The 72089-nt window shown below is 34.0% G+C and overlaps 3 protein-coding genes across 3 annotated transcripts; 2 read left to right on the top strand and 1 right to left on the bottom strand.

Moving 5' to 3' along the window:
- Positions 1-35352: 35352 nt before the first annotated feature.
- On the top strand, positions 35353-40169 carry Arl1 (ADP ribosylation factor-like 1). The gene is made up of 4 exons (XM_089631525.1): positions 35353-35543; positions 35675-35891; positions 37127-37238; positions 37916-40169. The coding sequence occupies exons 1-4, from the start codon at positions 35540-35542 to the stop codon at positions 38123-38125; spliced, it is 543 nt and encodes a 180-aa protein (XP_089487651.1). The 5' UTR covers positions 35353-35539; the 3' UTR covers positions 38126-40169.
- A 57-nt stretch (positions 40170-40226) lies between these two features.
- Positions 40227-58337, bottom strand: PolD1 (DNA polymerase delta 1, catalytic subunit). The gene is made up of 18 exons (XM_089631524.1): positions 58200-58337; positions 58023-58128; positions 57787-57930; positions 57562-57702; positions 57114-57370; positions 55636-55865; positions 55095-55249; positions 54850-55007; positions 54058-54294; positions 52934-53099; positions 51711-51919; positions 50953-51214; positions 49498-49774; positions 46873-47002; positions 45552-45801; positions 44376-44505; positions 41651-41921; positions 40227-40537 (listed from the first exon to the last, which is right to left on the bottom strand). Exons 1-18 carry the CDS (start codon positions 58247-58249, stop codon positions 40441-40443), a joined length of 3270 nt encoding a protein of 1089 aa, XP_089487650.1. The 5' UTR covers positions 58250-58337; the 3' UTR covers positions 40227-40440.
- Positions 58338-59355: 1018 nt separating this feature from the next.
- On the top strand, positions 59356-69828 carry Hip14 (palmitoyltransferase Hip14). The gene is made up of 6 exons (XM_089631960.1): positions 59356-60124; positions 60242-60409; positions 60647-61009; positions 61507-61666; positions 65920-66161; positions 66824-69828. Exons 1-6 carry the CDS (start codon positions 59438-59440, stop codon positions 67046-67048), a joined length of 1845 nt encoding a protein of 614 aa, XP_089488086.1. The 5' UTR covers positions 59356-59437; the 3' UTR covers positions 67049-69828.
- Positions 69829-72089: the final 2261 nt, after the last annotated feature.

Raw genomic sequence — 72089 nt, 5'->3', positions numbered from 1 at the left:
AGGAATTCTCGATGTCAACATTTTTATAAAATTCTACACCACTTAGGCGGAGAGAAAAAACATTTCAAGAGATAATTACGGCTCTTTTGGTAAGTATGTGTGTTTTAAAGTTATTCCTTAATTGCCGATGAATTACCTAGGTACAACACAAATATATTTTTTGTCCCACCATTTTAAAAGTATAATATATCTACTATTAGTGCTAGATTAATTTAAGCTCTGACTTTTAGCACCCGCTAAGCCCTGAAGGTGAATTTTGGCTAAGTTTTGATATTTTTCTGTTGACGTTGACTCTTGCATCGAAACTGCTTACGAATTACAGCTTCAGATAAACGTGAAAGTACTGAAAGTAAATAATTTAAAACGAGACGAAATGAATTGGAGTTTGCTGGCATTAGGTCAGAGTATATGCAGGAATGGAAGGAAAATGATATGATTAATCACTTACCAGTGTATCTCTGCAAAGGAGCACACAACACAATCACAATATAGTGAGTTCCACCGCGATACCTTGAGGTAATTATCGCCACAACAAAACGAATGATTACTTAAACGATATTATTCAATTCCAAGATAATCAACTTCCTTTTTTATACTTTTTAACGAGTTTATACACTCGAAAAACACCAACAACTTGCTTCCAAGGTTAGTCCAGTACTTTTTCTTTTTTTAAAACAAATGTACTCGAATTTGTAGTATTTTTTGCCATTGTTCCAAATTTCAAATAATTTTCCAGCAACGTGATGGTAAGGGAGAGGTAGGAACTGGATAAATGACATCCCGGTAGGAACCAAACACTGACAGTCTGGGTGCTGTCATACTCAAGTATTTAGCTGTGTTGATTGTAAAGATTGATAGGCCTTTCAACACTGGCTTGACAGTTGCGGTCACGGACAATGACAAATAAATAATAACAGTCGGATGTATTATCGATGTCAATTATCTACCCGCTTCAAAAAATTTCAATAAGGTGAAAGTGGAAAGACAAAGAAAAGCTGCAATGCAAAAAAGAATACATCTTCCCCACAGTAAAATCGTTTTCACTGTAAAAGTTTTGTGCTCGCATGTAATAATTTTATAATTTAAACTTACGAATCTAACACCAAATTTCAGCATTTAACGTAAAAATATTTTTTCAGTTATTTCTATAATTTTGTGATCTTTTAATGAAAAAGAGATAGATGATGCATTAATTTTCGGGTTATTATGCTGTGTTACGCTTTACAGTGCTTATAGTGGTGGGAATGCCCATAACGCACCGAACATGCATAGTTAGTGAGGCAATTTATATCTACAAAAACCCCCTATATATTTATAGGATTAACGGGCCCTAAACTTAGTATTTATATATTTTCTATTTTAGCTGGCTACACCAAAACTAAACGCAGAAAACCACATTAGGAGAATTAACACTCATGTTTCTCATAATTACATTACGATTGTATGAAGGAAAAACTTTGAAACCTAAATGCGTTGATGTCTCTTGTAAAGGATTTTATGCGAAGCTTGGCAATAGTGATTGTCTAGAATGGTGAATTAGGTACCTAACCTAACAACCACGCCGTTTCCCCTCAGGAGTGGGCAGAGAGGGAGGACCGCCAAGCAACTCGTTATTTGCACACACTCCTTGCTTCAATCACGTTCACACATACTCTTCTGTTATTCTGACTTTTGACATCACTCAGCCCTACTCAAGTTTCTGGTTCACTTGATTATTCTTTTGCTTCCTCGGGCGTCCCCGAATTCTTCTACCCTTCACATTCGGGTCATATACTCTCCTGACACTCCTTTTCTCGTTCATTCGCTCTACATGTCTAAACCATCAAAGCGTCCCCTTCTTAATCTGACTTATGAAGCTTACGTCAGCCTTGGATCCTTGCGAATCTCCACATTTCTCACATGATCATACTTGGATTATCACACATACGCCTCAGGGATCTCATTTCCACAGCATGAAGTTTACTTTCATCCTTCACGTATAAAACTTACTGATATGAAATATTGCTAATTTATTAAGAATCTCTTCAAATTATTCGAAATCCGATTAAAAGCGGAATTGCAGGCCTTTAGCGGAGTAATTGGTAGGTTTCCTAATAATCTTTTAGTAAAACGCGAATGTATTACAGCGATGTCGGAATACGTGTTCATAAAAATTCTGATATTTTTGCTATTCGTCATTGCATATTATCAGGACAAATGTAGGTGCATGAACACGTATTCTAATATATTAGGAATGTACTAAAAGTTTAACAAGGAACGGAGAGAAATCCCATTTTTAACTGGACTTTTGCCAGTTGCACACCTCACTGCCATATATCAGGGTAGGTACCAGCACTCCAATTTGGACTGCTAGCAAAGCTTCTTTTGTCAATTTTTTGTTTGCACGATCTAGTGAATCGGATATTTGAGTCGGGCGATGTAAAAAGTCAAATAATAGAAGAGTACGTATGTGACGATGTATGAATGTGAATGAGGCAAGGAATGTGTGCCAAGATAGAGTTGTTTGACTGTCCGTCCCCTCTGCCTACCCTTGCAGACTAAACGGCGTGATGGTTAGTTGGTAAGTTTCACGCCTTGTACGTGTAAGTTTACTGGCCTTACAGGTTTATTGGCCTTTTTTCATCACTTTTAATTCCTTAAAAAGTTTTAAAAGTGTGTTGAATTAACACTGTCCTTAGTTGCCATGGAGGTTAGCAATCGTGGGGGCAATCTTTATTCTGCAGTCTGCAGCTCTAAAGAATTCTGCTGGACTGCACTCGCATCAGCTATTCAGTAGATTTAGAAGTCACGAAGTGTGACATTTTCTTATGCTACGTTTTCGCAACTTGTAATTTTCGGTATTCTTAATATAACCATGACATTGGAGATTTATTTATTTAATTGCACATTTTTTCATAATTGGATGAAGGACTTTTAAATTTAATTTTAACTTGCCCTTTCTATCTTGGATATTTTGTGGAACCGCCTAACCTAACCACACTTCAAAGGCTTTTATCTTCCATGTTAGTGCTTGGTACTGTATCGTTTAGCAAAATAGAGAAAACGTAATAACGAATAATCTTATTCTCAAATTTGGACTTCACGGTAACAGAACACTTTTTCATCATAATTTCGTTAACCCAAGTAGGTACCTAAAGACTAAAGACATTTTTTATAAAAGTCACGATCGCGACTTCTATTTATATAAAACCAAGTGGCAGGCGGCTGGGTGGCGGACTCCGGGCGGGCAGCGTGAATTTGATTTTTTTTTTAAACCATAGATTTATTCCGATATTATATACAAAACAAGAGGAAGGTCACTGTCTATGGCTGATTTCTAAAAACGCGTTAAGTCCGAGAAACGCCGGGGATTTCAGCTAGTTGTTTACATAGAAATGGCACCACAAAGTTTGCAATAATTGAAGAAGAATATTGCAAGTATTGCAGGCCGTTTCCTGAGAAACGTTTTAGTAAAATCCTATTATATGAAAACATGTGTTCATGCGCCTACTGCGCCTTAATTATACATATATAATGATGAAATGAAAAATATTATGATTTTTATGGACACGTGATAAATCATTTGGATTTAACTAAAAGTATGACAGTAAATTGACAATATATATAAAAAAAATATTCAATTCTACAAATTTATAAAGAAATACAGTTAAATAACTTACAATTCAATTCATCAGCAAGATATCAAAAAACTATCAAAATCCCAAAACTTAATACAAAGCACACACAAATTACCTATCTCTATCTAGGTATAACATATTTTAACATCCTTCCATTATATCTAAAAAATATTGAAGATATTCAGGAATTTAAAATAAAATTTAAAAATTACCTAAAACTACTATAAAAGTCCATATCTTACTCTTATTATTATTTCCTTCAAATCTTGAAACTGTATTATTGATAAATCTTGCCTATTTCTTACTTATCCCTTTGGTTTTGCAAATATATTATTTACTTACTTACATGATTCCATATAATTGAGCTAGGATTCACTCACCAAACACAAGAACCTCGTCTCTTTATGGTGAGGAAAAGCTATTATTATTTACCTTGATATAATTGTATATTTATTGTAAAAAACATACAAATATTAAATAAAAAATAAAAAAATCTATCAATCCATTCGTTAAGGGCCTGCAATCCCGTTTTTAAACGAATTACGAATAATTTGAAGAGATTGATTAGCAATACTATTTTTTGCACGTGTATTTTACTTTTCTACTTAGTGTAACCTTTACATTTTTAAACTTGACTGATTACATAAATTTCCTGTCCATTCAAATATTAGAATAGCTCACGATTTACATATTAACATATCGTAAATGACGTGTAAAATATTATCCAATTAAATAGCGCAGGTATGCCGTAATAAATTAGCTAAGCTATAAAAATAATGTGTTTCATAACGCATGGAGTGAGTTTTATGGCATTGACAAAGTTCTTTACAAGGTCATAAAATAACAAATAACTTATAAAAGTTCATTTCCATCATAAAGTTCATAATTTCACCTGAGGTTCGTTTTTCTTTTTAAAATATTTATGTCTCATATGACTTACGACGCCAGAAATTATAAGAGTTATTTTCGTTTAAATTAATACTCAGGATTGACTTACGCAGAAACTACTAACTTGAACTTACATCGATCTGTTAATGGCCTCACCTACATTTTTCCATAATCATAATTAATCATATCACTGTCCAATAATGATCAAAGTACTTACCATCTACTTTATTATAAACCCTACATATTTTGCGTACTCAATATTTTGATTTCAAATAATAAATTATTCCAAATGCTCAAAGAAATGCCACCGATACGATAATTCTTTTTTCAAATTATCTTCAGCCCGGTAGGTAGCAAATATTGATAATTTACATTTGACAAGTCTTAGTAGGAACCACAATTATGCGAACTATTGCGAGATAAAAACAAAAAGGTAATATCAAACACGCTCACCATCTTAAACCGGAACAAATAAAATTACAGAGATGAAATGCCAAATGATCGAGACTGTTGTATTTTACATACCTAATTAATTGCACAACCAAAATGTATGTCATTGTACTACAGAACAGTATAGATAATATTATACTATATCTCTTACATGCTATCTTGTTTTACAAAAGTCCCTTCACGATGTGTTTTAATGAATTTGTTGCAATTATAATGTTGCCTAACGAATGCCTGTGAAGAAGCGGCAAATTGAATAGATAGTTAAAAACCTATGCAGAGATACACATCTAACAAGTTGACTAAAGGTACTGGGTACTGGCTTTTCTTCCTTACGATATTATTAACGATCTTTCCGCTACCCGCTACCGTTACTCGCGCATAAAGGCACAAATAAACTACACGCATACCTCGAGAACCACCGAGCTTCTGAAATAAATAAGATGTGCCGGATCGGCCGCTACTTTACGATGCTAACCCTTAACCTCAAAATTGAAAAATGGCGGGCTTTGAATTTTTTCTTATTTTTTCATGTTTATGGCTACAGAGTGTAAATTGTTTCCAACCTGGTTTGACAGTTAGTGTCTTTCGAGAAATTTGCGCCCCGTAGGTACCTACCAAGCACAATATTTATGTAGGAAATAAATTATTAATTTATGGGAGGTAATTCATAAGCTTTTCAGTATTTATTAGTAAAATTAATTATTTATTTGTATTACAAAATATTAAGATTGTTATCTCTATCTGTTCAATAATGATCAAAACCAATCATAATATTGTAAAAATAAAAACATTGCAAACAAGCAACTGAAATGGTAATAAATATACATCTTTTAAATAGACTTTCATACTTTTTCCTTTTTTATTTATATTTGTTTTTACATTTACTGTGTCAATATAGTTTGATACAGAATCAGCGGTTAATTCTTAAAATGCCCACTTTATGATTCATGATGAAGGATGATATTTAATCTTAAAGGGTCTAGTAATTATATTTATAGTTATAAATCTAGTAATTATAGTTATATTAGCACCGTCCGAGTATACATTTAGGCACAATCAAGTTTTAAAAATAATTCACCAAAGTTTTGTAACTAAACATAACTTGATTGACTGCCGTTATATAATACCATATTATGAATACGAACCAAATTCATTTTTAGAAAATGAATTTTATAAAATATATTATGATCAAACAATACTAACAGACCGAAAGATTAGTCATAATAGACCCGATATAGTTTTACTTGACAAAATTAAAAAAATAACTTATATCATTGATGTCGCTATTCCAAATATCCTGTAATATTCAAAAATCTTTTAATGAAAAAATAAGAAAATACACAGATTTAGGAAATGAAATAAAAAGAATTTGGCATTCTCAGACTATAAAAATATTACCATTCGTTATTTCGGCTACTGGAATTATACCTAGCTCTCTCATTAAGAATTTAGACGTATTAGATCTATCAAAATATTTATATATAAAGATTCAAAAGTCGGTCATTTTGAATACATAACGAAAGATTTTTTAAATATTTATGTTGAGGGATCAGTAGGATTTATAGGTCCTGTTAGGAGTTCTACCGAGCCAAACCCTTTGATATTAAAATATCTGGAGTCGGTGAATTATTTTCCCATTCGATCTCTGGTGAGTTAACGTGTTGTTCTTGTATTGTTTTGTATTTATTTTGCTTATATAATGCACTTGCATAATGTTGATTGACTAGATGATCATTTGTGGAAAAGTGTGTGGAAGGGTTTAGTTTTTCTTATGTGGAAGATTTAACCCGGACATAAAATCGGAAGTAGAAAAAGTTTCAATCTGAGAATAGTTTGTTTTCAGCGGTTAGTTCGTCATAATTTCATAAACAGTGTACTGATTCCAGCTAAACAAATACGTGTTGGTGCGATTAGTTCTTCTAAGCTACTTGGATTCTGATAGTGTTTTCACGATTATTTAGAGAATTTCTCCCGGAAGGTTTACATATATAATACGTGCATATTATATTTATAGAAAGTATATAAAGGTCCAAAAACACCGGGTGCACATCAGCTAGGTTGTAATAATATTGCACCATGCAGATTTTATCAAAAATCAACCGTTTTTTGTGTTTTTGTTCTCGTTCCTTTTTTATCTATTTGCAAACAAGGGGAGATTTTCTGATGTGCTGTCTGTATGCCCCCGGCCCACGGACTTACTAATTTAAGGGATATAGACAGTGACATAGACAACACTAGATGGTGCTTCTCCCAATTAATGATTGAAGGGTGAATTTACTTTTTAATGCTTACAATATATTTTATTTTAAGATGGTGGATCTAATTTTATCCAGTTAGTATTTCTGTTTATTCTTCACGTCTTGTTTTATTTGTGTGAACGGGTTTTAAGATCTCATAATTAGTCATAATATTATATCTGAAGCAGAGAGGCTTTCTCTGTTCCAGGAGACTTGTAATTCGAAATGGAGATTGCGCTACGCAAACCAACACACAAAGTAATCGCCAGTTTTTCTGCAGTTACCAGGTGGGTGATTTTTTGGTTTGATGTCCAGCGGAGCCCGCACTTGGCAAGAACGTTCGATTAATCACAAGTCACCCTTTTTCTTATGAACTAATGCACACAATGTTACAGAGATTAAAACGAAGATTTTTCTTTATCGAAGGAAGCAAACACTTTGTGGCTTGACATTATTACACAAATGAAAGAATATCTTTGTTTTAAACCACTTTATTACATTTATATACGTCGACCGGTTTCGGTTGAACTCAACCTTCATCAGGACAGTACAAATATAAAAATAAAGAAGATTTTTACAGATACAAATATAAAGAAGATTTTTCTCTCCGGTCTTTAGTCGCTGACGTTTAGCTTGTTATTTTCCACACATTTCCTCGGTGCGTGCCTGTTTCATATACAAAATCAAGCGCGGAGTTAGAATTCCTGTTCTATGGTTGGTGGTAGCAGAACAAATCTGATAATGCCAAATTTACAAAAGTCATAACGAAAAATATTAAGTATGAGAGTTGACTGGTACTCTTTTAGTGAAGGATCAAATTCCATTAATATTTTTTCTTATACATGATGTTGTCACATTTTAATAACATAGTTAATTAATAGGTAGTTCATTCCTTTTTATGTGAAACCACACAAGAGTCCCAAATTGTTCCCGACCGTTTGGAGCCAGTGAGACTATGGCATCGAGGATGAAGGCAGTGGAGAGGGAAATGAAATGGGGAAGAAAAAGGTGGGGGAGTACATGGCTATTCAACGAAAATCTTTTTTTTTTAAATATACCTACCCAATAAATAATTTAAAGATTTTTTAAACTGTACCTACCGCTCTAGTATTATGATAATTTGGTTTCCCAACTCCTGTTCCGACAATCACAACTAAACTTTAATCACAGCGCAAGACATGAAATTTTTTTCTCCTAATATTGAACTAATAATGTTTAGAAGTCAAAGTCTAGTTCACATCCAAACTAGACTTTTGCGGTGTCCAATTTGCTGCAAATTCCCATCTGGTGCGTTCCGTATCGAAGGATGCCGGTCGCAGTGACGGCGCGCGCCCGTTGTCACACGTCACACATTCCCCACGCAGTATTTGCTTTGTGCGGCCGGGGGTGGGAGGTGGGGAAGTCGGGAGGTCGGGAGGGGTGGGCGGTAGGGGAGGAGGTAGAAGGTAAGGCAGGAGTAGGTACCCCCAAAGGTGTACCTCGGCCACTGACCCCGGCCGAGAGAACAAAAAGTTGCGATTGAAGAATCTTCCCTTTCCGTCCCGTGTGGCGCGGGGTACGCAACCAATAAGGACTTTTTTACACTAGCTGTAAAACGAAAATCCACACTTTTTTGTTTTGTGTTTTGGCTTCAGAGCCAAGGATCTTAACCCTCTTCCGAACAGAGGCCATCAAAGTCGGCTCTCTCTTTTAATTTTATAAAATAAACCACTAGACTTTTTTAATGATGTTCTATTCACGCACATACAGTTTACATAATAAATACCAGTAATGTATATTTTTTAATACTCAGTAACGGTATGGGTTAGTACTATTAGTAATAGTGTTTTGTGAACACCTCACTAGTAGAGTAAAAACACAGTATATTCCTTGAGATTCTTAAGGAGGATACTGTGGTTGCACAATATTGAATATTAGGTTAGTCGCAATTTTCCTCATAATATTACATAGACACAATGTAGTAACAATTTAGGAAAAAGAAAAGGATACTACCAGAAGTAAATAATAAAGCAGTTAAAACGAACAAAAAACAAATAAAACTAGATGATAATGAATGAAGTATTTAAAAACAAATAATTTCAGAAAATTAATATATTTTTCAGTAGATTTCATTATATAATTTAAATGTTAATTACATTGTGTCACGTTTGGTTTGGGGTGAATAGGTTTTGGACAACTTGTGTACCTTTAATTTTTATCCAGTCTGTGATATGTTTCTTTTACTTTCTGTATTGGTGAATTATCAGCAGGCTATTGCAAATCAGGTGGCGTGTTGTTATACAGATTAATTGAATACTTCTTAAAGGATATCATTCTCCGTATATTGAGTGCTTTGGATTACATTTTTTTATAATTCATGCATAATGCATAATAGAGCCTTCTTGGTTGATAGTGTAAATTTGAACTTTTTTAATGGTTAGTGAATATTTAAGCCATTTATCACTCATCTCATCTCAGATCGTCAGACTTCTTATTATTCGATCTCATTTTGAAACTCCTGCCACTTCTCTCAAAACTCTCGTTTCGGCAGCTTGAACCCTGAAAATGTGTTCATCCTCTAGTTAAACGTGAAATGATACACTGAATTGTATCGATACTTAGCCGAAACAACAGCCTTATTATTGAGCTATAAAGAGGACGCAGCACACCGCTTCCTGCACTTATTCTACCATCAATTAGTTCGTTTATCGCTTGTGAATTCAACCCCAAGATATTTATTTTGTTCAACATGTTTCGATAACTTAACGATTTGTAACGATAAATTCTGTTTTGAGGAGCTCATCCTCATTCCTACCGCCCGCGCCGCGCACTTTTCGTTAAAGCGGTTGATCAATTCTTGTTGCCCTTCTCGGGACGCGGTTAATCTTAAAACAAAACTAAATAAAAGTTTAAAAAATCTGTCAATGGTTGCAGACCTCTGGTTTACATAATGCGCTGTTTTCGCCGTAGCCCGGTCCCGTAACTGCACTTACAAAGTGGGCAGGCGGTAGGTACCTACCCGTAGCCCGATTCCAAACGGAAAAATAACCGATGACACTTCGCTCCGTGCTGACGATTCCAAATCAATCTCAGGGCTCGCACCTGCAACCACTCGCACTCCGCTCAGCGCCCAGTCGCCCAGTCGCCCAGTCGCTTCGCCAGTCTCTACTGCATTTCTGCATCTACTTGTCGCGTCTCAACACAAATGGTAGGGGCGCAAGTTACATCCACTTGTCGTATTGGAACTCAAATGGTAAGGCACAGTTAAGTATACTTGTCTCTTCTGAACATAAGTGGTAAGAGTGGTAAGGGCGCTCCACGGAGGAAAAAACTTTCCTTCGTGGTGAACCCTTACACAATTCATTAATTCAACTTAATTACTGCAAGAAACAGCTATGTACGTCGAGGGAAATGTAAGAAGAAGCGTTCAAAGTCAAATGTCAAAGTGTTTTGACAGTTCGACTCAATCTATTTTCGTGTTTGTATGAATATGATGTTTTCTTGAAGGTTCCGTTTCTATCAATATATTCACAAATTATTTAAATAACCCAGGCCAAGATCCCAATAACTTATTTTGTGTTTGCTTTTCCATCTCCTCCGATATAATATATAATAGTTGTTCCTTTTAGAAAGTTTGTTGAAACGTTGTATTATTTCAGTAAGTTGTGCGTATAAAGCGTGAAACGGAATTCTAGAATTTTACCCTCAAATGGTTGGGGCACACTACTTATTACATTAAAATTCAGAGAGTAAGGGAGTGGTTACATCAAATTATCGCATCTTAAAATACGAGGATGGTAAGGTCATAGTTACAATACCTACAAATATTAAGGGCGCAGACACATCTATTTGTCGCATGGAACTCAAAGATGAAATAACCCGGCCTGAAACACTTTTAACCCTTTCCGGACAAATCCCGCGCACTGCACGGGAAACATATTTAGTCAGAATGATCGTAACCCCACGCACTGCGCGGTACTGTGTGTTCTGTTTGAATACATTTTATGATAAATCGTGAGTAAATTCTTCCTTAAGATTATACCAGGTGTGCAAAATTCTCGGAAATGTAAATTACACCATTCGAATGACACATTTATTCGAAAATACGTGTTTTCCCATATGTAATATAGTATACGGAGACTGTCTTGCATAAATATTGAGAAGTTTTGGCTGATTTTGATTGTAGATATATATATGGTATCCTTTTGGTATTGTTTCCAATACAATCTTGGAGGTAAATTGCAAATTTGGTCGTGACAAAGCGTCCAATGTTAATTGTACTTAATAAGGAATAAATTGATATATGTATATATATATATATATAAAATTAATGTATATTAATTTATTCCTTATTACGTACAATTAACATTGGACGCTTTGTCAAGACCAAATTTGCAATTTACCTCCAAGATTGTATTGGAAAAAATACCAGAAGGATACCACATCTATACTGATCGTTTGTTTTTTACTAGTGTTGTTCTTTCAAATGAATTCCTAAATATATATATAAATATATATTTTTTAATTTATTTTATATTTCACCTGCACAACTTGACATGTATAATACATTGGGCATTTTAACTTTTCCGTGCAAATTTTCAATGAGTATTAGTGTAATTACCTTATGTCAACAATAACTAAAATACGTTACATAAAATACAACTCGTTCTTGAGATCAGCCCGATTGTTGAATGATCGCCAGCCTCTTCCTTACTTTTCTTCCTTCTACAAGATGCGTCTCTTCAAGAACTATTTTCACTCTTTCCTCTCCTCAAAAAAACTCTCCACATACAGTAGCAGTCTCAAAGATGACATAGGCCCAGAGGAAAATTATTTTCCTCAAAGGTTTACTGTATGGATTAATAAAAAAAAAGATTCAATAAAAATATTTTTCAAGAATATATTATAACTTCCAATTTATGATCAGGTTTGGCTGCACCTTACATTGCATCTATAGCGGAATATCAGCTTAACAAACATTTTCATTTGGGGTTTGTTTTCTATCAAATCTCCAAGAAAACTATTTTTCATTATTTTGTTTAATTAATAGAACTCCATTTATATTTCTTATAATAATTCAGAAAAATCTGCCATCAAAGTGGGAAAAACCATTTTATTTTCGGTAATTGCCTCCCACAATTGATTTTCAAATAATTCGGTTTTTCACTACAAACATAATTATTTACGGTAAATGCCTCACACAATTGATTTTCAAATAATTCGGTTTTTCACTACAAACATAATTATTTACGGTAAATGCCTCACACAATTGATTTTCAAATAATTCGGTTTTTCACTACAAACATAATTATTTACGGTAAATGCCTCACACAATTGAATTCCAAATAATTCGGTTTTTCACTACAAACATCTTTAAAAAAAGGTAGGGTAAATAAAATCAGATGAATAAGTCTTCTCAATGTGGTATAACCAAAGTTTGATAACGGCCTTGAACATCGAAACAGCCGTAAGAAAAACTGAAATACGACTAATTAACTTCACATTCGCTACCTTCAGCCTCACAACATACCCCAGTTGGGGATGCCATAGTCTCACTGTCTCTAGACGTTTGGGAGAAGTTTAGACTTTTTTGACAGACACATTAAAAAAAATTAAAAACATTATTAAATTTTATTTTCTTTAAATTTTAAAAAATCCAAGAAAACTGTTGAGAATCCATCCATGCTATAAAATGTGTAGGTAAATATTTTTATTTGATAGAACTCAAAATAGAATCCTGCCCCGGCTAGTTCTCATGCCCGTTCACAACGGGATTCTTTTAGCGCAATGCAATTATTGCCACCCGATTTAGTATGGAATTTAACAGGACTGTTCAAATGGGGGTTGCAGTCCGATAATTTGGCCGAACAGTTTTTGCCTCTGTTAATTCTGCACACCATATGAAGTTTAATGATTTTTCAGATGAGAGATAGTTGTAAATTATTAGTTTTCCGGTTTAGTTCCCTCATTGGGTTATCTACCAAATTACTTGAATCTGTCTGAACCTCCACGACAATGTTCTATAAATCGGGAACAAGCAAAACTCAAAATAACTCTCAAATCTATGTTTTAAAATGTGTATTTCAACAATCTTTAGGTTGAATTAAATCTCTCTTTAAATGATCTGAATATGCTTAAATTGTCGGACAGAAAAATAATTATTATCTATTATTTCTACATAAAATTCTAAATGCTGCATTTGATGTTCCAGAATTGCTTGCATTGATAAACTTTGCGTAATCCTAAAAGTCGGGATTTATTTCAGTTCAGAAATTATAGGACTAACTACCGTATAGGTATTCCTCATTGCCCACAATACTAATATTTATATCGAACAGTGGACATTACTCAATTTATCTGTAAATAAGTTTAAAAAATTGTTCGCGTAGCAGTTCAGATATGTATAAAAAGAAAGAAAAAACTAATAACTAAAACGAATTATTCGTGATTGTACAAGTATTACACAATATTACGTTTTAAATCAGGACTAATTACAATAATAAATCTTAATGTAAGAACCAGACAATAAAGAAAATATATGAAACACTTACAAATAGTCAAAGACAGATTAGTATATTTATACCCCTTATCTCGCAAGTGTCGTCTACACGTATAACGCAAACGGCAATGATTAATGATCAATAAAAAATATTTATTCTCCTATACTATTCAAAGGAACTTTAAATATATGTTTACTTCATAAAAATTGTCATTAATTTTGATTAGCACTTATTTCAATTATTTTCTTTTCTTCCCTACTTTATAATAATTTATGTTTGTATCAATACTCAACGCATGATGAGCACACTTTGCAAATTGATTATCGTCCTCACTTCTGTGTGTGTTTTTTATTAAATGTTAAAATAAAACATTGGTTATTTTTATGGTTCTACTGGTTGTTTTAGATTTTCCCTCTTAACTTTTATACGAACACTGCTGAATTTTAATAATGAATCCTTTCATTCTATATGAGGCTCTAAGTATGGCTTTGTTGAAATTGCTGAATTTTTCACGTGTCTCTGGAGGGTTAAGTTGTCGGTACCTAGTACCTACACCTTATCATATATATGTCTCTGGAGAGTTAAGAAGGCGGTACCTAGTACCTACGCCTTCGCATGTATATGTCTCTGGAGGGTTAAGATGGCGGTAACTAGTACCTACACCTTAGCATATATATGTCTCTGGAGGGTTAAGATGGCGGTACCTAGTACCTACAGCTTAGCATATATATGTCTCTGGAGGGTTAAGATAGTGGTACCTAGTACCTACACCTTAGCATATATATGCATTGTCTGCTTATAATATTACATCATAGATTTTTTTTAATAGCCACATTCCAAAGTTAATTAACTGACAGCATTCGACATAATAGAAAGGGGGCAGCATGCGCATTGATAACAACAACAAATGTCTATGAATAATTATTCTTAATAGAACGGTTAATTTTAGCCAATCAATTTTCTTTGTTTTATTAAAAATATATAAGAAGTCGTTATTATTCAGTTAAAATGGTGCAACGTTTGAATGGTTCTATTGATCGCTGAAATCATTTTTCTATGCAGCTACATTTTAAACAATAATTTTATAATATTCTTTTATGCATGTTTCATTTAGAGATATTTATGGAGGGATGATGGTTTGAGAGATGACTATACTAATCTAAAACCGAAAATGTCACAAAATAAAATATGTGAAAATGTTTCAATATATCATTAAAATGGAAACCCACCACGAATTCTCAGTATCAAAAATAGAAATATATAAAATTCCCTCCATCGATCGTAATCATTAAAACTTGGGGCGTCGCTATAAATAATTGGTATATCTAAAAATGGGTCGTTGACCTATAGGTATATTTGAAACCCCTGGAATATATTTTAATTAACTATATGGGTCTCTATAGTTACCAGATCTAAAAACGGGTCGCGGGCCAATATATATAAAGTTCAGAAACCCCTGAAATATATTATATTTATGATATATTTGGAAGAAATGTTGAACAATCGCGAAACGACCATAAATAACAATGGCATTTTAAGAATCTTGCTTCAACTTCCTCGTTCCCAATCTCTCTCGTGATCGTGGCCAAATTTGAAAGGACTGTTTTTCTGGTGACGAACGAAAGTACGAAAATACGAAAATGGAGGCACAAGGAACGGGATTATTGAAAAGGGATACATCAACATTAACAGAGCGAGGTATTTATTGCGGTTTTATTATTATTTATAGCGCATTTAAAAAACATACATATTTATGAGTTTTTAAATTAAATAAGCTCACGAGAGAGGCGTCGCGCGTCGCAATGATCCGATCTCGAGATCGGGTCACTGCGACGGCGGTATTCAATATGAGTGACCCACATACCAAACAACAAAGGTCAATATTGGGTTGACTGCTTTGGGCATCTCAAAAACCTTCTCTCCAACTAACCATTGTTCCTTTTATGGAAAGCATTCATCTAACGGATGACTAATGATCGTATAAATAAATACCTGCGCTATCTGTATCTACTGCATTCCTGAATGATTTACCCTTGATGTACCAAAAATGATCCCGTATCTGGTTAGAAAGCTTTAAGACCTTCTTCACGAGGTTGAAACTAGACGAAATTCATTCATTTAAAACATGGAGAAAAAAAGAGTATTGATAATTTATAAAAAAATTCTTCAAATTATTCGTAAACCAGTCATAAACGAGATTGCGGGCCGTTTCATGATATACTTTTAGTACAGTCCTAATATATACCAACACGTGTTCATGCACCTGAACCATGCCTTGATAATATAGGTAAGTATTCGGGATCGCTGGCCACGCTTAATATATAATGACACAAAGATAATGCATTCCTATTTTACTAAAATTTTAACAGGAAACTTATCAATCCATTCGTTGAGGGCCTGCAGTCCCATTTTAATCGGATAACGTTTAATTTGAAAAGATTCTTGATAATTTTGCAATATTTTATATAAATGAGTTTTCTCCGTGCATGCATGTGGATTTTCTCAATGACAATTATTTTCCTAAAATCTTAGAACGTTTTTGCCCTTAGTTCAGGAGGGAGAGACATATTACTCCCGGTTTCAATTGATTTCCGCTTACTCATTATACTTCAATCCCCCGATTTACTTATGTATGTTTAATTACACGTGTCGACAGAGACAGTCGGACTCCTTTCCTTCTTTTAAAAATATGTGAGTTACTTTGATTATGAAAATACGACGAATAAAATCTTGTGTGATGTCCTTTAAGGCGATGCCATACGTAGTAATGCAAAATAATGTGTTTTTGGTTTGAAAATTTGGTCGCCTAGAAATGTTTCAGATGTTTTAATTAAATACTGCGAGTAGAATACATCCTGGCCTTTGAAAACATTGTGTATTTTTTAGATAAGTCTTTTTATAAGCCCAGAAAAAAATAATGTAAAGGCCTATGAAAACTGCTTTAAAGTTCAAAATCTCCTACTTTTATTGTATAATGTGTTAAATTAGTTATTTATAAAATGAACGAAAAAAATTAAATATTTACTGCCTGAACATCCACAAAATAAAATAAAAGGTACTTTTTGGCCATGTTTTATTCTTGCATAAATCAAAATCGCCTTAAAGAGGTTTTTGGTACCTTGCTTGCAATGACATGGGTACTATGTTTACTGACTAAGTTGATCTAAATACCCCTATATTTACTCCCTTAATTAAAATAAATGTATTTTTTGTAATACTTTGTTTACAACAATTTTACTTTATTATATTAAAATAAAGTCGCTATCAGCGCCTGTCTGTTTGTGTGCTTAGTTCTTCTAAGCTACGCGATGGATTTTGATTGGATGGATTTTCACTAATTTAGAGAATTTCTTCCGGAAGGTTTATTTACGAGTATATATAATACATAGAGTCACGTGGGGTAACCGTACGCGGAGTGTAAGTGTTCGCAGTGATGTTTCCGACAAGATTGTGCCTGTTAAGTGCCCGCGCTTTCCTTAATTCAGTAGCCTTCTGGATCGCGCCGAAGCAGGACATGTGTACAGTGGATGCTGATTTGTCAATAAAAACTGGTAGGTAAATTACTTTTTTTCGTGCTTTTCTTAAATTTTTCATCTCTGTTACCGATGTGTGCTATTGTGTAACCAGCTGTGTCAGAGTGACGTGGTCTATGATAATTTTTAGTGAAATATTGTTAGTTAGACGGGTGCAAAGTCATAATTCTAATAAAGATAACCACTAATCTGATTTTTAAAGTTTATTGAATTTTGGTGTGATGAGGTAAGTGTGCTGGGGTAAGCGTTCGCAGTTGGACGAGTGCGAACACTTACCCCGATAGATAAAATTGATTTTATAGCATAATATTTCAACTCTCGTTATTTTTTTACAGTGAAATATGCCACGTGTGTACGTGAGAAAGCACCCGGAGAGGTCATCTTGCACTCAAGAGTAAAAAGAAACTGCAAAAAGGCTTATGAAAGAGGGGAAGAGTCAGCGGGCTGCTGCAGATATTGTTGGGATCAGTGAAGCCACTCGGCGTAAACGCCTAAAACTAAAATTAATAGCAACTTCAATGGGGAGATATCGTCCGACATTTACACTAGATAAAGAGGTAGATTTTTAGATAAATAGATACTCAATTTATCGTGCAGATGTCATTTTTTTGTGAAACTATTGATCTAATAATTATTCATTTATTTTCAGGCCGAAGTCGTTGATTATTGTAAAAAAACTGACGAAATGTTCTACGTCCTGACTATGCCGACAATGAGAAAAATTGTTTACGAGTATGCTGAAATCAACAAGATCGAGAACAGATTTGACAACATTACAAAAACGGCTGGCAAGGATTGGGTGTATGGATTTCTAAAACGTAACCCTGTTTTAGCTTTAAAACAGACTACTCCCACAAGTATTGCGAGAGCTATTGGGTTTAACGTTGTTCAAGTTCGGCGGTTTTACGCAAACTGAAAAATGTTTGCAAGTCTGAAATAATTATCTCAAGTCCCTATAAAAAGAAACTTCAGCAGAAGCAGACAGATGCAGATGCAAAAATCATCCGAAAACCAATATTTAAAACCATGGAAATCGGACGACCACCTCTTTTCAAGACAGTCACACCACAAAGCGTAAGGCGGGAGATTCCAGCTTGCATAACTGTTTAAAGAGCGCACAAAAACAGGCTTCTAAGGACTATTTTTGCCCACAGTGCAAGGAGAAATATCGAGATCCACCAACAGAAGATTGGATAGAATGTATTGTATGTAAAGCATGGTGGCATGAGAACTGCACACACTACGATAAGGGGCAATTTAAGTGTGATAATTGCAATGGGGGGTAACTCTTCGCGGTGCGAACACTTACCTTACGGTATGCGTATACTTACCCCGCACACGGGGTAGGTGTACGCAATCGACATGCATGTAAACTATTTTATATAACTGTTTGATTTATGAACCAAATGAGGTTTTAATGGTTGTTTGAGATGCCTTAATAATCGATCATATTAATAAACAAAAAAATTGAGTAAAATACCTAAAGCTTTTTAATACAAAAATCACAATGTAAAAATTGCGCACGGTTACCCCACGTGACTCTACGTATTAAATGTATAAAAAAGTAGAGAATAGTCGTATTATAAAGTTACGAGGAAGCTACAAGCCAAAAATGTGTATATTCTTGGTACGCCTTATATCGTCATGCATAGGCATTAAAATCGCTTTGCAAACGGAGTAGAGAAAAGCTCGATTTCTAGCGTAAAAATAGTTTTTATTTATTTTGTAAACAATTTGATAAAAAATAAAAAAAGTTAATCAAGGTAAACTGTCAAAGATTATCTCATCGATTTTTTTTTTCAGTTGTTTCTTTTATGCGTTCATACATTTCTATTGAATAAATACAGTTTTTTGTATTTCTTTGGCATTCACTATGTAACAATTTCTAGATATTTTTTGTTTTTTAATGAGTTTTATTATTCACAATGTACATTTGTTACTTATAAATTTTATTAATTAGCGACCGGTTTCGACACGTTCGTGTCATTAATTAGCTATTTTAAAACTAAATTTTTAAGTGCGGAAATATGGGGTTTTATTTAGTTTGATTCTTTGGTGGGAGGGGATTTGAGGGAGGGGGAGGGGGTTGAGAAGGAAACGGAGGGAGGAGTCAACATAACGGGAACATTTTCAATAGAGGTGATTTGCAAGGTGCGATTATTTTATCAACTATATTAATGTTTGAATTAATTTTTTTTGTTGATTTCTAATGTTTCTAATGCGCACAAATTAAAATATTTATTAATGTTAGAATGTTTAAACATAGTTTTATCCCAAAGAATCAAACTAAATAAAACCCCATATTTCTGCACTTAAAAATTTAGTTTTAAAATAACTAGTTAATAACACGAACGTGTCGAAACCGGTCGCTAATTAATAAAATTTATAAGTAACAAATGTACATTGTGAATAATAAAACTCATTGAAAAACAAAGAATAAATACAGTTTTTAGTAGTTAACATTTTTATTTTAGGTTGAGTAAATAAAAAGTTTAGTTGAATTGTAGATACTCAAGAAAAACTTAAATTTATCTAAAGCATATTTTTGGTATTCACCATGTAAACCAATTCGTTATAAATATTAATCGAAAATTTCGATTTATGGTCAAGGAAATGTTGGGAGTTAATTAGTAAAATTGTTTTTTATGTGGATTCAGCATAAGAATCCCAACTGCTCCCAACCTTCTTTAGCCAGTGAGACTATGGAATTCCTAGTTGGAGTATGTTATAAGGCTGAAAATAAGAGGGGGAAGGAGATGGGGAATAGGAAGTACCAGGCTATTCAGATAAACGTTTAAAAGCGTTTTTACGCAAAGTTTCAATTCTGAATGGTGGTCTTACACCAGGGCGATACTAAAAGTAACTTCTACTCTGGAACGTGCCGCAAATATGCCTTTTATTATTTTAAATTATCAAATTGTGAAATAATACAAAATTAATCAAATTAAACTTATTTGCGCACGCTGGTATTGAACCCGCGACCTACGAATTGCTAGTCGAGAGCCTCACCCCTCTACCATGGAGGCCGTCGATTGTCGTTAGAGAGGGAAAAAAGGTTAAGTGAGAAAATATTAAAAAGAGGTTTGTTTACAAATTTTCAGTACGTGTTTAATATTAAGTAAAATATAATTAATAATCTCTAATATGTATTTCTAAATAATATGCCAACGATACAATGGCAGATCTTTAATTAAAGGGGTTTCCCCGAGGCATCCATTCAACGTCGCAGCTTTGTGAATCTACTATCAATCATACATTGTTTTCCTTCCATACACTATTCTGTCAGTCAGTCATTGTTCGTTTAATTCTTTCTATTCACTGATTTTTAAGGCGCGTGGTTGGAGTGAATAAAATCATTCTAGATCTAGTATGCATAGAATATTATCGATTAATAAATTTGAAATTGTTATCGCTCACCTTTGATCGTGAGTTCCGCTTTCGCTGTAATATCATTTATGCCAGACTTTCATTCTTAAAACCAATTAAATTCCCATTCCAGCACCAAAAAAACCATATCGAATGAATATTATAAGTTTGGTCAATATGACCATTTTACTACTTACCTTCCACTTATACAATGTATATATTGTATAAGTGGATAGGTATCAGATATATAAGTGGATAATATGTATGAGGGTATAAGTACCATAATGTTTAAAAAATCAACCCTTAAAAAAACAATATATGAATTTTAAAACTAAAAAAATGGTTTGACTGGGGATTGAACCTTCCTACCCAGGAATGGGAGTCAACATCTAACAACCGAGCCAAATCCCGATCGGCTATGACTGACATTTATTGTGTAGTATATTAACTACTATAATATCATAGAATTTCAGAGAAATAAGTATATTTCGGTGTGTGTGTACGTGATCGCCAATTGATATAATATGCATTATCTACTACAACGAGTCTATTTACCGAGTGTGAGCTCGATCGGTCACATTTAACTGTATCATACTTGGAATAAGAAGAGAGAACCTGTGGTCCAAACAAACGATGGTAAAATGTTTTCCCCAAAAAAATGGTTCATTATCGTTTTGGATGTCTAGAACTCGAATAAACGCGTTTATTAAAATCTCTAAATAGGATAAAATAAAGTCTCTATCCGCGTCTGTCTGTTTTTCTGAACTATGCAACTGAGTTTGATAGAGTTTTCACCATCATTTCGAGAATTTATTCCGAAAGGTTTATGTATATAATACTTGGATATTATATTTATTGAAAGTAGAGAAACGTCTAGAGATGCCGGGTACAAGTCAGCTAGTTATTATGTACAGGATTTTCAAATAAGAGGTGTTATTTTGAATAGCCCACTATTTCGGTAGATATTACTTTTGAAGCTGTCATTTTTTGACATTTGACAAGTAGAAACTACGCCTTTGATAAAAATGGATTGATACACGCTTTAACAACGCATTGAAATTATTAAGATTCACTTGAGTGAATCAAATGCAAATCATCATGAGTGATGAGGCCCATTTCCACCTCGGTGGCTTCGTCAACAAGCAAAATTGTCGCATCTGGGGCTCGGAAAACCCAAGAGTTATTGTTGAAAAGCCTCTCTATCCTCAACGTGTGACTGCTTGGTACGATTTATGGTCCGGCAGAGTCATTGGACCTTACTTTTTTGAAAATGAGACTGCAGCAACAGTTACGGTGAATGGATTGCGCTATCGAGAGATGATTAATGATTTTTTTTATAGCCTGAATTGGATGGTATTGATCTGGACAACGTTTACTTTCAACAAGACGGCACTACGTGCCACACAAGCAACGAAAACATTGATCTTTTACGATTGAATATCAAAATAAAACCTCTTATTGGAAAACCCTGTATAAATGACACGTCCCTAAACAAACAAGCAGATAATATAATTAAAATAAATGCAAGTATGTGTATTCCTAAAAAGTAAAAGAAAGAGTATCCTAAAAAATAGAGCAAGTGAAATATAATACCTTTCGTTTGTAGTTTTTAAAAATTTGGTCACATTTAATTGTTGATGTTTTTTTTTCGTTTTTTTTTCTATTTTATAGCTACTCCCTTATAAACACCGTGCAATATTACACGGCTAGATAGGTAAGAACACTGAAAAGTTTGATTTATTACCACGGCGTTATGGTTAAAAAGATCTTAAACCAGGCTCAAGGCCGGTTTTACCACAGCAGTGTATATCTATTCTAAAACCAGTAAAATAATATTACTAAAATTTGGACTTGAGACATAACTGAAGAAAAACTGCAAGACTTCTTTAACATTTAAAGGGGGTTCATTAAATATTTTAAAACCTTTAAAATAAATTTGCTTTGTGTTTCCGATAAATTTGTCTTAGGAAGCTTAAAATCGTTCTTCTTAGCTACTCGTAGGATAGCCATCAATTTTAACTCATACCATTATAAAGTAACTGTACATCTACGCATATTATATTAAAAGGGTACTATTTAAATAAAACTAAAGTGATTCAAAATTGGTGCCGGTTTCTTTTAGAACAAGCATTATTATAATAAGTCCATAGAAAAGCTGTACAGTGCATGTGGTATTCATTTTAATTTTAGAATAGATGGTTACCTCGAGAGGATTTCCTCTTGGGGTAAAAATAACATAGTCGAATTTAATGTTTCCAAGACCCAATCTTGTCTGATTACGTCTAAAAGGGATCTAATGACAATCTAGTCTCCTCTAACGCAAGCAATCTTCCCAACATGCTTTCCATTAATATGTTTTGTGTAACTCAAAGTGATCAGCTCAGGCACGGGGGCTCCTTCGAAGCCATAGTCAAGTTAGCCTCTCAGAAGCTGGGCGTACTATACGGGGTACTATACAGATACTGCAGATAGTACACAACGGTTGACCTTAAACAAATAGCAAGTTTGCTCCACTGTTGAATTAGACAGCCATCACCCTGGACTCAGCGCAGAAACGGGTGTCCGTTTGATAGATTTCCCCGATTTTATATTTATTATGTACACGGTTGACATTTGTCACATGAGAACGGGTCGCTTTTACGATTTATTCTTGAGTTCAACAGCTCGTCTGTGGAACGATTTGCCAGTTTCCTCCCTTCTAGAATATGGGTATCTTTGACCCATGTTCACTCTTTCATCTCCTCAAAAAGACACTCCACACAGCAACCCCAAGGATAACATAGACTCTGAGAGAAATTATTTTGTTCGAACCCTAATGGAGTTAATGAAAAAATAAAAACTTAAAAAATGAGGGTGTGAGGAAAGTACTCAGCAGGTGAAGTAAATAAATAATTGTGATTTGATTAATTTGATGCAAGTGCCGCGCAACTAGTGTAATCGTCGTCGTCAGTGTGAAATGCACCAATGATGCCTTCCTTTTAAATTTTGATTAAACATTCTTGACCGAGGAATGTTTCTTCTCCCGTTATATGAACAAAGAATCGGGGCTGACGAACAAATTTTCTGAATTATAATAAAGCAAGATTCCGTGTGACGTCACAATTGCGGAATGCACTTTGTCCACTCAGATAGGCGGCTACTCCTGGAGGCCGATTCATCTCAGTGACCTACGTAGAAGCACGGTGAACTCTTGTTAGAGTCTAATAAAGAAAACCTGGCATCTTACTAAATCGTCGGTGGATTCTCATAAGAAAACTGGTTTCATTACTACTTAAACTCTTACAAGATGTCACCAGGGTTCTGCCTATTTCACTGAAATGAACTGGCCGCTTCTCCTGTGCCTACCTCGCATGTATATTGCGGGAATTAGGTAGGTATACATAATATACAGGTACAGGTAGGTACCTCGGTGTTCTGACATGAGAAATTACCCCTCAAATTCCAAAACCACTTGAGAAAATGACCGTCATGAATCACCGGCTATTAAGAAGGCACTTCTGATATTTAAATTCTGACACATGCGCGAAGGTACCTAACTTCACCGTATAATAATATCAACATGAAAGTAGCAAATGTTTTACGATAAATCGATTGATACGAGACGGATTCAAGATAGTTTTGAGAGGTCATTTTCGGATTTTTAACTCGGCTGACTTATAGGTATATACTAATATACCTTGGTAAATAGGTAGGCATTATAAAATATGTAAATAGGTTGTCCGAAAGTTAAAATTTAATAAATCTAAAGATATAATTTAATAAATTTTCATACTATAAGAAGTTTCGTAAAAAATCCTGAGTTCCCTTAATTATTATTCCAGAATGGAGTATGAGTTTACGCGGTGGGAAGAGGAGGTTATATTTCCCTCGGGATCAGGGAGGGGTTTAATCACCATGGGTAACCTATGCTTTGTGCAAGTACTCAAAGAGTAAAAAATCGTTTTTTATTTCGTTCAGTATAATGTGCTAGAATGTTGGGTGCTTTAAATAACTGGCGATGTAATTATGTATTTTGGGTAAATGACAGATCTTTCTTTGGTAGCGATGCATTCCATTTTGCTGAAACAACTATATTATAATATATTGGTGATTGTACAACTATTATTATTAAAAACTTTCATTCCATTATGGCCAAAGTAAAGGAAAAATAATGCCTAAATAAAGCCAGTTTATTGTGTCTCCGGGGTTTTCTAGCTAACTCTTTGATTCAATATCTCCGGCTTCAACAAATCTATAGTAAGATAATATACTAATCTAGTACCATCTATGAGTGAGCTCATATATTTATTTTATTTTTATTAGGTACAATATTTTTTACAATTCAGGTTTTCCAGTAATGTAGGCCTCACTGGGTGGCTTGCCCGTGCTGAGGCCTTCATTTTATAATATGAAATATAAACTACATAATACATTTAATTAGAAAAATTATACATTTTCTTCTTCTTCTTCCTAGCACTATCCCAACTCATTGCCTAGGTAGGCTGTTGGGGTCGGCTCTTCTCGTTCTCAGGTTATAGCTTCTTCGGTTCTGAGTGTCGCTTTCATCTAGGCCGTTTCTTTGTAGGATTTTGGAGCATTGGGTCATCCAGGAGTTCTTTGGTCTACCTCTGGATGACTGTCTTTGAAGCTCTATAGACATTGCCTGCTTCACAGTGTGGTCTGGTGGTCTCCGTCTTATGTGCCCATACCATCGTAACTGTCGTTCCTCTAACTTACTGTTTATGTCAGTGACACCCAGGCTACCACGAATGCGTGAGCTTTTAATTTTATCTTTTAATGATACTCCTGCCGTCCATCTAAGCATTCGCATTTCTGCTGATTCGAGTTGCCTAGAGTAGGAGTTGTACATAGTCCAGCATTCGGAGCCATACATTATCGCGGGTCTAACAATAGTCTGGTATGTCTTTCCTTTAAGTTTTATTGGTATTTTCGTGTCGCACAAAATTCCTGTTACGGATCTAAATTTCATCCATCCCACTCCTATCCTATGGTTGACATCCGCTGCACATCCTCCGTCTCTGTGGATGAGTGAGCCCAGATACTTAAATGAGTCACAGTTGGCTAATGTTACTCCATCCAATTGCATCGAAGGAGTTACAGCATTTGGGTCTTCAAATGGTAAATACAAATATTCCGTCTTTTTCCTGCTAATTTTTAGTCCATTATCCTCCAGGATCTTTCTCCACCTTTCCAGGCTATTTTGTAGATCACAATGATTTTCTTCTATCAGTACTACATCATCTGCAAAAAGCATAGTCTTGAGAATACTGTTCATTTCTTGACTCGTTAGGTAATTCATGACCATTATGAATAGCAATGGGCTGAGGACAGATCCTTGGTGTACCCCCACTTTAATTGGAAATGTTGGTGACATCCCTGATGTGCATCTTACTTGTGTTTCTACGTCTGTATACATATCTTGTATGGAGAGCACATATCCTTCTGGTACGTTATGAGATCTCAATGCCGCCCATATCAGGCTTCGGGGTACCCTGTCAAATGCTTTTTCCAAGTCTATAAATACCATGTGTAAATCTTTTTTTGCATCTCGATATTTTTCAACTATGATTCTGACTGTTTGAATAGCATCTATTGTTGATTTCCCCGATACAAAGCCGCAGTGATCGAAAAATAATACATTAATAGAAAAATTATACATTTAAAATTAAAAATACATAATATATATTTAAAATTAAAAAAAAAATAGTACATTGAAAATAATCTTGTGTGTTTGTGAGTGATGTGTGTTTATATTGGTTTTGTGTGTTACGTGAAGGTTTTATTTGTATTTTATGCTATGAAATTTTGGTAATATTGTCTTTTTTGTTCTTTAATCCATTTTGTAATTTTGTGTGTAAATTTATTTTTAATTTTCTCATTTTTAATTTCAAGTTTTAAACTGTTGAAAGCTTTTATTGCATGGTATTGGTAGTGTCTTTGTCCAAGGCTTGAATTTACTGTCGGAGTTTTTATGTTTTCTTTGTACGCTTGTCTAACTGGTCTGTTAGTGTTATTTTGTGTATGTTGAAATTTATTTTTTTGTCAAAAATGTAGTTTAGTAGTGTGTTAACGTATGATTGGCGTATATCTAGTACGTCACAGCTGTTGAATATTTGGTCTGTATCAGTCAGTCTATGTTTTTTTAGAATTACCTTTAAGATCGTTTTCTGTGCGGTTTCTATGTAATTGATAGCCGAGTTTGTGGCTCCTTCCCAAGCAATAATTCCATATTCTATTATTGATTGGCAAAGTGCAAAATATATTGTTTTTATTAATATCAAGGATATTACAATTTACCCTTATTTTGGTTGGTATCATGTCTAACTGGACTGTATATTATAAGCATCTTTTGTCAGCGCTAGAATTTTTTTTTTGTGGTTACCTACTCACTTGATTAATGGGAGGTTCTATGATTACTTACTCCATGTGCAGAATAATGCACAATATTTCATACTTTTTTTTAATTGTGGTTTTCTTCATGAAGAGAAATAATGCATTCATCACCCCTTTGACAAATAATCATAGTAACTATAATTATCTTTGTTTCAAATCATGCTCATAATGCCTTCGTCCTAAGACCATAAACCTTTGGACATTTTTCATGGTAAACGCGTCTCGAATCCCCCGACTCTCGAAATATATCTGTTTCGTGAATTATTTTAACCCTTCAGGTCTCGGAAGGACATTACTAGCCACAAACATCATAAATATTCCATCATAGTCTCTGAAGGACAGATCTGACCGGGGCGTCAATGCATTATAATTTTTTTTTCTATAATAAGTAGATAGGTTCGTCATTAGAAAGATAAATAATTATTCTTCACAGTTTGTATCAAATATTTATACGCGCCCTTGAGGTGATTTTGCACAAAAACGTCGGTATATAAATCATCCAAATATTATTATTACTATTACATGGATAAAAAAAATTTAAATTGTCAAAGTGCATGATTACGAATTTCGGCATTTTTTCATTGACAGTTGAAAATTATTTATATTTTTTATTGTATATATGATAAAATTGAAGTGACATTTTTATTACTTATTACCTACATAAAAGGAATATATTTTATAATTTTTTTTTTTTTTAAAGAAAGACAAACATTCCCAGGTTACGAATAACTATATGATAATAATAATATAATAACTATATCGACTCCTTTCAAAATTATGGACGTTCCGAGTCAAAATGACCTAGTAAGTTTTTTTGTTAAGGCGATACCATGCGTAGTAATGCAAAATCATGTGTTTTTGGTTTGAAAATTTGGTCGCCTAGAAATGTTTCAGATGCTTTTTTATTATTATTTAACATTATAAATGATAACAAAATGCAGAGTTATATATATAATTTTTTCGTTATTATTCTATTTCTCCATAAGTTGAGCTCCAAGAGCTCGTGTTTATGGGAGGAGTATTTAAATTTAGTTATAATGATTTTTTAAACAATAATCAAAAACTTTTGAAATAAATACAAACATAATATTAACATAGGTACACAAATTATAAAATTGTATTTTTAAAGATAATTAAAATAATACATCTTTTTACAGATTAAGTAAGCGTGAGGAAATTAAGGGTAGGTACAATATATCAAGAAAAATTTAGAATAATATTTTTTTTTAAAGACAATCAAATTAATATATATTTTTTACAGATTGAGTAAGTGCAAGAAATATAGGGGTACAATATATCATTATCCAATTTGAGGGACTTAATTAACTTTTTGAATTGTTCATAATTCACAGTTTCGGTTACACTAATTTTATTTTTGGACAATAATATATTGTACCATCTCACACCTAAATACGAATAGTGGTGCTGAGCCGTGGTCGTTCTAAGCATAGGGATGGCTATTAAGCCATTAGTTTTGAATCTATTGCTTATGCTATCTGAGGGGTGAATTTTATAAATAATATATTCTTTATAAATTTGATATAAGGCGATTCTCTTATACAATTCTGTGATAGATGGTACATTAAATTCCTGAAATATCTCTAAAGTAGGGGAGTCATATGGTTTTCTAAGGATGATTTTTATAATTATTCTTTGAATTGTAATTATGGGCTCTAAAGAAGCCTTAAAAGCCCCTCCCCACCCAATAATCCCGTACTGCAATAAGGACTGAATTAATGCATAATAGACAATTTTGATAGTTTTCTTATTTAAAATATTTCGTATATTATAGAAAATATAGATAAGTTTTCTTATTCTTTCAATTTTATATTAAATATTATTCTTTAATTAAATATTATTCTTTAATTAAACACTGCGAGTAGAATACATCTTGGCCTTTTAAATAATCGAATATTTTTTAGATAAGTCTTTTTATAAGCCCAGAAAAAAATAATGTAAAGGCCTATGAAAACTGCTTCAAAGTTCCAAATCTCCTGCTTACGAACCCATTTTCGGTTATGATTTTATTGTATAATGTGGCAAATTAAGTTATTTATAAAATGATCGAAAAAAAATTAAATATTAATGCCTGAACATCCACAATATAAAATAAAAGGCACTTTTTGGCCATGTTTTTTTCTTACATAAATCAAAACAGGGGGATGGTGTTAAGCGGGAATTTAAACCTTATCGCCATCTACGTAAGGGTTGTTATTGATAGCGGCTCAATTTAAAATATTACACGACGTAGTGCATCGCCTTTTTCATGTTTGATTTTAAAAATCTATTTTTTAGAAAGATCCAATGTTTTTTTCAAATGCAAATATTTCAAAGATATTTTAATCTTGTATCTAAAACAGTATTTTTTAAACGACAACTTCCAAAATAAGTAATATGTATCACTTTTGAGATACCTCGGGAGCATCCGAAATTCCAAGAAAATTCACCACGTCGTTAGGACTTGTTGGTAAAAATATTTAAAAACCTGAAGGGTTAAATAGGTATGATTTAACACAATAATATTAGAAACTAAATGTCATATTTATGATAGAATACATTTTTTAATAAGATATAAAGGTTGCGTATTCAACAGTGGCGTGCATTGGTCGAAGACCAAAGACAGGCTAGTAGTTTTGTAGTTTTTCAAGTTCGGGTATGAATTTTGCAATAAATATTTATCAAACTAAAAAGTGTAAATTTGTCACATAGATACACGGAGAACACTTACTGATATGAAATATTGTTAATTTATTAAAAATCTGTCCCAATTATTCGTTTTCTTTTTAAAAACGGGACTGGAGGCCTAAGACGAATGATTTGACAAATTTCATAACAAACTATCAGTAAAGCACGAATGTGTTATGAGGTAGTCCGAACGCGTGTTCTTAAAAATAATAAAATTGTCGCATCTCGTCCATTATATTTATTGGGAAAAGGCCACATACGTGAACACGTGTTCAGGTATATTCCGAATGACTAGTACTTTATTAGGAAATGGTCATGCAGTCATATTTTTATCAGTATCTTGAAAAAAACGCCATAAAAGCCGTTTTTCTCCTTGTAGGTACCTAGAAACCATTTGTAAATCCTAGAACGATTGTGATATAAAAAATATTCAAAAATTTATAAAAAAAAAAACATTTTGATCAAAAATTCTTTATTTTCTTAAACGGTTCGTTTTTTTAACCGGTTCGTTTTTCTTCTGGTAAGCACAATGTATGAAATGTATAAATTTTGCTGTAAAAAATTATAAATATGTTCCGAACCAAAATGGTACATAATACCAATAAATCGTATTTCAATGGAAATCGACTTCAACTAAAATATCAATTTCCTCTTGAATTCGTCTTCAAAGAAAATCTCACACACGAAACTAGAGTTTTAGTTCATCAACGAGTAAAAATTATTTAGAACATTTTAAAATATATAAGCTAAAAGGAGGTAAATCTACGGTGTTTTCGTGAAATGTTGCGTTGCTCTGTTGTTTGCTTGGGTAACAGTTTTTGCTATATGTAGGTACATAATACAATTACATACAAGCAATGTCGTTACAATATATATAGACGGGCTGTAAAAATCTTAAAGTGACAAGCAAAAAGTACATCAATTGTAGTGCTTTTGATTTCGTAGTTTTATTACTAAACTAAAACTGTCTGAAAGTGTTTAAATTACTCGTCAAACACTAGTAAAAGCCAGTAAAAAACATTTCATTTGAAAATACACCAAAATTACTTATTTTTTCCATTATTATAAATAATAAAGTTGTTTCCCGTCCGAAAATTTTATTAATCATAGAGAAAATGAAAGGCCCGCTGGAGTAGAGTAAAGGTCTGGGCGCGCAAAAACCAAATTACGAAGCTAGTGCTGTCGCGACTTAAATTCACTGTTTAAAATATTCTAATCACTCTGTTTATTTATGTGCTTGCCGTAAAATAACATAAGAATCAGCAGTAACAACGATTATCAACAAGAATCGCCGCATTTGAAAACTATCATTGCTCCATCTTGGCAAGGCATTGACTTAATCATTTGACACCTCAAAATCAGTCAGGATCTCAAGCTTGTAACTCTAGTCGGCCTAGAAGTAGTATTCGACGCAACTTGAATACGAAAACGCCGGTCCTATCGTTAATTTTGTTCACATACACTATTTTTTTAAATTTTCATCTTTGTCGTACATAAGCAACGTTTGAATTAAGAATTTACTGAAAACATGGGAGTGTTTCTTGCCACATTTGGAGACAATAACAAGTCTAAATATATTGTGACGTCATTGCATACAACAAATTAAATAACTAATTTTTCTTAGGTAGGTACTAACTCCTTTAAGCACCTAAATAATATGATAGTACCTAAGATACGTGCGTAGGTACTTAAAATTGTCCATTTGCATTTTCATACTGGTTAGTGGGACTTATGTAAATACAATGCGAGCGCCTCCCGAACAACGATATTCCGAGCAATGATGAAATGGAAATCAATCATCCTTTATAAATGACTGAAGGGTTCGTTATCAATTGTGATTTTTTGTCTCCTGGAAAGGCATCCAGATGAATGCTTCCGGCCAGGACACTTCGAAGAGCCACATGCTTTTTACCAAGTCAGCCTCTCTTCTCTGTTAGTACTCATCAGTCAGCTATAAGGCAGCTGCGTGGAGATCAGGGGAGGTCAACCGAATTGCACCAAGTACCTAGTCATATGTTTTTTTTCGATCTCTTCGGGATAGCTAGGCTAGGAATAAGTATATTTGATCAATTCTTTAAAACTACAATATACACGCCTGTAAACATGTTTTAAATTATTTTTTATCCATATAGTTCCTACCTAGGTCGATGCCCGCTTCCCGTAATTTTAAAATGAATATGGAGCCGTTCAAGTATTACGTAAGCAGATTTATTACAATTATTTACCCCCTCTTCCCCCTTGTCACCAAAAGTAATCAAAGCTCTTACCCCCCCCCCCCCTCCCATGCTTACGTAAAAATTGGTACCTGTATGTATTTTTCTGTTAATGTATTCTGTTTTTTAAGCGAGTACCTAAACGTATTAATTATTTGTGGGAATCCCCGAATATGTATTCGGTCTACAAACATAGACAATGTGTGGGTTGCCAATGTGTAAAAAAAAAAAACTACTGCTGAGCAGTGCTGACGTAATGACTATCTCGACCCCCCCACCCCCCCATGTCATCAAAAATAAGCAAATCAAAGACCCCCCTGCTCCCCTATAGTGCTTACATAATACTTGAACGGCCCCTATGTAAAAAAATTATTACAATATTTATCTGGTTTGTAAAATTCGCAACTTTACAAGAAAAGCGTTTTGGGTTGGTGTTGTACGTAGTAATTAGTATCTACATAATTAGATTTTAAATTAAATCTCTCAGGGCCTGTGTCTTCTTTGGAGATGCTGTGTGGAGGGTATTTTTAGGGAAAGAGAAAAAGTCTGGGAAAGAAAAACTAAGAGGGGTGGGTCAATGTTTCTAAGAGTGGCGGACATATGAATCCATCCCTTTTAAGGCGGTGTAAGGCGATGGGTCGAGATAGTCTGGCTGGAGAGGTCAAAAAGTCTCCCTCAACCAGTCTCTACCGATCCGATTTACATTAAAAATAAATAAAAATTTTCATGACGTGGGTAAGTACTTAGTACCAACTGTTGGTAGGTACTTTGAAATTAGGTTCATTTCCCGACGACAGATTTGAATGCGGTATTATGCCAATTTAAAAAATACATCCAGCCGAAAACAAAGTTGAGTGCCCCACACTGGTGCCGTGTAGGGCTATGTTGAAATCGTTGACCCTGCCATTCCAACCAAAACAAGTCACATTTTCATAACGGGTTGCCGAATTCGTTTCGTAACAACTGCACAAGGGAGCACCTCCCCTCTCGCATTCTCAGATTCACCGTCACCCTTACCTACTCCATTCTCCATCAGAAGCCTGATAGCTACGTGAACAATATATTGTCATCCTAATAATATCTATCTGTCTGAGCCATTGATGTATTATACTAGATTAGCCCTGTCTACTTAAATTCATTTTAAATATAACGCCACGTAGCGTACGTCACAAATATGGTGATGAGCTTAACAACCCAACTCTGTTTAAACTCCTTGTACAAGCGTTCAAACTCGTAAGCAAAACCACGGAGAATTTGTTGTCAGAGGAGTTGTAATACTTCAAATTTAAATATTTGAAACTCGGTTATTTTTGTGATTGAAAAAATGAACTTGCCCAGCATAGCTGAGAAGCAAAATAGACCAACAAAAGGTAAAACGCAATGCACAATGCCCATTTCGCATTGCGACATAATGCGTGGGCCTTTTCATAAATGTGCATGTGAACCAAACCAAAATTGTGTTGGGGATATTTTTAAATTAATATGCCGTGTCTAGTCTAATTTAGTCTATGGTCTGAGCGCATGGCTACATCGTTCTGGTTTTTTCCTTACTTAGCATTCAAAAAGAAGAAGAAGATGGTTTGAAAAGGAAGCATGTAAATACGAATTAGGTATAGAGGGAGATCGCTAATATAAAAAAACGAAAATAATTAAGCGAAAATTTTGAAAATATTTATAAAACACGACTCGTTTATAATAGAGCAAAAATCTTTCGACAAATGCCAAAGTTGTTTTAAAATGTACACTGTGAATTTGTTCATACCCATTACGTGTTAAATAACAGAACTAGATGCGTAAGTATACTTTGCGATTTTATTCTATCGAGGTAATTTCATATTATATTATCTTCAAAAACAACTTTAGGAACTTAAAAAAGAGTGTTCAAGAGAAATAGGACATAAATCAGTAGGCATTCGGAATGGGGGGTTCCATAAAATGTTTAATATGTACCTACTTACTTAGCTAGGTTTATTGTATATTGGTATAACAACCTGACTTTAAAGTCTGTCAAAATAAAGAAGAATTAAATTAAGCTGGAAAGATGAAACTTAAATGAAAATGGGCCCTACGATAATTTAAATAGTTTTAAATCGTAACACCAAATACACACACACAAATGTTTTTAATTTTTTTATGTACAATCAAGTTCAAAATTAAGAATACAAAGGAGTTCACCTATGTTGTGGTTTGTGAAGAACTTATTCAGTGGTAATTACTTAATAATCACAGTGGACTTGATAGAATATGAAAAGGTAGACTTAAGTCTTAGTTATGTTATGAAAAAGAAACGAATTTAACGATTAAATTTAACAGAATACATTTATTTTATAAATAAGGTAACAAAATTACAACTTATGAGGATTGCAACCGGTTCCATGGTAAATGTTTTTTGTATTCTGTAAGTCTAGATGTTGTATATTGTGAATATCAAAGTTTTGTCAAAACCAGTAGACGCCTAGGTAGGTGATCACTGCAATCAAAAATATTTTGATGATTTGTATTATAGAGTAAAGCCAATGCAAGGGTACCGAAAAAAAAGCGCGACTCGACGATGCCCCGGGAATCCCAGTAAAGTTAATACATGGAGAAAAGCAGGAATATCCCGTAAAAAAAAGACACCTCCTAAATAATATATATGCCTTTATATATATAGGCATAATGGCTTCTAGTAGGGTTATATTTATATTAAAACAGCAATAAATATCTATGGTAATATAATATTATATCTGTAATGTAACATCCTTCAAACCTTACTAGAAGCCATTACCTGTGGCAGACGGGCTGAAAGCGAGCTATATTCTTGGCCTATTTCAGCGTATCGCTCACCATACATTCCCATTGGTAGTGTATGGCGAGCGATACGCTGAATATTTATTAGACCTTATCAAAAAATATATATATTATGTATTTTTTGCTGTCACCTTTCTCATCCGATCAACAGTGTTAACACGTCAGATTCAGAAGTCAAATATAACAATAAATAAACCATTAACCTATATAACCTTTGAATTTGAATCAAAATAAATTTTGTCCTAAAATTAGTGTTACTCGGTGCTGCCATGGTACCATTACATTGATTAATTTGCCACGTATATCTCGATTGGCTTTGATAGAGCATATTTTGTGGGAGCAAAACAATAATTTAAAAACTAATTTGCTACCCAATTCTTCATTTGGCCGCCTGCAAAGTTGACAAATAATAAACAAAAAAATATTTTTCAATAATGATTTATTTCGTAGATACGCCATATTTCCTCTATGAAAGGAATATAACCCGAAAGATGTAAATAGGTCTTTTCGGATTTGTTATGTATTCTTCTTTTGAAAAAGTTTTAATATTTTTGATTCATAAATGCCCTCAACCACATTGCTGATTCGAAGTTACCTACCTAGGAGAATTTTGCCATAAAATTCTAAAGAGCTAAATTTGACGTTTAGCCAACATGGCCGACCGAATAACAGTTTCCTAACCTGCTTACACGTCAAACATATTTTGCTTAGAATGTGACAAGCGTATTTTTTGACATGTTAAAACAAGAGCGTTTTGCGTCAAAAGTTACATTCTAATATCAAGTTATCTTTTACTCGTCTGAGACTGATTCATTTACATTAGTGATACTTTTTAGTTTTTTTCGTTTGAAATCTTGTTTAATATATGAAATAGACATAATATTTATCATGGGTGCGTATATTGGTGCAATATTAACCTTACTATTTCGATTACCATCTTGATACTCATCGCCTTTCATGACAATCGATATTTAGGTTATGTGCCGCCTACTCTGTTTACCGTATGTTTTTTTTTGTTTTCAGGAGGGTTATTTAGCTATTTTCGAGGGCTTCTCGGAGCTCGGGAAATGCGGATACTTATTTTAGGACTTGACGGAGCAGGAAAAACAACCATTCTGTACAGACTACAAGTTGGTGAAGTGGTCACTACAATTCCTACTATAGGGTTCAATGTGGAACAAGTACAATATAAAAACTTGAAATTTCAAGTATGGGATCTAGGAGGACAGACAAGTATAAGGTAAACAACAGTCTTTGGTTTCCAATCATCAGAGCTCAGACGGGGTGGAAATTTTTAGCCGACTGTCAACTGTTTATGTAAACACATTTGCTTTGTTGAAGAACAGTTTAATAATAATGTGCATTTTGATCAACAAAATAATGCTGTCTGGATGAGCAATATTCTATTGGTAAAAATGAAAATGATAAATATTCAGGATCGCTGGCAACGGCTAATACGAAATATTTTTAAATACAACCTTTTTATTCATCTTAATTACTCTAAAATAAAACTACTGACTGCATTTGGGAAAGTTTTAATTTTAGCATTTTAATTTTCAATTACGTAAAATGAAAATTCGCTTTCGTTCTATGGAATAACAGCCAATTCAAATAATTTCTGTCAATTGAATCCTATAATTTCTATACCCGCTATACCCGATTTTTTGACAAAATGATCTGAGTATGACATCTTGTTCACATTTTTGCGAGCAACAAGAGGAGCCTAAAATTGAGTTTCAAAACCCTCCTTATCATGACCAAAAACCATGTTAAAACTGCGAGTGAGAAACCAAATCCGCTATATCATACAGAAAGTTACTATCAAAACGCGCTATATCGGATTCAACTAATCACAAGCGGTTATTTTGCCAAAATACAATATGGCAGCCGCTCTGACGCCATAATATATTTATCGTTCGTGTGTCAAAATGATCTACGCGTGTGTTTCTAAACCCGCCATGTCGGCATTCAATTATTACAATAAACGGATATACAGGAAATAGGGACTCGCTTAATATGCACATTTTATTACTTTGTATCATTTAGATAATAATGAGAAGTAAGTATTATCATATAATTCAGTTCCCGGAAATTGTAAATAATGCATTTTAGTAGCTATTTCGTTAAAAAAAAAATGATAATAGACATATTTTCTTCGCACCATGTTTTGACAATAATATAAAAAGTTTTTATTTCTTAATAAAACTTAAACAAAGAACCTATTTAAGGATCATTGGTTCGTATTTTGGGTTAAATAGAAGAAAAACTAACATTAAAACTTTTGCATCAATAACAATGGCCGCCAATCGATTGTGAACTCTGGGACCTGTCTATTTTCATTCATTTTTTTTTTTTAAAAAGTACCTTATTCCACTCTTTATTTAGATATGCATAAATGCCCATTTTAAGATCCTTCGACATTCTGCCAGTTCCACTAATAAGTATTATATATTATGAATGGTTTTTTTTCTTTAGACCGTACTGGAGGTGCTATTATGGAAACACTGACGCTATAATTTACGTGGTAGACTCGGCAGATAGAGATAGAATAGGAATATCAAAAGATGAGCTTCTACACATGTTAAGGGTAAGTTTAAACTACAATTTAATAAATCACCAGTTTTGTATTTTAATATCTTATACTGAAAGCTTTATCGCTCTCCGTCAATTCATTCGAACAACAATACGTAATTGGTTTAGAAGACCCGTATTGGAACACCGTAATTGGTTTAGAAGACCCGAATTGGAACACCGTAATTTCACACAATTATGGTCCAAGCACCCATGCGCATGAAAACACCGATGATTGAAACATAAGTGATATCTAGTGAACGGTTTACACACTAAATGACTGAGCATAGATTTGATGATATTGTTATTGTTTGGGAACACTCTTGTTCACCCGTCAGTGCCGTATTGCATATAGTTTCATCAGCTACTAACTTTAACATTCTCCCAATTAGGAACCTTGTCGATTTAAAGGAAATGTTAAATTTGATGGACTGTAGTTGTGTTTTTCATAACACAACTATTTCAGTTCAAAGTAAAAATATTGGTTTTGTAGATTTAAAATAATATAAGTTTTTAATATCATTTTCCAACCCTTCTATTGTTAACATCGGCATAGAAAACCTTTTTACATATTTTAGAAGCTACATATAATAAAAAAATTAAAAATGGAGTGATTTTGTATCTTAGGTGTGTGAATTAGGGTACCTTTTTTAGTAATTGACAAATTCTTATTGGCATCTTTCTTCACAACAGGAGGAAGAATTGGCGGGGGCTATATTAGTTGTTCTAGCAAATAAGCAAGACATGGCCGGCTGCTTAACAGTAGCCGAAGTCCACCAGGCGCTGGGTCTTGACGCCCTCAAGGATAGGACATTCCAGATATTCAAGACTTCCGCCACCAAGGGAGAGGGGCTGGACCAAGCCATGGACTGGCTCTCAAATGCCCTCCAGGCTAAGAAATAGCCTTTCCAACTGTGCGAAGCCTTCATTAACTTAAAATTAATAAATGTATTTTTGTTAAGTAGGCTTATCTATTTATAAATTTGTACCAAAATACACGCAATCATTTAGCAGCTTAAATTTGAGTGACAAGTATTTCAGGGTGACAATACAGTTTTTATAGCTTGAATAACTTATTATAATTTGATTTTCTTAAAGAATCTTCAAAATTATTTTCTGAACGCAGTATTCTTTGAAGCATTTCAGGAAGTATTTTTTTTAATACTTCACTGATTGCTATTTGGTTGTAGATATCAATGGTTTAGTTACTTTGTTGGCGTTTTACCTAGCAGTACACTTTAATACAGCCAAAGAGTCATTAAAATTATATTTCCAGTTTTCATATAATATTGACAGAGGTTTATTGAAACACAAAAGTTAATTATGTAATGTATTTCGTCTTGTCACTTATGTATTCCAGTAAACTATTAAAGATTGCTAGTCTCAGGCAATTAAGAATTTTGAAGTAATTTTGCATGGAGGGATTGTTGTAAGTGGTGGCTTTTAACTTTTTTCAACTTTTATAAACGACCGTTTTAGACCTAGTACTTTGCAATAATAATATCAGAGCAGAATTGGGTTGCCTTTTCAAAATTTACCTAGTAATTTTTTTCATATCATCAGCGCATGTCATATCAAATAAAATAAATACTCTCCATTTGCATCTTTGCTCTCTATGTATTATTCAAAAGCCTTGTAGATAAGATGCAGTTAACATAAGAATTGGTTCTATAGTGAAACATTGTTTTTTCCCTCAAATAATGTTTGATGAAATTTCTTGCCACGTTAAATACCAAAAAAGGTTAACAAACTGAATAGCATTATTACATGATTAAATCCTACGTTACCCATCATATCACCGCGAAAGTCATCTTGAATTGTCATTTGATAGAAGCAATGCTGTTATACATACCATTAAATATAACAATGCTATATTTTGTCTCCTGTAGTGACTTTTGCAAGAATACATTCTCACTGACCCAATACCGATCTTTCAATGTAAACTGTGTATAATACCTTTTAGTTTTTAATTGCGTTTGTCATTTAGTACATGCTGGCAGTAATAGCCATTACATATTATCATATGTATTGACAATAATTATTTTGTGTGCTTACCAACCCACATTGTGACATAAATGTTCTGCTCTGAAATTGCAATAAACACACTATCAGGAACATGTAAATATACCTTATCTTTTATTTAAATCCTCTGCAGAGGTTTTGTTTACTTGAGCAAGTTGAACTATTAATTTAATGTTCTGTATTTTTGGTATAGTATAAATTATAAAAGTATAGTTTGGTTATGAAATAATTGAATGTGTTGGAAATGTTTGGAAGAATAGATTATTTATGTTAATTTACACATTAATGGATTGTAAATATTTGTCATGATTCACACTTATGATTTTAGGATAGCATCATGAAAATATGAAGCGTGTGTAAATTACACGCTGAAAAGTATTTAAATTTTTTGTATTATTTTTAGAAAAAATATTTCTATATCCCTTTGCAGCGCTAGTCTATTTCATTTTCTAAATAAATCATTTTTAACCTTGGTAATTTTTAAAATGACAATATAAGTTTTTAAAGCTTTCACGAAATGTTGTTAGAAACCTGTAAACGTTTTTTATTACACAATAATTACTTTTTTTTTTACATTGTTTGCCTTTGCACAGGGTTGACAGATTTTTCAGGTGGTAATGCTTGCAGATCAGCACATTCGCAAATTATTTTGCCATACAAACCATTGACATATATATTTTATCTACAAATTAATATTTTTAAATAAAACAGCTTCTGTGACGATTGTATTGATCCCAATGCATTTTCAAGAACCACCCTACTTCCTCGATGCTCCAATAAAATAAGCAATCAATTTTCTTTTTCAACAAAACATCTGTGCATTGGAATTCCGTTGTAATAAAATTTAAGAAACATTTCCGTAGATAATACATACTATGTAATAAATATTATTTATATCTCATTAAATTAAATATTCAAATGAAAACTTCTTAATTTCACTTATCCAAGCACTTTTATTAATCTTAGTATGTATATGGCCAAATATGTAGGTAATAAATACAAAAAAAAAATTCAAGAGATATTATATAATAAAATAAAGTCCTAAATTCCTTTTGTTACATACGTTTTATGGTCTCAAAACAATGACAAACGATATTATCAAAGTAGGTAAAGATTACAGATAGCTTGAATTAAAATAGTCTTTTATTGGACATTGATGTATAACATGCAATTTAATTTCAATTTAAGAAATATTTCTACCACACCGGATTACCGAATCTTTGCATTCGTTTCTCTTGGGCGTCTAATTCCATACCGACTTTCTTACGCATGTAGAATATTGGGCAATCTCGACTGAAAAAGAAAGCATTGTTTAGATATCAACAATAAATTAAAAATCTCGCATTATTTACAGAGTTTAGTTTCTGTCCAAACTGAGATGATTATAGTGATCCTGGAAAGGATAAATAAAGCGCCGTATACGTAGAATAAAAACAAGAAATGAAGTGTGGGCTTGTTTCATAATCCAAATATTTGCCAAATCGTGGCTTAAATTTCCAATACAAAATTGTGTTTACATAATTCAAATGGGATGGAGATCTACAATTTCAGGTGAGTGTAAGTGAGACAGAGAACTGAGCTTTTAGGCTAAATGGAACATTTGTTTCCATTCAAATTTGTATGTAAGGCACTTCTAGAGATCTTCTTTACTCTATGGCCAATTAGCACTTCAGCCACTTATCCTTTCCGTAGTTGATATTATAACCATGGTGAGTTAATTTAGGTAAAAAATGCACATAGATATTTCGTCAGTGAAAATTCAATACTGCAGAAGAACCATAGCCAAGATAAAACATAAATTTAAATACTGTTTATTTTGCATTCCTGTTCTATTTAAAAAAATATTTTTTTACTATTGTTTGATTATTTTTTTTGTATCCGCTGTAGGTATTGGATTTAGGGATATATAGACTATAGAACAGATATACAGAATAGTAATTCATATTACATGTGAGTTGCATGTATAATGTCAGATTTATTTATCGATAAATCGCAGAAAGGGAGACGGTCACGCCTCCCCACTATGCAATTTTATTTGATTGATTTCACAATTCATTCATAGTAACGCCCTGGTGTAAGACCACCATTCCGGATTGAAACATTGCTTGAAATGGCCTAGGTCATGTTTGGTGACCAGATCTGAATAGCCAGATACCCCCCACCATCCTCTTCCGCATCTCTTTCCCCTCCCTTACCTTCACCTCACAACATACCCCAATCTGGGATGTCATAGTCTCGGTTGGGAGCAGTTGGGACTCTTGTGCGGTTTCACATAAAAAAATACATAACTTGGTTTCTTCCCCTTTCCATGATGGGCTGGTCTCTCAGTTTGGATGTCTATGGGAGACAACCTCATTAGATGGTAAGCTGAAAATAAGGTCAACATTATCTGTAATTTAAGATTACCTTGTGCATAAAACCTCTTCATGAAGACTGCCCTGACATCTCTGGCACTCGGTCCACAACTTGGAGAAGCGATCTTCCATGGACCTCAGCTTCAGCACCTCGTTGCCGAAGAGCTGCGGCTCCTTGCTCATGCAGTGTTCGCACAGGGCCTTCTTGCAGTCTCCAGGTAGCACTGTCTTGCAGCCCATGCAGGTCTCCTTCTTCTGGGTGAAGGCGGCCAGCGCTCCCACACGTGAAGTTACCATCGCTTTGGTTCTGGTATGGTCGCCCCCTGAAATTATGGAACATCATACTATATTTTATTTCAATTTATTGGAATAACTTTTGAAGGTTATTCACATCAATGTAATCTTTCTTGAGGATATACATATTTTAAAATTATATTGAACAATTGAGGTATATCACTTAAGTGTTAAGGAACGTTGTTCAATTTTTGTTATTTGTTTTTGGGGTGTTATGCCGTGTTGCGCTAACTCCTTCTTTAGCCAACGTTTCGGACAACATTGCAGTGTCCATCATCAGGGCAGATGTGTTATTTGAGGTGGTGTTAAAATGTGAGCTTATGTATGAGGTTGTGATACCGTGTTGCCAGCTCCAACCCTCTGAGCTAACATTAACGTTTTTTTATATTTAAAGTGGTTTTCTTCGTTTAGCTCTGGTGTATCCGTCAATTACCGGATACCAAGAACTATTGAGCTTAGCTCCATCGTCTCTATTAATGTTTACGGGATTTTTATGAATTTCAATGGCTTCCGTAATCAGCCGTGCTCTATAAGTTTTGGGTCTCCCCAGGATTTCAGGAACAAATCCAAAGTAATGCCCGGTGTCAATTAAATGCTCGGCAATTGCCGATTTGTCAGGGTGGCCGAGTTTACAAGCTCTGAAGTGTTCTGAAATCCTTTAGGAGATAGTCCGCTCTGTCTGGCCTACATAGACCTTAAAAATGACATAGAAAAAAAATAAAACAAATAAATAGAAATTTAGCCCGCCTCAGCACAAGTCGCCCTAGTGAGGAGGACTAAGAAATACAATTTACTATACATAATGCACAATTTAATATCATATTTTGTACGTACAATGTTTAAATAGTCGCTATAATAAAAAAAATTAAAAAAAGTAAGCTCTTAGAACTGAATGAAATTGTATATACGATCCATAGCCTAAATTAATTCTTATGTGATTGTGGACATTCTCAATACGGACCACTTCATGGTAATTTTTGAAATATATTGTTAGCATAAAACATTAGGTTCAATTTGGACTAAAATATTGAAAAATGATTTTTTGACTAATGTTATTGTTCCCCCCATACAGAGATTTAATAATTGAAGAAGATAATATTAATAAAATCTAGAAAAATCAATAGGTGTCCCACATAAATTAAAGAAAAACAGATTGATATACTGCCGCGGTAAGTTAATTTTTTTTATTTTATACCACTGCAGTAATACATATCCTAGACCAAGGCTGCCCAACCCCAGGCCCGCGGGCCACAATGTGGCCCGCGAACGAATTATAAGTGGCCCTCGTGAACCATTTTCAAAAAACCCGCCAATCCGCCAATTTGAAAAAGGGTCGCGGGCCCGCGGTAAAACAAACAATGCAGCTTGCGCGCGGTCACCAGTGTTGCCAACGAAGGCGATTTATCGCTATTTAGGCTACTCAGAACGAGAATCAGCGACGAAAAAATGTAACCTGAACTTATTTTTTAAACAAAAATACACCGGTTTTTGATATAATATTTTTGCGTCCGAAATGGAATCTTGTAGCCACCCCCTCCCCCCATGGAATTCGAAAAATTGTTGTGGGGAATCACATATGATGTTTTTGGGTGTGCGGAATTTTTTCTCAGCGAAGTTCCGTAACAACCCCCCCCATGGATTTCAAATATTTTGTGGGGAGCAATCATTTTGAATTTTTTTTAATTATGTTTTATAGAAATTCTCTAACAACCCCCCCCCCCCCCCCATGGAAATAGGAACCGTCAGGTATTCAGTGGCCCGCCAGTGATTCAAAATCGTCAATTTCGCCCAACTGTTAAAAAGGTTGGGCAGCCTTGTCCTAGACTATCTAGATTAGAAATACATTAAGGAAGAACTTTGTAATCATACAAAAAAATATCAGCAAGCAAAATATGGGAATTAATTGAGGATAATATTGGTAATTCTCGATAAAAATGACAATGGATCACTGGAAAATAATCAGGTCTCAATAGCTCAGTGGAAAGAGTGTTGTCACAGTGACACAATAACTCAATGGTAATATAGAGGTCCTAGATTTGATCCCAACTTGCGATAGTAACCTTTTTATTTTCTGTGTCTTGTTCTGCTTCACTATCATTTAGATTTATGTATGTATTAATATTATCTTCTTCAATGATTAAATATTTTATAGTGATTGGCATTTCAACCTACATTAATGTATTGTCATAAATTGAGTATATTTGAATTAAAATTGCTCAGATTTTTTCTTTCAATAAATGTAATCATTTGTAGGCAAGAGAAGATTATTTTATAAGCCATAATTTTTAGCCTGAAACACTCATCCACATTGAAAAATCTCCTGATAAAAGATACATGAAGCCAACGGGACTTGAACTCTTACTTGAACTTGAACTTTAATTGTTACCCTATGCATAAAAAATCTTGTCTTAAACATTAGTTTACCAAAAAAAAAAATAATAAGAGAAGATTAATCTATAATTATTATGTAATGTTTAACTTACTCAAAAGCAAAGACTCAGCCTTCTCTCCAAGGATTGGTTCAAAGATTCTGAGTAAAGGTTTGGACAGTTGGTTTTCTAGGTAATAGTTGAAGTCGATAGGGATACTATTCTCCAATACATAAATAGGATCCTGAAATCAAAATAAAATTATTATTGTAATACATAGTAGGAATGGAATAGCTGTACTCCTCGACAACACAGAATAATTATGTAAAACCCAACGACATTACAATCGAGACAAGCAGTAATCTCAAAGTGGCAGCGAAAGACACGGTAATTGTTGTACTTTCGATTTAGTGGTTTTAATACTAAAATGTCACGCATCACTTGAGGTTATGTGCTATCCTAACCAGATTGTGTAAATGAGTGCCAAAATCAGTGGCGGCTCGTGTCTTTTGGGTGTAGCTACTAGATTTCTAATATTACAAAAAATGGCATTATTGATGTTGTTGTAGCTGAAAACGATTTTTTTTTTTCGAAAATTCGATTTTTTGTGTGAAGATTTTCAGGAAATCCTTGCGGCCAAACTGGAATTTCCTAAAACTAAGTTTTGTTATTTTAGCATTCTAGTACAAGCAAAAGTCACGAGCCGCAACTGGCCAAAATGCCATCATGTGTCATGAGAAAGTGTTTCCATTAGACGGCCAACACTAGTAAAAGCTAAAGAATAACAATTCATTCATAAATGCAAGCAAATTAGTTATTATTATAAATAAAATGATTACTTCGATTGTTTCCCAAAGATTCTAGATGCCATTAGAGAAAGAGAGATAGCAAATGTAGCAACACATAAGTATAAGAAGGACAACCTAGTAGAAGGTTGTCTCATATAGCGTTCCGTATTTGTCTTAGTGTAAGCAAATAAGCTTATATTGTCATCTCAATCACACCCATGATGTAGAATGTAATATTCTCTGCAACTTTAAAATGCGAAAACGCCACCTGATAATGTATCCATTTTGTTCATACGCACCTATTTTTTGAATGTCTATCTTTGTCATACATGAACAGCTTTTAAATTCAGAATTTACTGGAAACTTCAGAGTGTATGTTACTTGTCACATTTTCTTTTAATTTTGCGAGACGATAAGACGATAAACAAAGTTAAAACCGTAGGGAATCGAGTGAGGACTTTTACACCACATGTTACGTTTGACTTGTTCCGATTATCGTTACCTCAGCTTTCATGTAGGCAGGAGTATTTTTGGAGGCGGCGGTCAGCACATAGGGCACTCTGTCCCCGAGCTTGGGCGCAGTGCCCGGGTCCCTCTTCCTCATCTTGTTGGCCAGCTCCACGTGCGCCTGCTTGGCCGTATAGTCGCTCTTGGTCAGCTCCTTGGTGATGACCAGCTGGGAGATGTCAATACGGTTGCACAGAAGGTCGGAGATTATCTGTTTGGCAAAGTTCACGGCACCTGTTGGATCTCTGAAATACAAAAAATCTAATTTGTAATAATTGATATAATGTTTACATCATTTTTTGATATTATTTGTACATGACGGTTTCCGTGGTCGAGGGGTAAGGCTCTCGACTAGCAATTCGAATGTCGCAGGTTCGAATCCCAGCAAGCGCCACTAATTTTTATTTTATGTATTTTTGTTATTTCACAATTTACTAATTTAAAATAATATACAGTATACTTGCGGCAGAGTGAAAGATACTCTGTATCGCCCTGGTGTAAGGCCACCATTCCGAATTGAAACGTTGCTTGAAATGGCTTTAGCTGTGCTTAGTGACAAGATCTGCCAGAACAGCCAGGTGCTCCCCCACCTTCCTCTTCCCCATAGCCTTCCCATCCCCACTACCTTCAGCCTCACAACATACCCCAATTGGGGATCTCACCGGCTCCAGACGGTTGAGAGCAGTTGGGACTCTTGTGCAGTATTACATAAATATACATGGTGTCCGGAAACTCGTAGTACAAGCGGGAAACTGGAGAATCTACACCACATGGGGAACCCAAATAAACATAAAGTTTTTTGATTTGAGCATTTTCACAAAAAAAAAAAAAAAAACCAAAAAAAAATATTTTTCGGCTATTTTAGGGTTAAAGTTTTTTCTGGTGTTTAGGGTTGAACAACAGATGTTTTAACCCTGCAGAGCAGAAATATTTTATGATTACACTGGATTAAATGAAGGGTGATTTCAAAATAATGCTTCAAATCCGAGTTTCTTCATTTGTTTTACTTTCAAATAGTTTTAATTAGTTGGGTACTTTGATCTTCAGTAATAATTTATAAGAATTTGATTAAAAAAAAAAAAAAAAAACTTCCAACTCGATTTACTCGATAACGAAAGCTCAAATAAAAAAAAAATATACTACAAAATCGACTCCAAATGTGATGTAGATTCACCAGTTTCCCGCTTGTACTACGAGTTTCCGGACACCATGTATATACATATACCCCATTGCCGCAGCACAAGGTCAGGTCATTTTATTTCACATAATGAGCATTGTTTTTCGACACATTTGTAAATTGAAATAATTGAGTTTACCTGTCAATCAGTAACTTTTGAAGGCAAGTGTTCATCATGTTAGCAACAAGTGGAGAATTATCTCTTCGAACTGTCTCTATTCCTTTGCAATCCATTTTATCATATTTGTCTGGTCTTGTCCAATAAAGCCCTGCAAATGAATAGTAAATTAACTAGGCAACAAAAATAACTTATTTTTTAGTTAATTTCACAAATGTACATAAATTAAAAAGGGAGTGAAAATTTGTAAAACAAATACATACAAACATATATATTATGTACAGTGAAACCAACTCATAATGCAAATGAAAAAAGTTCTGTTTAAAACCACCTTATTTGATTTATTGGTTTCGGTTGATCTAAATCTTCAGGACAACAAACACCTAAGGACGGGTTGTTTCGGAGAATTTGAACAATTCATCAAATTTCAACGTTCATTTTCAAATTCTGTGAAAGATTTTTTTGAGTTCTGTTTTGGACGGGAGGTTTCTAAGAATTTAAACAATTCTTCAAATTTAAAAGTTAATTTTTAAGTTCTGTGAAAGATTTTTCAAGTTCTGTTATTATTTCAGTTCTGTCAAGCAACTAGCTTATAATTATGCAATAACAGAACTTGAATAGGACTTTCACAGAACCCGTAAATGAACGTTGAAATTTGATGAATTGTTCAAATTCTCCGAAACAAATCGTCCTTAATAATTTAGAAGCATTAGAAATATCAAAATCAAATAAAGATAATTGACAAATTTTAAACAAACAGGTAGAATTAACCAACAGTCTGATTTTAAAGTTGTACCCTTCCCTACCCATACCAGGCTGTCTCTGATGCTCCTCCCTCTCTTTCGCTAGGTATACATACGCGAGCTAAACGCCCGAACTGAACCTCAACTTATGGGAAAGTAACAAAGCAACAGCAAAGGGCGCGAAACGCCGCTTGCAGTTGCTTCGTTCCTTTCCCGTAATTCGGGGCTCGGTTCGCGTATCGGTTCGCAAATGTATACGTACCATTACATGCTTACTCTTTCTCTTTCGCTTACCTTATAATCTTCCTTTTTACTGTAATTTAGTTTATTATCCTGATGAAGGTTGAGATCAATAGAAACCGGTTGACATGTATAAATCAAATAAGGTGGTTTTCATAGACATATGAATATTAGTAGGCCTGCCCTAAGTGATTAAAAGCGTATTATTCCCCACTCCCCATACCGGTTCCATTGGAGCCGGCTGTGCTCGCGTATGGCCTCAAGTGAATTTAGAAAACGTGACGTCATCATTCTTGTGCGAACTATGGTCGAGGCATCATCGGTTCATTTTACGAAATATAACGGCAAAATGGTGACTTGTGCTATGAAAACTTGTAAAAATAGATGTGAAAAAGAGAATAAACCCAATTGTCGTATTACATTCCATATATAAGCATTATTTTACTTTATTTTAAGCATATTCACATCGTATAATATGGATCAGTTGTAGAAACATAATATACTATCACATCGAGAAACGTCTGGACGCGAAACACAAAGCTGGTTGATTGCTGGGAAGTAAATTATGAACATTTATAAAAGTGTCTTAACTAAATACTTAAACGAAATATTCGACTCTGAAAATAGAACCGAATTTTTTTGCCGAATTTGGACTTCACAAATTTGTTCATAACGTGGCGAGTAATTTGCGCTCCCATGTAAAAATGTCTATTCATTCAAAAGCAGATTTTACTTTTAAGAACTAAATGGTGATATTATAATGCGTGATGCCTATTTACTGTCAGATTGATTTGTTGACGAATCACAGTCAGCTTTCCTCTCTGCGTCCCGCAACTCTTGTTTTAACCCCTCGTCCTTAACTTCTCGTCTATTAATATTCATATGTCTGTGGTGGTTTTAAACAAAGAACTTTTTCAATTGAAACCAGACACTTTGTCAAGCCACAAAGTGTTTGCTTTCTTCGATAACCCCCTTATATTTTGTTTTTGGGGTTCTATTGAAAAAAAATTATGAATCTGGGATAGCAATGGGGAATATAGAAAAAAGCTTCATTGTTTAATATTTTTTTAAAAGTACATATAAATAAATGTGTATAAATAAAAATTATCAACGAGTTTTTTTTCCACTTTTTGAAAATGTTTAATCTTTCTTGAAGAGAATGCACTTTTTTCACCGGACGGTTCATTATTAAGATTGAAAAACTCAAAAGTAAAAACATAAAAGCATGCGCGCCAGTGTTTGAATGTCTAACGACAACATAAGACAGAAGCGGTTGTTGGCAGCGATCGATCGAGTAAAATAGAATAAAACTGCATGCTTTAAACGATTCATGCGGTAAAACGATGCATAGAATAGAGGGATGATCGATGCAATCTATTTTTGCAAGATTTGTATGAAATTAATTACTCAAAGAAATAATAATAAACTTTTTACTATCTTCCTTTCTCTGTAACAAATAGAGATAATGGTATCCTCACAGGGATCTCCCGTGCTGAGGATTTCATTTGCAAATTAATAAAACGTTGTGAGTTTTGAATGAGAGTGGCATTAGAAATAAACGACACATATGGGAAAACGATTATTCGAGGAACGATCGATCGAGATTTGACTGTACGTTGGTACTTTTTTAAGGCAAAGAGAAAATTTTAAAGAAATAACATACCGGCATAGCGTTTCTTGTTGATAAGAAGGTACGGATAATAAACCTTCTCAAATTCCAACTTGATTGGTTTGATGAACTTTGTGGAAACAAATTCAGCGGCATCTCGACCCAACTCCATACTCTTCTCCAGGGACTTGGTTCCAAATTTAACCATGACAGAGTCCGTGTCTCCGTATATCACGGTGGCGTCTTCTTCATACCCGTTGGCCTTGGTGTACCGCTGTTCTACTTCTTGCTTGGTTTGCTCTATCATTGCGCGGCCGTAGGCAGTTACACTCTAGAATGGTGGAAAAATTAAGAATTGTTAAATGAATAAACATAAAATAATACCAAACGTACTAATTTCAGTTGTCTAAGCATTAGTTCTATGTAAAATCTTGTTCAGTTAACTCAAATTTGTTATGAATTTAAGTGTAATTTTCAAAATTGGAACCAATTATGTGAAAAGTACCTACCTATAATAAAGTATTTTTAACCTCTCAGACAAAGACATTTATATACTATGTGTTCCTTTGCGAACTGTCAAAACGTGATAATTTTTGTGTTATTTACGAGTTTTGCTAAAAGCATCATAACTCACGTCTTGGGAAACGTAGCCTCATTCTAAAAAATGTTTTGGAAAGATTATGAAATCCACTATCGCATTGTGTTGTTATAAGTAAATATTTGCGTTTCTAAATATATATTTTATGAAAACGTCAAAAATATGTAAGAATCGATAACCATTATTTCAAAGCCGTGAAAAAGGTACTTTTTTCTGAGTATCATAAAGAAATAACACTTTATATATTGAAGAAATATAATTAAAAACTATTAGTCACCTCAAAATATTAACCGTCCAAACTAAAATATTTTTAATAAATTATTTAGAAACGCAATAAATTATGAACGAACAAGATGACAGATTCAATCGGCTTAGATAATGCAGTTCTACGTTCCATAGATATTGTTGAATACAGACGCGTAGCGTTATTCATTATCGATACTCTGTTTTTTAAATCATGGCAATCCGTATACTAGTGATGGAAATAAAACGATTTTTGTAAAATCTCGCACGTTTACGTGAAAAGACGTTCTAATGTCTTGACCGCTATTATCATATTTACGTCTTTTGACGTTCTAATGTTCTGAGTGGTTAACAGGAAAATTATTTTAATTTTCTATTCTATATTTGAAATGTGTATTTCTTAGGATTATTTTGACAAGTAAAGTCAGAAAGGGTCTGCGCTTTTTCCATTTTCATAAAAAACTAGGTAACTAACTAGATTTACTAAAGGTTTGAACATTAAGTTATCGGTTGTGTCTCAATTATTATTATATTTTATAAAGAAAACTGCACCGATCCTGATGCAAACACTTTCAGCTTTACAAATTCTACTAATGTCCCATAATTTTTCACAGGTCTGTGCTAGTAATAATATAATCATCATCTTCAATATAAAATAAATAAATTACCCCTGAAATCTCCAGGCAAGGTAATTTGCCCACTTGAGCACCCGTGAAGCCGTACACGGAATTGGCGCTGATCTTCAGGGCCAGCTGTCGGCCGTCCAGCACGGAGCGCCGAAAGGGGTCCTTCTCCTCCTTCAGCTCCGCCTTGGCCTTCTTTCTGGCTCCAAGTAGCGACTCCAGGATCTCCGGCAAGAGACCCTTGCGAACGGAGGCCTTCACAAACAGATTGTTGGTTGGGGTCTTTGCTACTTTGTCGTCAGTTATCCTGAAGAAAAACAACACATTCATTACTAACCCATAAGTTGTTTCAGAAAATAATGCATCCTCTCAGTGCACAAAAAGATTTAGTTGTGTATTTAGTATTAAAAGTTCATGTTACTTTTACATGCCCCTTGGGATAATATTAAAAAAACATATTGACAAATTCCTCGAGGGATAAAGTCGAGAAAAATTATTTTAAGTACTCCAGCCAGTAACCACAGTAACCACATCCAACCAAAAACACACTACCTTTTGAATATATTAGATGGAATGGATAGATTTTCCTTATAAATTAATATATAACTTTCCATCATTCTACAATTCTCTTCGTGTAACTTGGGACATGACAAAAAGCAACGTACAAACTTTGGAGAAATTCCCTAATGCCAGTACTAAGCACATGGCACATACATACATGTATGACCGTTCATCAGGGACGTGGTGAAACGGTTTTGACAACAATTCATCTTTGAAGACAATATAACTTAAGTCCAACTTACTGGAGTTTTTCCTTTAGATTCAATGGCAGTAATGTGGTGTAGCAAAGATTGTGTGCCATCATGATACTGGGGTACAGTGAGGCGAAATCCAGCGTGGAGATGGGGTCGGCGTAGTACCCCCTCTTAGGCTCAATGACGGTGGCGCCCTCAAACTGCTCCTCCGATCCTGAACCATGGTAGGCGGGCATCAGATAGCCAACGGCTTTAGCCTAAAATTCAATACAAACAAACCATCATATGTGCGCAGTCACTATCTCGTGGGTGATGCGCGCCATCTCACTCGCTTGTGACGTTACCAAATCTGTGTGAGGGGCAGTGGTGGCTCGTGACTTTTGAGTGTGATAGAGTGCCAAGTTCGAAAAATTCGACATTATTGATTGACACAAAAGAATTTTTTTGTTTTTTTTCAAATATTCGGTTTTTTGTATGAAGATTTTCAAGAAATTTCAGTTTGGCAGAGCACTGCACCGATTTCCTAAAAACTTTCATATAAAAATATTTTCGGCTATAACGACATCAATGATGTCATTTTTAAATATTAAAACTCAAAACACACCCAAAAGTCACGAGCCGCCACTGCATGGTGGTAAGGTAAGATTGCCCGTAACACGCGGTAAGTCAGTGAAGAGGTTTTCACGAAAACATATCAAATGTGTAAGCCATACGAATAATTTGTAACGAAATTTACAAATAAATGGAAAAAAATGGCATCACAATGAATAAATGGGTGGGGTAACAGAATCACCCCCATGACAACTCAAGTTTCGTTTTGCATCTTGATATGCTGAAGGTAATTTTTTTTTTTAAATACATCTATTTGAATTTCACTTTTGTTTTTGTGAATGAATGCAAATCTTGGAAGTCGAAATTACCCACTTCCCGACATCCGATCGAGCTGAAACTCGGCAGATGGACTCATCATCGATGACAATGCATTCTCTCAATATCAATCAGCTTTTGGTGGCTATCACACATACACATTTCTCTGAAATTAGATGACATTACAGCAGTTAATATAGAAAATAAATGTCAGTCCTAGCCAATCGCGATTTGGCGCAGTTGGTTGACTTTAGTCCCTGGGTAGGAAGGTTCTATCCTCTTTTTAAATTGACTACTAGGCAAAAGGCCATGCTTTTTAGGGGTTAATTTTTTTATCTTGTGTTTTGTAAATTCAAATGGTTAATGTGTGTTGATGGAATTTATTCACATGGTATCACACTGACCTTTCTGAGCAGCTGACTGACCACCTTGATTTGCTGTCCGCGAGTAAGCAGGCAGGTGAGTGGCACTCCCGTCACCCTGGCCATCTCCATGTAGTTGATGACGCACATGAGTTTGTTAAGGAGGCGCAGGGGGAGGTAGGCGTCCTTCAGGCAGTACATGGCCAGCCTGCAATATGATGAATGATGGCCAGATTATAATAAAAATGTCCAAGAACTAAATAACCATGAGGGGGAAATAATATGAATATAGGAGTAAAACAGGTAATGATTAGGAAATTTCGAATTTGAATGGGTGTAGGTTTGGTCCCACCATATTACAAAATAATATATAGTTATACATAACCACAATAATCAAAATAACTATAAAATTCACATTCCTCTAACACAAACTTCAAAATATGTGATAAAATCTCTGAACTTCATTGCCTACACACTCTACAACTCTCTTCCATAAAAACAGCCAGCATAATAAAAAAATTTCAAAGTAATGCAAAAATTTAAAAAATATATTTTAAGTACATTTAAAAATGAAAATATGTAATTTTCTAATCATGTTCTGTTTTGTCTTGTTTCTTTTCCCTGTAGTTGTAATCATCCATAATTTATTTTTAACTATATGTGATTGCACCTTTAAGGATAAGCCAAAGCACCTTTCTGTAAATTCCTACATTTGGTTTATGCTTATGGGTATGTCCTTGATTGTTTCTTTGTTTGTTCATATTGTGTATGTTTATATTTTTGATATCAAAATACATACCAATGTAAAATTGAACCTATTACCTCCCACTTACGTATTGTAAGTTCCTCCCGTCCCAAAATGAGGTTTGCAACTCATCAGGATTGCTCTAGCAAGAATTTAAAAAATGTACATAGTATTTATTTAATTTCCTATCAAATTCTTCCATCAATTTAAATCATAACTAACTTAAATTTTGTTTTAATTTAAAAAAAAAAAAAACAAAAGCTAAATGTACAGTGATTGGCCACTTATTGGCGATTCACATTGGCAAGAGATATTTTCTATTAAGATTTCTGTGAAACATTTACGCCCGTGTGAGAAAACTAAATCAAAGTGAGAGCGGACAATCACTAGTTGGGGGCAATCATAGTCTAGTTTATCCTACCTTCTTCTAGTTTGATCACTCTCATTTTGCAAATCGGTAATAATACTGTGATGGACGTCTTCCTTCTGTTCTTGCAGGAAGTGATAGCTGACAGCGTTGAGGGTATAGGAGCGCAGCTTGTAGTCCCTGACGAGGATCAGCAGCAGGTCGAAGGGGACCCGCCCTTCCATGTTCACACTCTTATTCTCTCGTCGACCCATCTGCTTCGATTGCAGCACCGAATCTTTGATGACAGACCTGGGGTGTCATACCAAATATTCATTATTAAATTTAACGAAACATTAATTAGGAGAGATTTGAATATCAAGTTACATTTAATTTATGAATGGAAGAACTGGTCAAAGTAAGCCATCACAATTAAAATAACATTTTATCCTCAAAACAATAATGGCTTTACTTTGCCAATGAGCTGACGATCACTTAATAAAAACAGATTCTCTATTCAATTTTTATTGATTTGTTAATTGAAGCAGCGACAATGTGAAAAATGCCCATCCCATACACAACCCCATTGAGAGACAGCCTAGGTTCTCACTTCCTCGTCAACTCTGGTCCTCCAACACCATCTGTGCAGACCACCGAAGATGTAGTCAACAAACCGCTCCATTCATTCCCCAGTGGTATTGATGAGGTCCACAGGGCGATTCCTGAAGCCCTAGACTGGCTTGCAGGCCTAAATGTCCCCTTCTGACCTCCCCACCATCCGAAAGACAAGAAAATTGACACTGTTTTATAGAAACAACTAATTCAATTAAGAGGTGAATAGTAGAGTATATTATTTGATTGGCTTGCCTTATATCCTTAATTCTTCCAAGGAAATCAAAATCTCTGACTTTCAAATGTTTCGATCGGTTGATTAAATAAGGCAGATCAAAATTGTTTATGTTGTAACCCGTTATTACATCTGGGTCATGTTCTCTGATGAATTCAGCCCACTTCTCCAACATTACCTGAAATCAATCATTGATGCATTATAAGAGAGCTTTCCGTTATATATTATTGTTAATTCAAAATATTCAATTTCAACACTTTCAAACCTTTTCTGATTGGTAACTTAGAACTTGCGAGCCGACAATAGGTGCGCATGTGTTTAGTGTGAAAACGTTCCGTATAAATGGCTCCATCTCTCCCTGGCGAATGACCATGTTGGCTATCTGGATGACGGGGTCATGCTGGGCTTCGGGAAATATTCCTGGTAAAGTGAAATGAAAGTGAAAGTTGACACAATGACAGAACCAATATTATTATGTATTGCAATTACAAAATAATCAAACTGGATCATGAGTCAGAAGTTATAATTGTTACAGAAGGGTCTAACTAGTTATTCGTAAGCAGATTTATGATATTACAATCCAAGTCGCCTGTAGAGTGTCAGATTCATTTATTGACATGCCCACATCACTTCCCCCACTCCGCACAAGTTGGTTTGTTCCCTAGCTATCTCTGTGTCTTATTAGCTTTATGGTACAGATCTCCGTTTACAGTACACATCTAGTTGCTCAACTAAATTTCATTAAAAAATCCCCTGGGATTAGTGATCGTAAATAAATGTATCTATAAATATTTTATTTTACTAACCTTTCCTCCCAGCGCACTCAATATCGAAGCTCAGTATCCGAAACGGCGCAACTTTCCCCCAGTCCCCGTCCGGAGCGTGGGCCACAAAGGCATTCCAGGCCACATCCACCTCAATCTGGCAGCGCGACTGTATCTGCAGCGGGCTGAAGCGATCCTTGCTGCGCAGCCGCCACTCCCCCGCCTTCAGCTCGATCCAACTGCAGCCCACCACTTCTGTGTCCACCATAAATCTAAAAACAACGACACATTAACATGGAGACGTTCAGTTGGCTACCTCACACAGAAGTGTTGGAGAAAGCAACTACAGAGGTAGGTACCGGGTCTGCAATGAACAGAGGCCGTCGAAGTAGCCCCGGGGGTCTAGCATGGTAAAATCGATCGATAGGTTTAACTGACCATGATTTTATATTGATTTCCCGAGCATGGTTATGTCAAACGGCTACGTAATCAAATTGAAATACACCCATTTTAATATACATTGGCAGTTTACATGTATTGATACTAAAAAGGGAGTTGATAGGACCTGAGATCTTTAGTCATAACTTGTGATATTCTGAACAACTTTCTGATTTCCATTTCTCCAAGTTCAAATGGATTTAATTAATCGCATTAATTTAAACAAGTAATTTTGTATTACGAACGACATTATCCAAAGAGTTGTGTATATTGACAGCTAACCGAAGCTCAGTGACAGCCAAGACGCCGAACTTAATTAGGCGGCTTTTTGTCTCAGGCTTTCGGAATATTTTACATCATTTGCTGACCATGATCGCACATACCACCATTCGGTGCCTAATAACCATAGATGACGGATTTAATCACTATCGTATTGATATAGAGTTTTGTAGATCGACCATACTAGGTCCCCTAGAGAAGCCTGGAGGCGCCTTGTCGAAGCGACGGGAAAAGGCCAGGGGGAAGAAGATGATGAACATTAACAACAAAATACATTATAATGGTAAATTTTTACGTTTAAATCACCTTAAGGGCTGGGCGGGTGATAAGAACTGGTGTAATCAAAATACATATATTGGTTTAATAATATTATCATCCATTACATAACTCTTGTAGCGATGCGCTGAAAAAAAGAATTGTTATTTTTAAGGGTATTTTTCACCCGCCTGTCTACATTATTGTGTTTGATGTTTAAATTTTAATCAGTAGTTTGTTGAACATTGATATTACATTATATCAGTGTGTTAAATATAGTGATATCTTTGACATGTCTCTTTTATCTTTCAAATTTATTTATTAATTTATCAGCCAATCAGCATTTCAATAATGAAAAAATTGTTGCAGTCTTAAAATTATCATTAAATATCATTTTTAAGAACTGAATGACATAAAGGAATTGTGAACAAAACATGTTTTTGTGGTTCATTCCACATATTAGAGTGACATCATTTTCTAAACAAAAAAAAATTTCTTTCAGTAAAACTTAAAAGTAAATTTCTTTCATGAAAAGCATTTATTAGTACCTAATATCAAAGTCAATATTGGACTCGTAGAACGCTGGATCCATCAAGCCAAAAGTATCAGCTCCCCGTTCAATTAGTCTCTTGGCGGCAGCGATGAGTCGCGGCAAGGCCAGCGATATTCGGGCAAAGCTGATCAGCTCGTCCCCCTTGTAGAACATCATGGACAAGGCCTGCACCAACTTCACTTCTAAAACTGCTTCCATTATCTTCTCCTTGTTAGATCGCAGGTCTTCAATTATAGCTCGGTTTAAAGTTTGCTGAAAACAGATCGATAACTAAAATATCTAGAAAAGTACTATACTCTCTCGATAATCTGCCACCCTTAATGCAGGGTTCACACAAGGACAGATCTTGTCCCAGCTCTGGACCCATTGTCCTAGTGCAAACAGTAGTTTGAAGGACAGGACAATGGACCAAGACATAAACAGAGATAAACCGGCAAAATTACCTTCAACTTTTGACAGGAATCCGCTTGGAAATTTGCCGGGACAGTGACGTAGAAGTACGGAGTGAATCCGTGGACGTGACAACAGACAGAATTACCATCCATTGTGACTCCAAACATTCTCATGATCGGTACCGGCCCAATCTAAAATGAAAATAAATAATTTTATTCAAAGCAAAAAAATCATGGTTGTTTCATTTAAGTTTTTGCGTTGATGTTATTTGTTACTTGTGATCCGGGCATTCCAGGTACGGGCTCTCCATTATAATGATCAATATCCAGCTGTTGAAATGTTAAGTTGTCTTTGCTGGGATTCATGGGAGGAGGTTCTGGTCTGGACCATTTAACATTTGTATTCTGCGACTCTGGTCCCTGTAAAAAAAAAAACATCAGAGTACAGTGCAAAAGTATGAAGAATAAAACTAACCTCACATTATCGTCAAAAAAAAACTTTATTTTCATACCTGCCCCATAACTGCTTCTTGAGAATCGACTGGAGATTCAGATAAGTCCATGTCAACGAGCTGTTGCTCGAAAGAGCTTGGAAAATCTTCTTCATCGTCACCGCTTCTAAAATATTACAAATTTGTAAATATGGATACGCAATAATAATATCATAATAAGGGCAAAAATCATCTTACCGGAGTTTTTTAGATGGAGGACCTTTAAAAGAATTACGTTTCTTGTCCATTATAAATATTAATAATACTGAAATTCATAAACAACAAAACAGTGCAGTATTGACGTTTGCAAAAAACGTTTACATTTGACATGTAAATTACCCGCGCAATTATTTAAACGAGGGACAGCCGACCTCGCAGGCATATCGCAGGCTCCGAGACATTTGAATTTTTTAAATTTATTTTAAGGTTTTAATACAGCAGGACTGAGAGGATTGTGCAATCCCAGTCTGCCATACACATACATTTTATTTACAATCAATTTGTATTGATTGTAAATAATAATAAATAATCGTAAATAATCAACGTGATCAATAATATCCCTCTTACTATTTTTTTAAAAATAGTCTCAGTGTCGAGTAGATTTTTTTTTCAAATCTAGTTTTATTCCGAGATTGATGACATTTTTCAAACTTTACCCTCAAGAAAGGAGAAAGGTAACAAGTAGAAGTACAAAACTTTCTGCATCTGATTTCGAAAAACTCTGCGTAAAGCCCGGTCAACGCCTGGGACTTGCTGAAATATAAAATGGGAATAATATGGGGAAAAAATAATTACGGTAAGTTTGTTCCGGAATTCCGGTATCGGAACTGCTTCCAATGAGATGCGAATGGTATATCGTAGTTTATTTATGGGTATAGACGAGTGAGATATCATATAGATAATAATACATCTGAGAATAACGGAGAAGCAGGCATACCTAGAAAATTAAACACATCTTGATAGTCCTTCTAAACTCACATCGACATTTTCCACCTGAGCATTTATAAATTTAAATCGCTAATTAGGCAATTATGATTGTGTATTTGTATAATGTATCTTTGTTATTGGATTTTTTTATTCTGTAAATATGCATTTAAAATATAAATAAAATATCTATTGACTCACATAGATATTATTTTTTGGTGATGAAGTTTAATAAATACCTACCATTGTTTGTTAAATGTTATATTATAATATGTTTTATAAAAATAGCCTCCATGCTAGCTTCATGTTATTCTAGTGTAAGTAAAAATTTAATTTAATTTTTCTGGAATAAAAAATAAGAACTATTTACTTTGTGATAACGTGATATTAGGAATTATTTATCCGTAACTGACAACACTGAAGTTAACCTATCATCACTGACAAAGTCAGATCTGTCTAATTGTGTCCGTAAATATTTAGTAAATATAAACATTGTAAATGTTGTGAATATCATGTATAAAAGTGCCATCAGTGCCGCCGCGAGCGGTACTTGTGCGGAGCCTGACCAGGAACGGGAGGGACTGTTACCCCAAGATGCGCCTCCCGCACCCGCAGACCAAGACTATAGTGGATTCGATATCGTCAAAGCCACCCAGTATGGGGCTATCGCTAGGGTGAAGGAACTCGTCGAGGCGGGCTGGGACGTCAACCAGCCCGACTCCGAGACTGTCACTTTGCTTCATTGGGCCGCAATCAATAACAGAAAAGCCATTATAAAGTATTTCTTGGAGAAGGGCGCTAAGGTAGACGCCATCGGCGGGGAACTGAATGCAACCCCCCTTCATTGGGCAACTAGACAGGGCCACCTTGGGGCGACCTTGCTACTATTGACCGCTAGGGCCGATCCGACTTTGAAGGATGCCGAGGGCTGTGCCTGCATCCACCTCGCCGCTCAGTTCGGCCACACGCCCGTGGTGGCCTTCCTGGTGACCCAAGGAGTCAACATCGACATGCCGGATAATGGCGGCATGACGGCACTCATGTGGTCTTGTTGGAAGGCCTCCGCTGTGGACCCAACAAGACTCCTCATCACTCTGGGGGCATCCACAGGATTAACTGACCTATCGCATGGAAACACGGCTCTTCATTGGGCCATAATGGCTCGAAATATGAATGCTATTACAACACTCATTGTGCAGGTAAACAATTTATTCCACTCCAATCTAATAAGTCAACGACTCATTTTATATAAAATCGTACTTTAAATGTCTTCAGTTTATCTTAAGTAAATATTTAATTAATCGAACTTATTTCAGGGCAAGGCAAGCTTAGAAACACCCAATTTCCGAGGTGACACACCACTCAATATGCTGCAGACTCAACTGGGAGCAATTTGGATTGGTTCGGAAGTGGCCGACATAGTGAGGGAGCACGTCTTTTCTCACAGCAAGGTCAACGTATTTAGGAAACTTGCACACGACAGAGTATGTTCCCAATACTTTACCACTCTAATAACCTTTATATTATAATTCTATGAAAATTTTCCTGCTAATTTTATTGATTAATTAACTATAGCATTTTTTACAAAACTTGAAGCAGCAATATTTTTTATGATGTCAAGTACACACTTACATAAAAAAATGATTGTTTGAACCAATTACATATTATGATAATTAATAAATTGATTTCTAAAAGTTTTTAACATTATTTTTTTGTTTTAGCGTTTTAGATGGTGGACAATGCTCTCCGCACCATTTGTAACATTCTACCTGGTTGGCCAGGTGTTCCAGCTAAATACATTATATATAATAAAGATGTTTATCTTGACGTGCATGTATGCCATTGTACACACAATGGGCAGCATATTATTCTACAGAGAATTGAAGAATGTGTTTCCGCTAAGTGTTTATTTGGCAACTAAGTTGTGGTTTTATATAACGTGGATTATATTTTTTATGCCGGTTGTGAGTGTTATGACTAGTCTTGGATTTCTGTTGTGCTCGGGAGTGTTGTGGTATTGTTTCATTAAGACCTGGAGAGGAGACCCGGGCGTTATTGTCGCTACTGAAGAAGACAGAGTTAAGGTAAAACATTTACACTTCTTTTGGTATTACCAATCAGCTTTTATAATAATAATATGCGTCTGGATTCGATAGCGATGGAAAAACAGCGCCATCTGTTGGAGGTAAAAGTAAAACGTACTATTGTTTCTCTATCTGCACAGACTGAGCCACAGCAATGAGTGGCGGGGTACAGCTAGTTTAGGCTAATGTTAGTAATTTTTCAATTTCTCACAGTTGGATGCAACAACAACTTATTATGAAAATCGTAGTTTTGAGTAAAACGCGATTTACGCAAAGTATGAAATGTATATACTTGAAACTAGTTTTAATTTTTTTTCCTGTTGTTCCAACAGCAAAACCTACAGAAATAATATTTACTCAGCAGATAAAGAAGTGATTGGAGATACCAAAAAGGCAATGGAAGCAAAAACAGCTTGTACGCATTTAGGTTGTTATTGCATCCTCAGAATTCTTTCTTTTCTAAATATGCAATGTATATAATATTTGTTATTTTCTAGAATATGGTTGACATGGCAATCAAGCTGCAGCCATTCCAGCCGGCTTATTTCTGTTCTTCCTGTCTGGTGAAGAGGCCCATCCGCTCCAAGCATTGCTCAGTTTGTAACCGATGTGTTGCAAAGTTTGACCACCACTGTCCCTGGGTTGGGAATTGTATTGGTATGTTCTTCAAAAAGCTTTTCTTTTAACAGAAAATGTGTTGACTGTATAAAATAGTGTTATTTTACATAATATCATCATGCTCTAAGACCCAGTTGTTTCTCAGAAATTTACGTGCGACAAAGTCATCAAATGACCACTGAGCGCTTTGTTTTCATTCAGCATTATGTTTTTTTTTTTTACAAGAGGTGCATTTCAGCTTAAAAACATGATAGTTATCCTCTTCTGCTGATTACAATTTGTTTGAATTAATTTAACGGGGACCTTCCAACTATCAAAAAAAACAAAATAGCGCTGAATGGCCATTTGTTGACAATGTTACATTTGAATCTCTGTGAAACAACCTGTCCTAAATGTGGTAAAGTCTGTCTAGAGCAGTGTTGATAATTATTTGCAAATGTTTCCACTTTTTTTAAAATTTGATATGCCCACAATGTCACCTGTTCATTTGTTTTCCAAGTGCATTTTCTTTAGTAAAGTAACAACACTTGTTATAAACAAAGTGATTTTGCCAATTTATATAATAAGACCTTTTCTATTCCCATGCCTCAGACCGATAAAATTGATCGTCTCTTCCAGAAAGAATTTCGATATTTGAAAATTTTTTATCAATTTCACCAGCAAGGAAAAATTGAGCTTACCTCGGTTTATATAAATACACATATAGTTTTTTTTTCTATTGAGTGATAGTTCTTCTAGAATTAACCTATCTTCATTATTATTCTGTACCATAATTTCCTTTACTTTTTTACATTATTTATTTTTCTACCAAAATTAAAATTTTCATCCGAATATCAATGCCAAAATTCGAGTAGCATGTTAGTAGGTAGCTAGGTACTGGTATATAAAATGTCATCACCAGATAAACAGATAATGTTATGAAAATTCTACAGAATTACTCGTTTGCACAAATAATGTTATCTTGTTCCGTGATTGAAATGCTATCTTATTACTTAAAAAAATGGTATTCTGTTAATCTCTATCTTTTATCTGAATAAACATTATATTAAAACACGAGAGATACATTTGAAATGAAAAATGTGGGAAAAAGAAAATAGTTATGAATCTATCTTATATCTATCTATTTAACCCTTAAATGCATGATTTATTTATTTTTCTGGAAAAAAATATATTTTGTAGATATTTACATGCATATGCAAGGAAATATAAAGAATTTAATTTTTTTGTAATTTTTTAATGATATTTGATTAAAAAAAAATGTGGCAGGTTTACAACACCATGTATTTAATAATAAAAATTAATATGAATAATTTACGTATGAAAAAAAAATAAAAAACCTAAAAAAATTTCTCAAAACTAATAAGTGTACCGGAAAAATACGAGTTATTACATATAAGTATTGTATTATTGTATCTACTTACCTAAGAAAATCAAAATAATAACAGCAAAACAAAACTGTAATTCTAACCTCCAACCAATTTTCGAGAATCTTCACTTTGTTAAAGAAAAAGTGACATTTGACATTCGCGAAAGAAAAAAAAGGTGATGCCACTCGATAAAATATATTACCGTGAACTTGATAATTCTAAAACGGCATGCATTAAGTATACACCAAAGAGTTAAAGGTGGTTTGAACGGTATGTTGCAGTTTTACAACAGTATGCATTTAAGGGTTAAGTCTTCAGGCTAATTTGTTGCCTTTTGGGAACAATTCATATTATATCGGTCTTATAGAAATCATTGTATCTCCCTTAATCTTTCATGGTGTATTAGAAAGATGATTTATATATTCAAATATAGAAGTTAACCACAGAATAATTAAAATGTGCACCTTTCTGAAACCATAGGTTCCGAACGCAGTTGCAAAAAAAACATAATTTTTTTTATGAATTATTTTTATATGAAGTTACTGTAAATTTTCTTATGAATTATTTTTATATGAAGTGACAGTAATTTTAGTTAGAAAAAAACGTAAGGAGAGCCATTTAAAATTTTTGTGTTCGCATTAAAAAAATTAATATATCAAAAATTATATTTTTATTTAAAATAATAAAATTTGGAAGCGTATTTTATCACCTTTCAAAAGCAATTTTTATTTTTCGGGTACAATCAGAAATATTCCATTTATTTGGATATTATTACAAAGTGGAAATACTCCAACCTTCTGTCAAAATATGGCAGAGGTCTGAAGAGATATAAGCTAGATGAATTCTGGAACACAGAATACAAAATATGGCAGAGGTCTGAAGAGATATAAGCTAGATGAATTCTGGAACACAGAATACAAAATATGGCAGAGGTCTGAAGAGATATAAGCTAGATGAATTCTGGAACACAGAATACAAAATATGGCAGAGGTCTGAAGAGATATAAGCTAGATGAATTCTGGAACACAGAATACAAAATATGGCAGAGGCCTGAAGAGATATAAGCTAGATGAATTCTGGAACACAGAATACAAAATATGGCAGAGGCCTGAAGAGATATAAGCTAGATGAATTCTGGAACACAGAATACAAAATATGGCAGAGGCCTGAAGAGATATAAGCTAGATGAATTCTGGAACACAGAATACAAAATATGGCAGAGGTCTGAAGAGATATAAGCTAGATGAATTCTGGAACACAGAATACAAAATATGGCAGAGGTCTGAAGAGATATAAGCTAGATGAATTCTGGAACACAGAATACAAAATATGGCAGAGGTCTGAAGAGATATAAGCTAGATGAATTCTGGAACACAGAATACAAAATATGGCAGAGGTCTGAAGAGATATAAGCTAGATGAATTCTGGAACACAGAATACAAAATATGGCAGAGGCCTGAAGAGATATAAGCTAGATGAATTCTGGAACACAGAATACAAAATATGGCAGAGGCCTGAAGAGATATAAGCTAGATGAATTCTGGAACACAGAATACAAAATATGGCAGAGGCCTGAAGAGATATAAGCTAGATGAATTCTGGAACACAGAATACAAAAAACCTGTAAACCATAACTACCCTACTAGGCATAGAGAAGCACAAAGGTTTATTATTAAAATATCGCAAAATGTATACGGAGATGGAACAAAAAGACATAAAATTCCGGAATTATTTAACGCATTACCTGAAGACATTAAAAATGAGACATCGTATTCAAAAATCAAAACGAAAATTAGATCGTTCTACCTCCGTGAAACATGAAAACAAAATAATATTGAGGATAAATACCTAGATCTGTGAAAACCAAATAATATCAAAAACAAATAATATTGTGAAAAATACCTAGAACTGTTAACGATTGTTAAAAATAAAACAATTACTACGGTACATTATGAGCATAAGCATTATAATAATTAGTAAGTATTTTTATATTTTATTTAGATATATACTATTGTAAATATTATGTATCACGCATCAAGATATCAAGTTGAGATTTTAATATATTATTATAAGCAAATAAATAAGAAAAGTGAGAGATTTCTTACAATCAAACTGATTGATTAGTTTTGTAAGATTTAAGTAAGATAAAATATTGTAAAAAAAAATAAAAATAAAAAAATAAAATAAAAAGATAAAGAGAGTGTCTGTGGCGGGCGGTGTGGATCTGATTTTTATACAAATCTAGTTTTATTCCGAGATTGATGAAATTTTGCACACTTGGCCTTCAAAACAAGAAGAAGGTCACTGTCTGCACGAGATTTAGAAAAACCACCCTTATATCTTTTTCCCACCCCCTTAAACAGAATTTCGATACTTCATGATGAAATTTTGCACACTTCATGTTCAAAAAAGAGGAAAATTACTGCCTGAAAATTATCTGTTATTATTATTTTATTTGGTTTTACGCCCAGCCAGGCTTTTACATGGATTTTAAGAACAGACTATACTTAGTGAGCTATGGAATATTATACATAAAGCATGAAATAATTTTAAACTGATAAACTGAATATAAAACAATATTTATAAAACTGTAACAGTAACATAACATAATATAGAAACCAGAACAATACTATATAAAAGACAAATCTCTAAAACTACACTATCAAAGCTACTATAATTTGTAGGATTCAACAAAGTGCTGGTATAGAGTACGCTTAATTCTATAAATGGAGTCAGTAAACCTGTCAATAGTACCCCAAATTATTTGAAACAACAAAAATTAAAAAACAACACAAATTATTTGAATAAAGCTTATTTGTGCAGGCCGGTATTTGAACCCATGACCTCAGGGTTGCTTGTTGAGAGCTCACCCCTTGACCATGGAATATCTATGAATTCTATAATTTATTGATTATTACTTTGTAGGCGCAAAGAACCACAAGCACTTCATGGGCTTCCTGATCTGCCTAATCATGATGTGCTGCTGGATGATCTATGGAGCATCCCGCTTCTGGAGCGAGCGCTGCCCCCCGGGGCTGGAGGAAGATGGGATCTGGGGCGCCGTGGTGCAGGTGGGCCAGTGCAACGCCTGGGTGGCCTGGGTCGTCACCAACGCCATCCTGCACGTGCTGTGGGTCACCCTGCTCACCGTGTTCCAGGGATATCAGGTAGGCTAAGTATTACGTTTTCTACTGTGGGCGGAATGTAGTTACAAAGCATATGCAGTAGGAACTCTAATGCTATGTATACATACGCAAGCCAAATTGCTGAAATGAACCTCAACTTATGGGAAAGAAACAAAGCAACCGCAAATGACGCTAAACGCCGCTTGCAGTTGCTTCGTTTCTTTTCCATAATTCGTGGCTCTGTTCGCTTTTTGGTTCGCAAATGTATATGTACAATTAGACACGTGCGCAACCCAAATAAAGAGCATTAGTAGTCGAGACATTTTGATTTGGAGTTGGCAGCTTCAATCCTCAATTTAAATAAGAGTTTGAGCATTGTGATTATTCTATTTTGAGAATACTATAGAATCAAACCTGTAACGTGTCAACTAAAGTCCAATTTGTAAATCACTACGCTTTGGAGGCTGAGATTGGTGATGAAAACGGCAATGAATTTTTGCTTGTTTTATATTAACATACATGGACTTTTTGCTAGTTTCTGGCTGTTGTTCACACTCAATCAAAATACATAATAAATGTCTCTTTTAAGCGCTGGTCAGTTACTTGCCACTTATCTGTGAAATTCCATTTATTTTAAAATATCAGTTCTTAACTTTGATATTCTTGTTTGGGACACTGTCTTTACTATCATATTTTGTTTGCAGGCTCTGTGCTTAGGCATGACCACAAATGAGTGCATGAACAGGGGGCGCTACAAGCACTTCCAGGCCTCTGGAGGGCGCTCCCCCTTCTCGCGGGGCTTCCTGAACAACTTAGCAGACTTCCTGGGCATCTCCATCTGCGGTCTGGCCCACCCCAAGCGCACGGACTGGATGAAGGCATACCACTCGGAGCAAGGAGACACCAATGACAGGTGGAAGTACGTCTGAGATCCAAACACCCGCTCTGCAGGAGAAATGGTCTGATTTCTTTCCCACGATACCTTTTATTACAGTTCAATGCAATTAGTATAAAGTATCAGTATATTGGGACAATCCACTCTGGTCAAACATAAGTTTGAAATAATTTCATTTCGATATTTAATATTTTTAGAAAAGCCTTAATTAAAAATTCTACAATAGGCTAGTTTTGCCGGTAATCATGTAGAAAAAAAACCATATTTTTTAAAATAGATTCTATTGATGATAACTTGTTTGTCTTAAGTCTGACTCAGTGGATTGTCACAGTACACAACTTATAAAATATTATATATTTATGTATCGATCAATTGATAAGTTATGTGAATATGCAAATTAAGATTGCAATGCAAATGCTGCTTGTGATTAATCCAACGCAGTCAGATTCTAATAATCTGTAATTGTTTTAAATATTTAGGGCGCCCTGCAAAGAAAATTACGAATTATCTGAAATGATACGGACGTTTAATTTTGCAGGAAAATTCGGCGTAGTATTTTTGCACTGGAATATATTGTTTCTGCGTGTTGTTTGTTGTTTTACATTTGCCTACTTAATAAAAAAAATATCAAATAATATTCTAAGAAAAATGTCAATAATGTTTACATTTAAAGATCTACGCCATGTGTCTGTTTAAGTCTGTACAACAAGTATTAGGGGCGGCATCTATCTCTTTGTATAATATTTACTATTGATCTTAAAAAAAAAAAATTATATAATATCTACCGTGGTGTGCATTATAATATGTACATATATATTGTATTGTTAAAGCACTGCATTGAACTTTGAATAAATTTCTGTTTAGTTTTTGGTTACATTTCACAGAGCGGAGCGGGTTAACTATAGTTTGTGTTAAGTTATTGAGTTCTAAGTCATTAATTTATTAAATATTTTAGAGATTTAACCCTTTTGATATTGTCGCATCAGCTTTCTGTTTTTAGGCATTTGCATCAACACCTTAAAAAATTAATTTCCTAATATATTACAAGCCTAAACATTTAGATAAACATTAATTGATATTGAAACGATAATTGGATCATCTTCATATGTAAATGTATCCAAAGGGTTAAGTAAAGTAAAATACACATTTTAAATCTCATTCACACGTAACGAACATTCATTAGTACAAAATAATATTTATGTTTTTCGGATCAGTTCATAGTAAATTTTTTTTACCATTTTCATAATGTCATATATTTATTGAATTATTTTTATTGTATTAAAAATATATTCTTCTGAATTTTCATACAAAGAATTAATTTGAATTACTGAAAAAATAGCTTTGTATTTTTATTGGTATAAATTATTATGTTCTTTTTACCTCTGTAATTTTTTCGAACTATCCTTATAAATTCTATGCGATGAATGAAAAATTTCGGTGTTAGGATAAATTTCTCCATTGCTCTGGACTTCCCAATGAAATATAATAATGTAGTCATTTCATTTAGCCTATTGTGTTTTAGAAATGTTTATTATAAATACATTGCTGTGACTTACTGAGAGTTCTCTTTGGAACTGGTTTCACAGTCAAATTGTACTTTAAATAAGATCTTAAATGCTTATTTACGTGTAGCTTTTTTTAAATAGTATATTATGTTAGTCAGTTAGATTTAAGTCTTTACTATGTTTTAGGATTTATATTACGACAATTTAAAATTTGTTTCCTCAAATTTTAACCATCTCATTTCACTTTTTATTTCGTTCAAAATTATAAGATTGGTTGGCGAATTTGTTCTAACATTATATTACATAGGTGATTAACATTATGTATATAGGTGATTCTTTTGTAAACAATAAAGATCCACAAACGATTCGTGCTGGTAAAAATTCTTGTTTATAGTCTCTTTATGTCCAATGTATCATGTATTATATCATCTGATCAATATCTATTAGACGTCTTGAAAAGGTCGATTGAACAATGGGGTCCCGATTCCCTGGAATGAGGAAACTGCTGTATGGAATTGTAGAATACTCACCATTAACATTATTTTCAAAGAAATATGCAAGTTAATTTTGTTGTTAAATGCAAACTTATCAATAATTAAAAACCTTTTTCGTTTATCCAAAATGATAGACATCACATGTCAACCATTGCTTTGTTTCATTTGCATTCTAAAACTTATAATAAATGCCTAATAATTCAATAACAATTAGATATCACCTATGAATTTTAATTTATTTACATATTTGATAATGTTTTTATGTACTCTTCAAGTCCTGCTGAGTAGAAACAGTATTCCGGTTAAACAGAACTCTTTAGAGAGTATCACTAACTGGATATTACCACCAAAGCGAAGAGTTACTGTTTGCAGTCGGTATAATTTGGTTGTTTCTTTATGAATAAGAATCATTAATCATAAAAATATACTTAAGCAAAAGCTTAAAAGCACTCTACACTCTAAACTTATAATGTAACATTGCATAGCTTTATGTAACTAGAAATAATAATATTATGCTCAAATGTTTACTAATGTTCGTTTTGATACTATATTATTACATATTAGTGCTATGACTGTTAGCTTTTATTTTTTTTATAATATCTTTTGTGTTACCATCTCAAATAAACAAAACCATTGATTTTTTATATAACAAAAATGTATAACTTAAGTTTCACGTAACGATAAGATGTACTATATGTAATGATAATTAGTCATCACTAAACATATTTCTGAATATTTTTAATGTTTTTTTATTTATTTTCATCACAATTCCTATCACCTTTTTCTAAAATAAAAATTACATCCCTTTATAACATTATATATTTGATGTAAATATTACCTTTACATTTTAATTGTATTTCTTTAGTTATGGCACCTCTACGTAGCATCATTATTTATTACGATTTGTGCTATTAAAAAAGTATATTTTGTGCTGCAATTCTGTGGAAAACTATTTTTATATGTATTGATGTTCTGGCATAATAAATAGTATTCTTTCATTGTTTATAAACATAGGAAGAGTTCAAATGGTATTTTATTTAACGTCAAACATTAAATAATTATTTGTTTAATGATTTTTTATCAACACTCTTAAAATCTAATTTGAATTTCAACTTATTAATTTGTTTTTTTGCAATTTATATCGGTGAATGGGTCAAATCAAACATATCCTTATCTAAATCATTTACTTATTGCTTCAAATTAAGATTAATTTCAATTTAAATGAACTCAATAATTGATAAGTAAATGGCTCTTTAGATGTTGTGTTAAAACCAGAAATAGCTCGAACAATCAGTTTATGTGTTAATTAGTTTTATAAAGCGTAGCTTCATCGGTATCATTATATTTATCTATAAGGAAACTCTACACAACATAACGAAATCCAGCAATAACTCAACCGAGGGCTTTTATCCTTGTGTTTATCGAGTAATTAAATGTTAATTTTTTACAATATACAGAAATATCCATAATGTACCAAAAACCAGCTACCGTTACAAGTTATGTAGCGCATAAAGAATATTTAATCTGTCAATTATATATAACAATACAAATATGTATCATGGTTTATATTTGTACACCTTTAAACCTGAGTGAGTGCAAATGTAGAACAGGAAGTGGCAGCCTATTCAGGTACTTCCCTCAAATCAAGTGCTGCGTTGGATATTCTAAATATGTAGCATTTTGACTGCTATTTAGGAGTGTTATATTAACCTGAAACTGCCACTATTTTCTGTTCCCTGATAATTTCCTTATTGCTAGTTGTATGCAATCTATACTCTGTCCACGATAAGAACGACCTGTTGGAGTACCAAATTAGGTTCGTTCTGCGCATACCACCCCCCCGCTCCTTTCCTTCGCCATCGCTCGGCTATCTCCGGCAATCTTCGCTGACAATTCGTTAGTCGTTAATGTCCGCGCTTAGAGAAATTAACCCATTCAGACCCTGCTATAAAATGGATGTTCAGCCGATATGTCCGAATTCATTATCACCAATTACGAAAAACAAAAAAGGACAGGTAAACATTATTTATGTGTTATTTGTATGACTATTCGATTTACAACAATGCATTTTTATAATTCAAGGATATAGATAGGTAATATATGTATAAAATTTGTGAATGTTGGTGTTGATCTGTTTTTTTTATGTTTATAGGTGGTGCACAAACCTCAACGGACAATGATAATAAATATGTATCGAAAAAAAAATTCGGAATATCGATCACATTTTTGATGAACTAGAGGACAATAATGATAATTCGTTAGCTTTTGAAATTTCAAATGAATCATCTGAGGAAAATTATTTTTTTTTTTAATGGCATTGATGATATTTTCAACTTTGGATTGATTTCTTAGCCGATTTGATAAATCTGATGCCTAATAAAGTAAAATATGTATTGTAATACTATCATCATCATTATTTGAATGTATTAAAATGTTTTAATTTTTAATTTTATTTATTGGTAGGAAAATAAATTAAATAATTAATTTATTAAAATAGTGGGTCTGAATGTGTTAACGCTCGTCCTTTTAGGAGTGGGGTGAAGGGGCGGAGACATGCGCGTCCACGGGTTGTTCTAATCTTGGACCGAGAATAGATTATAATGCATACATAATTGTAACACAATTATGTTTAGGATATGCATGATGTATGTATTCTCATTCTTCGCTATTTGCTAACTGCTTGCAAATATTAAAATTAACTTTCATTCATTAAGAAAATGTACAAAGCTTTCCTAAGTATCTAGAGAGGAGTTATTGAGAACTCATTATGTATTGATCATGGTTTCCTCACATGATATAATTCAAGGTTAATCGCCTTAGAAGTTATGAAGTCATATATCATTCAAGTTTATGATGTGCATAGATTCATTTCACCAATTTTAATGTTAGAATAGTATTGTTTATCACTTTTAATAACAAAATTTTATTTTCCTAGGAAAATTAAGTACATTATTCTGTTTAAAACTCTCGATGTTTTATAAAACTTTTTAATATTCTAAAACTTAATAAGACAAGAAAAATATTGTTACATGTTACTGTGTTATTGACTTTTATTTATACATATAAATGTAATTTT

This window comes from Hesperophylax consimilis, chromosome 5 (genome assembly GCF_061612785.1).
Source record: "Hesperophylax consimilis isolate HC1 chromosome 5, BYU_Hcon_1.0, whole genome shotgun sequence".
In the NCBI taxonomy this organism is placed as follows: domain Eukaryota; kingdom Metazoa; phylum Arthropoda; class Insecta; order Trichoptera; family Limnephilidae; genus Hesperophylax; species Hesperophylax consimilis.
The sequence above is the reverse complement of the archived record's forward strand: the minus strand, read 5'-3'. Positions and strand labels throughout refer to the sequence as shown.

Coding starts and splice junctions, on each gene's coding strand:
- Hip14 (XM_089631960.1), top strand. CDS start 59,438: ATGTATAAAAGTGCCATCAGTGCCGCCGCGAGCGGTACTTGTGCGGAG. Junction 60,410..60,646: donor GGAAACTTGCACACGACAGA/GTATGTTCCCAA, acceptor TTTTTGTTTTAG/CGTTTTAGATGGTGGACAAT. Junction 61,667..65,919: donor CTGGGTTGGGAATTGTATTG/GTATGTTCTTCA, acceptor ATTACTTTGTAG/GCGCAAAGAACCACAAGCAC.
- Arl1 (XM_089631525.1), top strand. Junction 35,892..37,126: donor GGAGGACAGACAAGTATAAG/GTAAACAACAGT, acceptor TTTTTTCTTTAG/ACCGTACTGGAGGTGCTATT. Junction 37,239..37,915: donor AGCTTCTACACATGTTAAGG/GTAAGTTTAAAC, acceptor TCTTCACAACAG/GAGGAAGAATTGGCGGGGGC.
- PolD1 (XM_089631524.1), bottom strand. CDS start 58,249: ATGGACAAGAAACGTAATTCTTTTAAAGGTCCTCCATCTAAAAAACTC. Junction 55,866..57,113: donor AATATTGACTTTGATATTAG/GTACTAATAAAT, acceptor CGTTGTTTTTAG/ATTTATGGTGGACACAGAAG. Junction 44,506..45,551: donor CTGCCTACATGAAAGCTGAG/GTAACGATAATC, acceptor TTTTGATTTCAG/GATCCTATTTATGTATTGGA.